Raw genomic sequence first — 53512 nt, 5'->3', positions numbered from 1 at the left:
CTCCATCCAGTTCTCTCTGTACCCCTTCCCCTCCCCCTCTCCCTCCTTCCCTCCCCCCACCCCCCATAGCCACCACACTCCTGTTCATGCCTCTTAGTCTCGCCTTTATGTCCCACCAATGTATGAATCCTGCAGTTCCTGTTTTTTTCTGATTCGCTTATTTCACCCCGCACAATGCTACCAAGACTCCACCATTCTGCTATAAGTGATCCAATGTCACCATTTCTCCTAGCTGAATAATATACCATGGTGTATATGTGCCCCATCTTCTTCATCTAGTCTTCTATTTTTTTTTACAGTGATTAAGAGCCTTTAAGCAAACTCTTGGCGAATACAGCAAGAATCCATAAATGAGTAGTGTCCTTAACATGTTCCCCAAGTCCAAGTTGACCACATCACCATGCCAAATCCCTGAAAAATGCAACCCAACCACAGTTCAGTCTGTTAGGAGCTGTCACAGGGAGCAGGAGTCCAAGAAAGTTCCCCACAGGAAAAGTCCGCATGGCACTGGAATTGTTGTCACCATTCTATACTTTGCAGCTCATGTCCAAGTCCCAATGACTGCTGCTTCTAGCTGGTAATGATTCAGGTAGACTGGAAAAAGCCATTTGCAGCATGCGTGGATATGGAGCTCCTGTTCTCCTCTGCCTGGAGAGTTGAGACCAGGTTGCTTTTCCCTGGAGCTCTGTGACTGTGGCCTGGTAAAGAGAACCTTGGGATACACTAAGCTGGGTGGCAAAGGTAAATTCATAATACAAATTGGCAAAAGGAGGAAAGAGAGCTCTAAATTAAGAGTAGGTCCCAGCCTGAAATGTGAGTGGGGCATTGAGGTAGGAGGGATAAAGAAACACTATATATTAAGCAAAGCCGCAGAAAATAGGACTATCAACACCCACAACAGAGATCTTTGAGGGAAGAATAAAAAACCTGACTATTCAGGCAAGACATAGTTAAGTGGCCCTTGTGCGAATGAGATCAGTTTACCTGCTTCTTGGAAGAAATACCCTAGGCTCGTCCACAGTGTCGTAGATGGGGTCGACGGCCCTGGGCACATTCAGCCTTCAGTGGCAAACCCCAGCTTTCTGGGCAAGGTTAGGTCATAGGTGGCTGGAGCAGGGCTGGAAGAGACTGAACCCTCCCTTAGAGGAGCGAGGGGGAAGCCCACCTTCCAGTGTCCCTGTTTCCTCACAGCAGAGGCGTGTAAGCCTGGCAGGCTTTAGCTCAATGACCTTCCTTTCCACTATTGAAGCAGGACCCAGATGGCATCCTATGAGACCCCTTTGGGGTGTTGGAGCCTTTAAGGGTGTATCCTAAAAGCTGGTAGTTCCCCCTGATCTCTATTGGGCTTTTTCTGCCTCTAGGTATCTTAAGAGCCATTCTCAGAAGATCTCGCTGAGGGGTTTGAGGATCCCCATCCACCTATATAAATCTTTTCCATATATCTGGAGCTATTTGGAAAAAAGACAGAACAGTGTTATTAGCTAGATCTAATAAAGAAGGTAGTAGTTTGCAGGCGAAAAAGATTTGGTGTCTCCTGTTCATCAGCATGTTACATTAATTTTTCAAATTACATATGGGATTCAAAAAATATCTCCCTTTCAACTGACCAATTGCCCCAAAACACATCTCCATGGGCAGAAATTAGCAGGGACTTCAAGTCAGCAGCCAAACAATAGAGAAGAGAACTTATAATATCACAAAGCTTTAAAGTTTCACCATTGAGAGAGAAAGATTGATATCTCTTTATTTATTCAAAGCAAGACATCTAAGCTGTAAAGAATGTCCATCCTTCTGGTAATGGGATGAACAGAAAACCAGTTTAGAAATATTTATAAGAAAATTTCAAAATGTATGGGGAGTAGGTTTTTGAGGGTTTTTTAGATAAAAGAGTTCATTAGTAAGAAGTTATTCATTCATTCAACAAATATTTATTGAGCCCTTCCTATGTGCGAGGTATTGTTCTATCCAATGAGGACATGGCACTAAACTCCTTGCTCTCGTGGAGTTTACATTCTAATGGAGGAGACCGACAAGAAACAAAACAAATATATAACATAATGTCAGGTATGAAAAGTGCTGTAATAAATAAAACACGGGTTTTATAGAAACTGCTAGGATACTCACTGCTAGATTAACTGGGTGGCCAAGGAAGGCCTAGCTAGGAAAGCAAAAAAGTGAAGAAAAAGTGTACCACTGAGGGAGCCTTAACGTGCAACGGGCCGGCAATGGAAGCATTTGTGGCTTGTTTAAGAAACGATGAGGTCGGCGTGGCTAGGATGGAGTGAGCAAGCAAAGAATGATGAGAGATGAACTGAAGAGGCAGCAGGAGACAGGTCAGGGGTGCCTCATAGGCCATGGTGGGTTTGGGATTTTATTTTAAGTATGGTGGGAAGCCAGTAGAAGATTTTTAGTCAGCCATTGTCAAAATCTGATTCAGAAAATTCTCAGGGACTCATAACTGAAGACTTCCTAAGTGGATATTGTGTTATCCTGGGATTTTCATGATACCGGAAGAAACTGTAGAATCTCTTTAAGACAAGACATATCAAAAGAGGAAGAAGGGGGACAGGGGCAGAAATTGGGGCAGGGGAAAGAAAATTTTCTCTGTCATAGCATAGAAATTGGCCATGGAATAGAAAAAGGCAGAGGAACTGTGCTCTAAAGTGAATTACCTTTTGGGCCCACCTCCTGTAACCCCATAGTTAAGTGCATGTAGTTAATATTAGACATTTTAAATTATATTTTCTGAATTTAATAAAAATATCTGTTCACTGCAAGGCATTTGGAAAGTAGAAAGAAGAAAATGAAACCATTTATAATCACATCACCCAGGGAAATAAAATCACCATCAAAATGCTGTGCATATCCATTCAGTCCTTTAAGACAGTGGTCCCGGCCCTGGCTGGTTGGCTCAGGGGTAGAGCGTCGGCCTGGCGTGCGGTGGACCCAGGTTCGATTCCCGGCCAGGGCACATAGGAGAAGCGCCCATTTGCTTCTCCACCCCCCGCCCTCCTTCCTCTCTGTCTCTCTCTTCCCCTCCCGCAGCCAAGGCCCCATTGGAGCAAAGATGGCCCGGGCGCTGGGGATGGCTCCTTGGCCTCTGCCCCAGGCGCTAGAGTGGCTCTGGTCACAGCAGAGCGACGCCCCGGAGGGGCAGAGCATCGCCCCCTGGTGGGCAGAGCGTAGCCCCTGGTGGGCGTGCTGGGTGGATCCCGGTGGGGCGCATGCAGGAGTCTGTCTGACTGTCTCTCCCCGTTTCCAGCTTCAAAAAAATTAAAAATTAAAAATTAAAATTAAAAAAAAAAAAAAGACAGTGGTCCCCAACCCCTGGGCCACAGACCAGTACCAGTCCATGGACCATTGGGTACTGGTCTGCAGAAAAAGAATAAGTAACTTACATTATTTCTGTTTTATTTATAGTTAACTCTGAACGATGTTTTATTTTTTTTTAAATGACCAGATTCCCTCTGTTACATCTGTCTAAGACTCACTCTTGACGCTTGTCTCGGTCACGTGACACATTTATCCGTCCCACCCTAAAGGCCTATCTGTGAAAATATTTTCTGACATTAATCTAGTCGTTGCCCAAAAAAGGTTGGGGACCACTGCTTTAAGACACATTTAAACAAAATGAGATAGGATAATATTTTTGTAAGCTGTGAGTTCTACCCCCAGCCTTTGGCATATGAGAGACTCAATGTGGTGTTCAATCCGCAAGGCTTTGTGAAAGATGAAAGCAATAGCACAATGTTTGCTTGTTATTCTAGTAATCAGACCTCAGACTGACATGCAGAGTGGACTGGGACAAAACACGTGTGCTCCCTCTTCCTGATGGTGCCGAATAATGGAGATTTCATTCCGAGGTGATGATTTCAGAATGACTGGACCCTATCCTGTCCTCCGGAGCCCCTTCCCAGTTATGAGTCACAGTCGCCTCTGTTCTCTCAGGTTGTTTAGTTTGGAATGTGAGAAAAGCAGCCTCGTCCCAAGGGAAGGTTTACAAGGAAGACCAACCTTACTCAGTCTGAGCTGGAGCTAGAGGTCAGCTTTGTTCAGTTGAGCAGAGTAAAATATCAGGCTCCTTTCAGTTCTTGATGCCTCAGTATAGTGGCCTCATCTCACCCCAAGCATTCATTTCCTTATGGACAGAACCAGAGGAAGTTAGATCATTTAATCTCAAAAGAAAAAGAGAAGTTGTTCTTCCCCATCTTCCCATTCTGAGAGTCATGATTGGGAGCTAGGGTGACGAGAGTGAGGCACTCTCACTTTGGGCACATAATTTAAGGGGATAACAAAAAAAATCCCTAATCAAGATAAATAATATTTTACATGATATATAAAAAATAAAAATTAATGTAAAACAGTCTATCATTTTTAAAATATCAAAATTTTAAATAGAGACAGGGCTATTATTACTGACTTTTCCTCTCACTTCTTGCTCTAGTAAGGCTTGGCGGGGCACTGTTACTGATCCTATCCGAACCTGCTGAACTAGAATTTCTGAGAGCAAAGCCCAGGAATCTGTATTTTATTAAGCTTCCCAGGTGATTCTTACAGGTGTTATAATTAGGTACAGGTAAGATGGTCTCAGTTAAACTTACTTTGATAATATTCCAATGATATAGTCATTCTTGACATGGGGAGATGTTTGTCTACATCAGGGGTGGTCAACCTTTTTATACCTACCGCCCACTTTTGTATCTCTGTTAGTAGTAAAATTTTCTAACCGTCCACTGGTTCCACAGTAATGGTGGTTTATAAAGTAGGGAAGTAATTTTACTTTATAAAATTTATAAAGCAGAGTTACAGCAAGTTAAAGCATATAATAATAATTACTTACCAAGTACTTTATGTCAAATTTTCACTGTTTGGCAGAATAAATCTTTATAAAACAACTTACTATAGTTAAATCTATCTTTTTATTTATATTTTGGTTGCTCCACTACCGCCCACCATGAAAGCTGGAGCACCCCCTAGTGGGCGGTAGGGACCAGGTTGACTACCACTGGTATACACATTAAACAATAGTCATTTTGTGACAAGGGCAAGTAGACGTACACACATGCACACAAAACATTAAATGGCTGGTTGAGAGGAGAAGGACCTTCGCTCTAAACCCATCTCATATTAAATTTTGCCTCAAAGCAGTTAACACTGTAACCAGGATCTGATGCAATAATTTGCCTTTATGTTAACTGTTTGTCAATCAGCATGATTGTGTGCTCAAAGTCCATATGGTACTGAAAGCCAAAGAATACAATCATGAATATGCAGCAAGGTCACAGGGTTTAAACATAGGTTCTCTACCTAGTGAACAACCAATATTCCTATTAATGGATTTCAACTCCAACCAAGTCTCTCACGATCAGAGGCACACTTATAGCCCTGGATCCACCGAAAATCATAAAATTTTTCCTTATAAAGATTTGTTCATTGTCATGATTCTGCTATACCACCCAGGTCTTCCTTCATGAGCTGAAGGATTAATTCTCCCCAGATCTTGGGAATTTATTGTTTGATATCACTCAGCTGTCAGCTCCCTTGAGAACTGGCATGGCAGAAGGGACTCACCTCATGCCGGGTCAAACTTCCTGCCAGAAGCAGCCCACATCCAATGACTGGCTAATGCAGAGACAAAAAGGCTTTGTCCCTACACCCCAATTCCTCTTCTTCTCAACCCTGGTTATTTTTCTCCCTGCAACTAATAATTCTAATAAACTGCTAATCCTAATAAATTTCCCACATACAAATCTCCACCTGGGAGTTTGCTCTCCAGTGAACACAACCTACTCCACTTATGGAACTTCCTAACACTGTACTAATTAGAAGTTGACCACTTGACATACGATGAAAGAAATATCTCAAGAAATAAAGGTGGTTCAGCTAGTAAGTTCTGCTAATCACTAACAATAAAATGATTGACAACCTTTATTGGGATGTCAATAAAGATATCTCGGCCCTGGCCGGTTGGCTCAGTGGTAGAGCGTTGGCCTGGCGTGCAGAAGTCCTGGGTTCGATTCCCGGCCAGGGCACACAGGAGAAGCGCCCATCTGCTTCTCCACCCCTCCCCCTCTCCTTCCTCTCTGTCTCTCTCTTCTCCTCCCGCAGCCGAGGCTCCATTGGAGCAAAGATGGCCCGGGCGATGGGGATGGCTCCTTGGCCTCTGCCCCAGGTGCTAGAGTGGCTCTGGTTGCAACAGAGCGATGCCCGGAGGGGCAGAGCATCGCCCCCTGATGGGCAGAGTGTCGCCCCCTGGTGGGCGTGCCGGGTAGATCCCGGTCGGGCGCATGCAGGAGTCTGTCTGACTGTCTCTCCCCGTTTCCAGCTTCAGAAAAATACCAAAAAATAAATTAAAAAATCTCAATATGTTTTCAAGTCTCACTTTCAATGCTACCATATCCATATATTTATTCAGGATGTCTCTTTAAGTCTTTAGAAAGGCCTTGTGAGTTGAAGGTTCAAGAGACCAAAGAAGATTCTACAATTAGGTTTATCTTAGTTGAGGTTCTTCAAACCCTACTTCATGGTGTTCAGATCTACATTTATGATCTTCTCCTCCCTTTATTTATTTTTTTGTTTTAGAGAAAAGAGGAGAGGGAAAGAGAGAGAGAGAAGGGGTAGAAGCAGGAAGGATCAACTCCCACATGTGCCTTGACCAGGCAAGCCCAGGGTTTCAAACCAGCAACCTGAGCGTTCCAGGTTGACACTCTTGCCACTGCGCCACCACAGGTCAGGCCCTCCCTTTAGAATTTGATGAGAAAAGTAGGAGTTTGGATGGTAACTGAGACAGAAGTATAAAACCAACTTGAATTAAATTTGAATTGAGATGTGTTTGATTCAAGCACCCTGTTTCTGGTTCTCTCCATAAGAAGCTGTTACCCAACTAAGCACAACTTGGCACAGATAGCTTACAGAACCAGAGTGATTATCAGGAAGCACTAACACTATAGTCGGAATAGTATCAGGCATTGATCTAAAGGTAAGACAAGGAAGAAGATCAGAGAACAAAGAGCTAGGCTGATCCTTGAGAAAATAGGACATTGAACAGAATCAGGTACCTGGCACAATTCAAGGCCCGTGGTTCGGAACTAAGCTTGTGAATGGTGGGCAGGTGCTGGAGTTCCCTTTCTCAGGTTGCTTGGCACACACGGCAGGCATTAGTGTGGCAACTTCATCTCTGCCCTGGGCAACCCCTTTTCCTTGCACCCATCTCCTCAAAATCTAACCCACTAAAAAATGACAATGGAGACCAGCTGGTAGAGAATATGATAACAAAGAGAGGGTCACAAGTCCCCTTAAGGGTCTTACCCTAACAACACATAATTCACACTTCACATATATTTCCTCACACAGGAGGAAGCAACAGCTCTCCCACAGGACCACTTCTAGGGCCTTCTATGACCCCATCACAACGGCACCCTCCTGGCACAGGTAAGCGCAGTGTACCAGGGAATGGGGTGTCAGGAAAACCTTGTTTTCCTGCTGAAGGGATGGAAGCATCAGGACAAGACAGCTCTGCCTGAAAATCCTGTTTTCCCCTATGGCCGGGGCTGACAGGATGAGAACAATGGAAAGCTCATTTTCATCGGTCCTGATCAGCCCCTTTGGTGGCATCCCGGGTGAGGTCATGCCTGGAGAGGCAACGGTGTGACTCACCCAGAATGTAAGGCTCATGGCCAAAGTTGGTGACAGACAATAGTCAGTTTGTTGTTGTTTTTGAACTGTGTCAGGTTTGGAAATGTACTAACTGCGATACCACAGATGAGTCCCAAATAGCTTAACATGTGACTAAGAGTTCTCAAAATAAAATTGTTCTTACTTTCCTTCAATTAAAAAAAAAAGCCCTGGCCGGTTGGCTCAGTGGTAGAGCGTCGGCCTGGCGTGCAGAAGTCCCGGGTTCGATTCCCAGCCAGGGCACATAGGAGAAGCGCCCATCTGCTTCTCCACCCCTCCCCCTCTCCTTCCTCTCTGTCTCTCTCTCCCCCTCCCGCAGCCGAGGCTCCACTGGAGCGGAGATGGCCCGGGCGCTGGGGATGGCTCCTCGGCCTCTGCCCCAGGCGCTAGAGTGGCTCTGGTCGCAACAGAGCGACGCCCCAGAGGGGCAGAGCGTCGCCCCCTGGTGGGCGTGCCAGGTGGATCCCGGTCGGGCGCATGCGGGAGTCTGTCTGACTGTTTCTCCCGGTTTCCGGCTTCAGAAAAAAAACACAGGGGAAAAAAAAATTTTTTTTTTTAAATACCTAATGGGCTCCATGAGAGTTTTAGAAAAGGGAGTCATGTTTGGCCTGGGTATTGGATCCAAAGATGCCAGTACCTGCAGTTTCTTCCATAGTTGTCTCCTTATAATTCTGGATTCCCAAAAGATTAATAATGACTGGCCTAAGTTTTCCAAAGTCGGCAGAAATCCCCTTCCCAAGTGCCAGCCACAAAGCACATGCTGCATCACACCCCATCTAAAGTAAAGATAAGGTAAACTCAAAAGGAAATGTGTCCTAACATGTTCTGCGGCCTCGCACCAAAGCTTTGCCCCCTCTGGGTCTCAGTGTTCTAACTTTCAGCGAGTAGACTGATCCCTAACACCCAGCCCTAAATCGGCTAACCACGCCAAACCCCGCCCCAAGCTACCTGGAGAGTTTATGATTTAGGCGTCTGGCTCCTCCCAGCTCCTCCTTCTCTTCTACTCCTTGACTAAAAAGAGCTTCCCCTCCGATGGCTTTTGCAGGAGAAGCAGCACCTCCTAAGTCTCGCCAGAAACAGCTCTGCCCAGCATGAGAGCTGCCCTCCTCTTGGTGGCCAAGGCGGTAAGCCTTCACCTTAGCTTCTTGCTCCTGCTTTGCTTCTGGCTGGACCGCAGTGTGGTCGCAAAGGAGCTGAAGTTTGTGACCCTGGTGAGTAGAATTTTCTTTTTGCTGCCCGGTTTCATTTTACCCTGGTGTTGTCTGAGGGACACCAAACTCAGAGAGTGAATAATCAAGTTTTGTAAGTTCCTCACAAGGAAGTTTTAACATGTCCTGCCACAAAGGTGTTTGGTTTGGTTACTCTTGCCTTTTGCCGATGTTATTTATTTATCCACCTTCTTTACAACTGCCTTGAATGCAGATTCCTTTTGACAGCCACTCAGACCAGGAGAAGAAGCCTCAGCTGGCGCTGTTTGGTTCCGGGGGCTAAACTAGCTTCATTCGGTTTAATGATTGTTTTTGCAAACCAAAAAGCAGTCATTTTCTGAATTAAGTAGCCCCTCTGTTTATGAGGAAGTTGAAAAATATATGTGTAAACAGTGTTTGAAGCATAAAAGTGAAACTAAACAAGAGTTCGAGGATGACTTCCTGATACATAGATTTGGTGGACCATTTAAATCCTATTTTGCCCCCCATACATGTGTCAAGTTATGAAAAAGGAGGGGAGAGGCTGCCTAATGCGTGATGTCAGAGGAAGAACGTACACTGTTGGCATTTTTTTTAATAGAGAGTTTGAAAAGTAAAGGGGAATGATTGCTTTACATATATGAGTCAGAATGAATCCTTTTATATCTCTTGGTTTCTGTTTGTGTATTTGATATTTTCAGTATCTCTATTACTCTTTTGTCTGTTTCACTCATTGTTTCTCTCTGCCTCTGACCCTTTTTTGTTTTTCACAGGCTCTCTCAATCTCTTTCTCTGCCTCACACTTTTTATTTGATCATGAACGTATGCTGATAAAAAAGTAGGTTTTCTTTCTGTAAGACTACTACTCAAAATTTATTTTAGTTATATTTTTATAATTTATTTAAAAAGTAAACATGAAGTTTCTATTTAATCAGCTTAGTGTAGTCAGTCAGAATTCCTTCCTTCTACAAAAACAATTTCATAACCATGTGTTTATGCAAATCATGATTCTTAGTCTAATATCGCTTTAGTAGGTCATGAGTCAACAATGAGAGAGAGAACCAGAGAAATATATGATCAGTTTATTTACAAATGATTCACCAGTTGTAAGGCTTGTTTTGAAAAAGCTGTATAATATTGTGTACCTGACATAAAGCAAAGTTAGATTTTAAGTTACATAGTGAAATGTATGTGAGTTAGACTTTTAACTCTGTTCATGGGTTCCTTGCCAAAGTGTGCATTAAGAAAGTGAGGGGAGCCAGACCAGGCGGTGGTGCAGTGGATAGAGCATCAGACTGGGATGTGGAGGACCTAGGTTCGAGACCCCAAGGTCACCAGCTTGAGTTCGGGCTCATCCGGCTTGAGCAAAAAGCTCACCAGATTGGACCCAAGGTTGCTGGCTTGAGCAAGGGGTTACTTGCTCTTTTGAAGGCCCGTGGTCAAGGCACAGATGAGAAAGCAATCAATGAACAACTAAGGTGTCGCAACAAAAAACTGATGATTGATGCTTCTCATCTCTCTCCGTTCCTGTCTGTCTATCCCTCTCTCTCTCTCTCTCTGTTCTTGTAAAAAAAAAAAAAAGTGAGGGGAGCCTGACCATGGCACAGCGAATAGATCTTCAACCTGGGATGCTGAGGATCCAGGTTAGAAACCCCGAGGTCACCGGCTTGAGAACGGGGTTGCAGGCTTGAATGTAGGATCATAGACATGACCACATGGTCACTGGCTTGAGCCCAAGGTCACTGGCTGGAGCAAGGGATCACTCACTCTGCTGTAGCCCCCCAGTCAAGACACATATGAGAAAGCAATCAATGAACAACTAAGGTGCCACAATTTTGAGTTGATGCTTCTCATCCTTCTCCCTTCCTGTCTGCCTGTCTGCCTCTCTCTCTCTTGTTAAAAAAAAAAAAGTGTGAAGACTCTGCAGAAATTATACTGCCAACACTGTAAACCTGTGACAAGCTGTTTGAGTCATAATCCTCTTTGAGATGTTACAGTGAACTCCCAGTTAACTGCATGTAGCAAGTCTCTTCTCTGTGTTTTACCAGGACCCAAGCTAACTTCCCTTGACGACCAAACTCTGTGGGTTTCCTTTCTTCTCCTCCACTCTTGCTTAACATCTGTTTAGGAAGTCCAAGTTAATTGTTCCCTAAGAAAAACCTTAAAGTTAGCTCACTGTGAGCTAAAAAAATTAATTATCACACAAGGCCAATGTTAACAATCTTTCCTACCACAGCTTCCTTCCATTAATGGTAGATGAAGGGCAATTTAATACACCTCTTCTGGCCCTTGCGAAAGAACTTCTGTCTGCCTGACCTGTGGTGGCGCAGTGGATAAAGTGTCGACCTGGAAATGCTGAGGTCGCCGTGTTCGAAACCCTGGGCTTGCCTGGTCAAGGCACATATGGGAGTTGATGCTTCCAGCTCCTCTCCCCCTTCTCTCTCTCTGTCTCTCGTCTCTCTCTCTCTCTCTCTCTCTGTCTCCCCCTCTCCTTTCTAAAATGAATAAATAAATTAATTAATTAAAAAAAAAAAGAACTTCTGTCTAAGGACTTAAGCCAGAAGATATTACTTTCTTCTTTCTGTTAATTATAGCAAATATTTGAGTATAAGTGGTTCAATAATATACTCAGGAAAATCCTTAGAAAATTATCAGGAAAACCAGAATAAAAGAAAGGTACCTCGGATTAAAGTGGTAATGTTAATGGCAATAACCAATAATTAAGTGCTTACTAGGTGCCAGGCACTGTTCTGAGAGTTCAATATGAATTATGTCACATAATCCTCCCAAAATTTCTATAAAGTAGTGTTGCCAGGAAAACATAGGATGCCCAGTTAAGTTTGAATTTCAGATAAACAGCAAATAATCTTTTAGTGTAAGTATATTCCATGCAATATTTGGGCATCCTGTATTTTTGTTTGCTAAATCTGGCAACCACTGCCTAAGGTTTTTGTATAAACCTCTTATCCCTATTTTATAGATGAAAAAATTGAGGCACAATGAGGTTAAACAACTTGTCCATGGGGTTGGTCAAATGAGTTTGTAAATATGATATATGTGTTTGCTCGCTTGTGATTTATATTGGGTGTGGGGGACAGGCTGTAGGCAGGCCGGGTCATTGTAGCCTAGGGTTTGGTTTTGAGACTGGGCTTTTCCCCACACCCTTGACTGATTGTATGATCTGGGTGGTGCACTCTCATGAGGAATCCAATTATGCCTTGGATAAGTGACTTTGTATCAGAGACTTCCTTGTTTGTATATTGGATTAAGGGATTTTGGTTTTCTACACTATAAAGTGGGACAGACCAGGAGCTGGCTCACACAGTTCCTGCTATCACAATTGCAGGGGCTTCTCTGATCCCTTGCCCTTCATGGGAAAAGCTGGTTTTCTGCTCTTCCCTTGTCTTCTTTTGTGGTTTGCCTGTCTTGGTGAGACACCAATAAATAGGATGACCCCCCATCCTCTGACTCCGCCATTTCTTTATCGTCTGCCCGAATCCAATGGGAACCTGCATGTGAATGGCCACGATGGTGGTTCCTGGCCTTACAACTGGCGTAGTTTCCGGCAGGATTCAGAGATTGGTATGGGGCCACCACCCTTGATGGGTGGGGTAGAGTACTGGTTGCTGTTCTGGCTCCCCATGGCTGTCCTTTTAGGGGCCATGGGCTACGTGTTTTTTACTCAAGAGGAAACCAGGAGTTCTGTGCGAGAAGCTGCCCGAGGTCAAAAGCTTCAGTATGAATTGCAAATAGAATGGCAGAAAAGGCTGGAATTGGAGTGAGCACTGGAGAAGGAATTACGGGTTCGAGAGTTGCAGTTTACCCTGGAAGCTGAACGTTTTCACCGGCAGTTGTTGGAGAAACAACTGCGGATTCAAGAGCTCGAGTCTCAGCTTCTGGCCAAAAGCCAGCAGCCACAGGAGCCTAAACGGTCATCAAAGGAGCAGCAGCATCCATGCCGGTGGATTGGCTTTGAGTCAGTGGGAGCAGGCGCTTGCAACTCCTCTTCTGAGGATGAGAAGGCTCAGGCTGAAGCTGCCATACGCACACTAAGAGCCTGACCAGTTGTCGCCAAGAAGGTAAAAACCCAGCAACAAAGAGTCCCTCAGGGGCAGCCACAGCCTCCTGCCCAGGTAATGGTCCGGCCCTATACCCAGGCAGAGCTGATGGAGTTGGGGGCACAATTTAGGCAGAAACCTACTGAATCCCTGGTAACCTGGTTACTACAATTATGGGATATAGGGGTGAATGGCATCATGCTCTCCGGAACAGAGATGGAGAAATTGGCCGCCATTACCACACACTCTTCCTTGAGGCAGCGTCTTCAGAACTGCCATGGCAACCCAGGAGACCATACCCTATTAGAATGGGTGATGGCTGCCATTCGTATGGTCTGGCAGAATGCTGGAGAACTGCCGGGGGCAATGAGTCCGTGGCAGTACTACAGTGAGTTAGTAAAGGTCCTTCGGGAACTAGGTATGAAGAATGCTGTTTTCAACCCTGGTTCTCGTGGGCCAGATGAGGAAGTGTTTACGGCAAAAATGAGGAATTTGTCCTTGCTAGCGCCCCATCAGCCCTTTTTGGGTCACTTGTGGCTATCTTGGGCCCCTATGTGGGGCAGCCCATCAATGCAGTTACACAGATGGTAGCAGATTTGGGAGAGCTGGAGGCTGCTCGGGATCATAAAGCAGTGAGGGCTGCTGCCTATGTTTCCCCCTCAACTAACAAGGGAAACGGGCCTGTAAAGGTTACCTGAACGCAGATGTGGGTAGACTTGATTGCGGCTGGAGCAGATAAGGGGAAATTGGATGGCCAGTCTAATAAAATTCTTTTGGAGCTTTGGCGGCAGCTTAAACCAGAACAGAAGTTCCAGCCACTGAGACGAAAGGCCCCAGCAGCTACCAATAAAATGTTTGGTGCACACACAGCTCGGTTACAAGATTATATGATAGAGACGGCCAAGGGAGAGGAGAACTCCCAAGACCCATTGTACCAGTTTGAATAGGAAAAAGGCCGAGGGACCGTCTAACGGGGATGGGCGGGGACCAGAGGCCACATGTGGAACTGGCTATCCACTGGTCCCCTTCCAATGTACAACGGGTGTTGGCCTTGGTGGATACAGGTGCAGAATGTTCCCTTCTCTATGGAAACCCAGAGCGGTTTGTTGGGACCCCAGTGGCCGTTGACGGTTATGGGGGCCAAACTGTTCAAGTGAAGCCAATAACTATTCCATTGGGGATAGGGAGACTGCTTCCTAAGCCATATAAGGTGTATGTATCTCCTATTCCTGAATATATTTTGGAGGTAGATGTCTTGCAAGGACTGTGGTTGGAAACTACAGCTGGGGAGGTCCGGCTGCGGATCAGGGTTGTGAAGGCAGTATTGCGGGGACACGCATCACATTCCCCTTTGCAATTACCCATCCCTCAGCGTGTGACTAACACCAAGCAGTACCGCCTGCCAGGTGGTTATGAAGAAGTCACAGGGACAATCCTTGAACTAGAAAAGGTGGGGATCATCCGGCCAGCACACAGTCCTTACAACTCCCCAGTATGGCCTGTGCGCAAAGCAGATGGAACCTGGAGAATGACAGTAGATTACAGGGAACTTAATAAAGTTGTCCCCCCTTTGCACGCTGCTGTTCCCTCGATAGCTAACATGATGGATCGGCTAAGCCATGAGTTGGGGACATACCACTTTGTGGCAGACTTGGCCAATGCTTTTTTCTCTATTGATATAGCCGCAGAGAGTCAAGACTAATTTGCCTTCAGTTGGGAAGGGAGACAATGGACCTTTACAGTGTTACCCCAGGGCTATTTGCATAGCCCCACCTTGTGCCATGGACTGGTGGCTGCTGACCTGGCTAAATGGAAACAGCCAGAGGTAGTCCACATGTACCATTATATTGATGATATTATGCTAACTAGTGATTCTCTTTCAGAATTGGAGCAAGCAGTCCCTACCCTGCTATCCCATTTGAAAGCATGTGGCTGGGCAGTTAACGAGAACAAATTACAAGGACCTGGGTTATCTGTTAAATTCTTGGGAGTTGTCTGGTCGGGTAAGACAAAAGTTATCCCTGATGCAGTTATAGATAAGATTCAAGCATACCCCATGACCACTACGGTAAAACAGTTACAGGAATTCTTAGGTTTGTTGGGGTATTGGCGAGCATTTATACCGCATTTGGCTCAGTTACTACACCCCTTGTACAACCTTATTTGAAAGGGGGTTCGCTGGGATTGGACTGAGCAGGCGCAAGGTTCATTTGCAGCTGCTAAGAGAGCTGTCAAGGTGGCACAGGCCTTGAATGTGTTTGATCCTGCCAGGCCCTGTGAGCTGGATGTTCATGTAACCTCAGAGGGGTTTGGATGGGGCTTGTGGCAGCGGACAGAGCACCTACGGCAACCTATTGGGTTTTGGTCCCAATTGTGGAAAGGTGTTGAAGTTCGTTACTCATTAGTAGAGAAGCAGCTGGCAGCTGTGTATGCTGCCCTCCTGGCAACTGAGAGTATTACAACCACAACACCAGTTACAGTCAAAACAACATACCCTATAGCTGGATGGGTGAGAGATTGGGCAACTAAATCACGTAGTGGTATGGCCCAAATGTCTACCCTGGCCAAGTGGGGTGCCTATCTGCAACAACGCTGTGCTCTAAGCACCAGCCTATTGAGGGCAGAGCTGCAGGAAGTCTTGGATCCAGTCACCTATGCGACCTTAGATCAGGTACAACTGGGGCTCAGGAGGCAGAACCTGAGGTCAGTCCCTACCAGGAGGGGCGGGTGCCCATCCCCGAAGATGCCTGGTATACTGATGGTTCCAGCAGGGGCCAACTTGCCAAATGGACAGCTATCACCTTCCATCCGGCCACTGAGACTATTTGGATGGACACGGGTACAGGCCAAAGCAGCCAATGGGCAGAATTAAGAGCTGTTTGGCTAGTTGCCCATAATGAGCCCTCACCTCTGGTGATCTGTACTGACAGCTGGGCTGTCTATCGTGGACTGACCCTTTGGATTGCTACTTGGCACATTAACCAGTGGATGGTAATGCACCGTCCACTATGGGGTCAGGCCATGTGGCAGGACTTATGGGAAATAGGACACCAGAAGCAGGTGACAGTATATCATGTCACAGGGCATGCCCCTCTAGCCCATCCTGGGAATGATGAGGCAGATATGTTGGCAAGGGTGCGATGGTTGGAGACTGCACCTGCAGGTGATGTGGCACAGTGGCTCCACCAGCGCCTCCCCATGCAGGACAGAAAACTATGTGGGCTACGGTTAAGGCTTGGAACTTGCCTGTGTCCTATGCAGAGGTACTTGCAGCCTGTGAGCAATGTGCAGTATGTTCCAAGGGGCACCCTCGGAGACCACTGGTGTCACCTGGACAGATCCAGAGGGGTCATGTTCCACTGACATGATGGCAGATAGACATCATTGGACCCTTACCAAAGTCAGAAGGGTATCAGTATGCAGTCACTTGTGTAGATACTGCCACCGGGCTGCTTGCTGCTTACCCCGCTCGTAACCCTGACCAGAGGGCAGTCATACAGGCTCTGGACCACCTGAGTGCTGCATACGGGCGACCGCTGGTCCTTGAAAGTGACAATGGTACCCACTTCACTGGTTCAACGGTGAGGCAATGGGCTCAAAAGCTGGGGGTGGACTGGAAGTATCATGTTCCCTACCACCCCCAGGCTGCTGGTATCATTGAGCGGTATAATGGACTCTTAAAGCAGGGACTGCGACAGGAGGGGGGCACCGGCTCTCTTACTGGATGGACACACAGCTTATGGACAGTACTTCGGATTTTGAATGAGCGACCTCAACGGGGAAGCCCAGCTCCAGTAGAGGCCCTCCTGCATCGGACAGCTGCCCCCATTCAGTTGCAGATACACACCAAGAACATTTTACTCAAGCCAGGTTTTGGACAGCAGGGCAACGTGCTCTTGCCTGCTCCAACAGCCCTTCTTAAAGGACAACGGCTTCAATGGACTTGGCCCTGGACTGTACAGGCCCCCCATCTGAGATGGTGGCCTTGTTGGCACCATGGGGAAAGGGGTTAGAGGTGGACCTCCAGTTAACTCCTTGGGCAACCAGCACCTGGCCACCTAAGGTAGAAGTGTATTATCCCTTGAGTGCTCAAGGGGACAGCATTTTGAAGGGCACCTTTGTAATTTCTTTATGGCCAATAATGAGTTCTCCTTTTTTACTACACATAGAACCAGCAGATGCTGGTGTATTGGCCAATAAGGTTTGGTATGCCCGCTCAGGGCGGCCTCTGGTGCCAGCTACGGTGCTGTCTGCAGACAAAACTCTGGCCTGTATTCTGCCAGAGGGAAAAGATTTGCCTCTCTTGGTGCCGCTGACAGCTCTCTCATTTCGTCCATAGCTTTCGATCTGTTAATCCTATTGCTGTATTTGTACTATCTCTGTTTATGCAATGTATCCCACTCCTTGCACAGTGACCATCATGGAAGATACCTGTGGTTTAGATTGTAAAGCGAGCAAAAGGGGTGGAATGTTGGTCAAATGAGTTTGTAAATATGATATATGTGTTTGCTCGCTTGTGATTTATATTGGGTGTGGGGGACAGGCTGTAGGCAGGCCGGGTCATTGTAGCCTAGGGTTTGGTTTTGAGACTGGGCTTTTCCCCACACCCTTGACTGATTGTATGATCTGGGTGGTGCACTCTCATGAGGAATTCAATTTTGCCTTGGATGAGTGGCTTTGTATCAGTGACTTCCTTGTTTGTATATTGGATTAGGGGTTTTTGGTTTTCTACACTATAAAGTAGGACAGACCAGGAGCTGGCTCACACAGTTCCTGCTATCACAATTGCAGGGGCTTCCCTGATCCCTTGCCCTTCATGGGAAAAGCTGGTTTTCTGCTTTTCCCTTGTCTTCTTTTGTGGTTTGCCTGTCTTGGTGAGACACCAATAAATAGGATGGCCCCCCATCCTCCGACTCCGCCATTTCTTTATCGTCTGCCTGAATCCAATGGGAACCTGCATGTGAATGGCCACGATGGTGGTTCCTGGCCTTACACATGGTCACACAGTTGAGCTTTGAACACAAGCTGCATGATCCCAGAGGCCAGGCCCTTACTCACTGCACATATGTTCCGATTGTGTGTGTGAGACCCAGCACATAGAGCTGAGATCTCCCCGTGGAGGTTTGGTGTACTGTCTCGACTCACAATCAGCAGGTGATTTTCTTGCTTTTTCCTCTGTGATCCAAAATAAATAAATCTCCCCCAATTCTGAGATGCTGTTCTTGGCAGAAGGAGCAGGAAACTGTCCTTGGTTCTTGTTGGTCAAATAAGTATGTAAATATGATATATAGTTTGCTCGCTTATAGTTTGCATTGTTTGTGTGGGACAGGCTGTAAGCAGGCCGGGTCATTATAGCCTAAGGCTTAGTTTTAAGACTAAGCTTTTCCCCACACCCTTGAATGATTGCATGATATGAGGTGGTGCACTCTCATGAGGAATCCCATTATGCCTCAGATAAGTGACATTGTATCAGAGACTTCCTTGTTTGTATATTGGATTAAAGGTTTAGATTTCTATACTATAAAGTGGGGCAGACTGGGAGCTTGCTCTCTCTTGGTTCCTGAGATTAGCATTAGAGGAGAGAGCAGAGAAAGGCCATGTAGAGGAGAGGAGAAGCAGCCAAGATGGCAGAGTTCTCAAGAAGAAGCCAGTTTGTGCAGAGAGAAGGAGATGGGGAACAGAGGTGAATAAGGCTGGTGAGGTAAAACCTTTGATTCTAGGAAACTTGGATAAGTCAGTGGCTTTAGGAGCCCTGAATGGAAAGGGAAGTGTTTTCCCACTGTGTGTATTTCTTGCCCACCGGGTGCAAGCTAGGATTAAAGGTAATGGCCCACCAGTTCTTGGCTCTGTTGTTTCATTACTGTCTTTCCAAATCTAAAGTGAACCTGCATGGGCCAGGCAGCTGTGATGGTGGCCATGACTATTGGCTTTACAGTTCTTATTCTGTCTCATACACAGATAAAACATATTCACTAAAGTGTTTCCAATAAAAGGCTAGTTTGACGAGTTGTTAATAGACATTGCTTGGTGTAAGGCCAGGAGCCGTCATCGTGACCATTCACATGCAGGTTCCCATTGGATTCGGGCAGACGATAAAGAAATGGTGGAGTCAGAGGATGGGGGGCCATCCTATTTATTGGTGTCTCACCAAGACAGGCAAACCACAAAAGAAGACAAGGGAAAAGCAGAAAACCAGCTCTTCCCATGAAGGGCAAGGGATCAGGGGAACCCCTGCAATTGTGATAGCAGGAACTGTGTGTCTGAGCTCCTGGTCTGTCCCACTTTATAGTGTAGAAAACCAAAATCCCTTAATCCAATATACAAACAAGGAAGTCTCTGATACAAAGTCACTTATCCAAGGCATAATTGGATTTCTCATGATAGTGCACCACCCAGATCATATAATCAGTCAAGGGTGTGGGGAAAAGCTTAGTCCCAAAACCAAACCTCAGGCTACAACAACCTGGCCTGCTTATAGCCTGTCCCCCACACCCATTATAAGTCACAAGCGAGCAATCGTATATATCATGTTTACAAACTTATTTGACCAACACTTGGTAAAATGGGTTTCAACAGTTAAATCAGCTTTGGGAATTGAATATGGTTTAAACTATGTTTTAACGTCTCTTAAAGGCAGGACTCCTTGCAGTCTGTAATATTCTAATATGTACTGCGGCTTTCAAAGAAAAGGGTCAGTAAATTGTATTCCCTAAATTTTGACTACCGAATCCATCTCATTTTTTTTCCAGAGAGTATGCCATGGAAAAATCTGAAATAATTGCTATTTTAAATTTTATATAAACAGAATAAGAATGGTGAATCACAAGGTACTGTCAAACAGCTTCACTAGTTATCATTCATGGCCAATCTTGTTTCATCCTTATGCCCACAACCTCCTACTATAGTCCCATACAACATTGTCTCATTCATAAATAGGGAGATGCCATTTGAGAGCATTCTCTCTCCCTAAGCGAAGGGGAAACCACAAGTTCAGGTGATCTCAGAGAAAAAACTCCTTCCACCCAGGTTTTACAAAGAAAGATGATGAGTCACACAGCATAAGCTCTTCTCATTCTTCAGGGATGACCTTGCAAAAGTCATACTCAAGTCATAGACTCTCCTCTGTGAAAATAGCATTGAGCACATCATCTCTACCCTGGGATGGGTAACTTCCACATTGTGGGTGGGCAAATTCAAATGATGCTAGCCATCCCACTTTTCCCAGGACAGTGGATTTTCGGGGTTCTTCCTCAGTCCTGTAAAGTAAAAAATTGGCAAGTTATTTAGGCTAGCAGCCCAGTGTAAGTCTAAATTTTCTAATGCTATATGCTAAATAAAAGTTGAAAGCTATACCAAGGAAAACATTAAACTTTCCTTAATTGAAGTTCCAGCATCACTTACTAAGGATGAGACAGACCATGACAGGTCACTTAATTCAGCTGAGTCTTGAGTTCCTCAAATGTACAGTTGGAGATGATGACCATAACTGTGCTTCCTACTTCACAGAGTTATCTTTAGTTTCAAATGACATGATATGCATATGAAAGTGTGAGCCATGATACAAATGTACGGAGCTATGAGTAGTCATCAGTCTAAAACAGAAGCTTTCCAACTTCTTGGATAAAATCTAGCTGGTCTTTAGTTATTCTTTGCTTCTTAATTGTGGTAAAAGACGCAGAACATAAAATTTTTCCACCTTGACCATTTTAAGGGCACGGGTCAGTGGCATTAGGTGTATTCACATTGTTGTGCTACCGTTAGAACCACCCAGCTCCAGAATTCTTTTCATTTTGTAAAACAAACTCCATGTCCATTAATCAGTACTTCCCCATTATCCCCTTCCCCTAGCCCCTGGCAACCACCATTCTACTTTCTATGAATTTGACTGCTCTATATACCTCATATAAATAAAATCACACAGTATCTGTCCTTTTGTGACTGACTTGTTTTACTTAGCATCATATCCTCAAGGTTCTAGATGATATTTGAGCTTATAAATTTAATAAGATACAAGGTTTTTTAGAGTTTATAAAATTAACAAACTCAGTAATTAAGCACATGTATAACTGAAAGGGAGCAAAAGAAAGAGAACTATAAGGTATTAGATAATTATTTATGCCAGAACCTTAGACTATTTCACTTGTCTGTATTCAAGTCTCCCCCATCTATTTTCTCTTAGAGGAGACACACCTGCAGTGTGGTGTGAGATGGGGAAAGCTGGAGGGGAGGGCAGAGAGAGGATACAACCACAGTTCCAGAAAAGCACACTGAAGACCTGAGTTGCATCTTAAAGTGTGGACAAGGCTCACCCGGAGTGAGGATGATGGAGACGCAGAGACCTGACTCTGGAGACCGATTCAGTGACACAGATCCACTTTATTAAGGAAGTAAGCTAGCTTATATACACAGGTTCAGCCAATAGAATGTTACAGCATGTCCTTCACAGCCAGTGGCTGAAAAGGTCAGGGAGCTGCCTGGTTGGCGCTGAGTTACTTCCTTACAGCAGGCGAGCTCCCTTCTGGGTGTGCCTAGGAGGGTTTCAGGGCTGGAGTGTTCTCACAGCATTGCATCAGCCACGGCTGCTAGGAATGAGCTCTGCACTCTACCTACATCTCCCCCTTCTCTTTTAATCAGGGCCAATTGGGCTTGATGAATGCTGTTGTTGTCTCTACAGGCAGTATAATGAGCACACATAAGCAAGAACAGAGTACCAGGGCCTGGGGGCCCATCAGGGGCCATTCTCTGGGCCTGCTCCGCTAAAGCCTTCATATCCCCCCCAGGTGATGGGGACGTTGGCTGCGAGGTCTTCTTCTGGAGACTCGCCATCTCCTGGGTTGGGGGGTTCGTCGGAGTGGTCATCTTGGGACACCAGGACTGGCCTTATGTTTCATCCTGGGATCCAAATTGGCTGAGGGCTGTTTTCTGGAAAGACACAAGCATAACCTCTCCCTTGCACTAGAAGGGGATGTGGACCCCGCCACTGTGCCGTGGCTGGGTCCTTCCAGCGTACCAATGGTAAAGGGGTTCGGTAGTGGCAACTTCTGCTTCTTCAGCTGGCGTAGCTGATGGTACAGTTAGCAATTCGGTTGGTTTTGTTTTTGCGCGCTCGGTCGTGAGTGTGTTAAACTCAGAGGCTAAGCCACTTTCCTCCTCAGTGGAGGGGGGCGCTCCTCAGGGAGAGGGGTAGCCTGTGATATTTTTGGAATGGGGGAGCGCCAGACAGGCATGCATGTATGGCTAGTAGGGCAGGAGTGAGGCCGATAGGGAAGGTTTGTCCTTCATGTACTTCGGCCAAACTTACGCGTCGGCATGTCCCTAAGCCAGGGATTGAAACCAGAGAGGATCTCCCAGTAAGTTCAAAGATCCTTTTCCTGTATGGTGGTTCCTCAAAAAACTGCAAATAGAACTACCTTATGACCCAGCAATCCCTCTACTGGGTATATACCCCAAAACCTCAGAAACATTGATACGTGAAGACACATGTAGCCCCATGTTCATTGCAGCACTGTTCACAGTGGCCAAGACATGGAAACAACCAAAAAGCCCTTCAATAGAAGACTGGATAAAGAAGATGTGGCACATATACACTATGGAATACTACTCAGCCATAAGAAATGATGACATCAGATCATTTACAGCAAAATGGTGGGATCTTGATAACATTATAAGGAGTGAAATAAGCAAATCAGAAAAAAACAAGAACTACATGATTCCATACATTGGTGGAACATAAAAATGAGACTAAGAGTCATGGACAAGAGTGTGGTGGTTACCAAGGGTGGGGGGGGAGGGAGGACATGGGAGGGAGGGAGGGAGAGAGTTAGGGGGAGGGGGAGGGGCACAGAGAACTAGATAGAGGGTGACGGAGGACAATCTGACTTTGGGCGAGGGGTTTGCAACATAATTTGATGACAAAATAACCTAGACATGTTTTCTTTGAATATATGTACCCTGATTTATTAATGTCATCCCATTACCATTAATAAAAATTTATAAAAAAAAAAAAAAAAAAAAGATCCTTTTCCTAACTTTAACTCGCCTACTCTGCAATAGGGCATGGAGGGCTCTAGCTTGTGGGGCTCGGGAGTGAGGAAGAAGGTTTCCCATTGCAGATGGGCCACTCACCTGTCCCTTGGATGCTGGTTGGGTTCCTGTTCAGGCGCCAGTTGTGGACAAGGCCCACCAGGGGTGAGGATGACCGAGATGCAGAGATCCGACTCCAGAGACCAGATTCAGTGACGCAGATCCACTTTATTAAGGAAGTAAGCTAGCTTATATACATGGGTTCAGCCAATAGAATGTTACAGCATGTCCTTCACAGACAATGGCTGAAAAGGCCAGGGAGCTGCCTGGTTGGCGCTGAGTTACTTTCCTTACAGTGGGCGAGCTCCCTCCTGGGTGTGCCTAGGAGGGTTTCAGGTGCTGGAGTGTTCTCACAGCATTACATCAGCCACGGCTGCTAGGAATGTGCTCTGTGCTCTACCTACAAGAAAATGATAGACTTGGGAAATAAAGGATGAGTTTCTTTTAAAAATTGTGAAGGCAGAATCCCTGTGGATTGAATGTGAATGTTAAGGGGAAAGAGAAACCAAGATGACCCTGAGTTTTCTCATTTTGGTTGCTGGAAAGACATTGATGCATTGAGATAGGGTACATACAAGGCATTAAACATTTGAAATTCCTCAGAAGGAATATGGGTTATAAACACCAATAAAATATAAAATATTTTGTACTGCACAATTCACTATAGCACAGTGGTTAAGTGGGAAGACCACCTGGGTTTGAATACCAGCTCAACCGTTACTAGCTGTGTGACTTTGGATGAGTAACTTAACCTACCTGTGTCTCAGTTTCATCATCAGTAAAATGGGGATAATAGTACTTCATGGAGTTGTTATGAAGCTTCATTGAGTTAATACATAGAAGCCTCTCTGGCAAATGCCCCAAACATTGTAATTATTATTAATATACATACTCTTATACAATTATCCCATGTGTGTTTCTTTAATAATGTTCACATAACCAGTTAATTAAAATGCCAGGGGTTTTTTTTTCTATTTATTCTTCATATTCTGAAAATGATGATGTATTTACAAGTCTCTTTTAAGTTTGATCAGTTTTCTTCCTGGCATCAAACCACCGGCCCAATAAAAACTAGAAAAATATATATATTTAAAATGTTACTCAAGAATTCAACCATGGTTTGACTTACTGTTTGTTTCATTGACTTAACTGGTCCTCCTCTTTATAACTTTTGAATAGAATAGACTATCGACTGCCCTTTTATTTGTCTTCATCTTCATTGTCCACCTCTGAACAATACCTTTGAACACAGGCAGGAACTTCTCAAGGCCTGTAAATATTTTTTTCCTGCTTCTCTCAAAGTAAGAATTGCAGTTACAGCTACCATACTGTGAGCATCCACAAGATGTTAGGCTCTTTACATTTGTATTTTGAATCCCCCGAAAGTCCCAGTGATATGTATAATATCCCGCTACTACATCAGAGTAATAACAAAGGTGCTGGAACTTCTCTGTGATATACTGGGTGCTAGAGACTCACGATGTTAACCGTCTGGTGACACACCTCCAGTTGTGAGTTGGCTTATAAAAGAAGTACCAGACAGGCCCTGGCCAGTGGCTCAGTGGTAGAACGTCGGCCTGGCATGCAGGAGTCCCAGGTTCAATTCCTGGCCAGGGCACACAGGAGAAGCGCCCATCTGCTTCTCTACCCCTCCCCCTCTCCTTCCTCTCTGTCTCTCTCTTCCCCTCCCACAGCCAAGGCTCCATTGGAGCAAAGTTGGCCCGGGCACTGAGGATGGCTCTGTGGCCTCTGCCTCAGGCTCTAGAATGGCTCTGGTTGCAACAGAGCAACGCCCCAGATGGGCAGAGCATCGCCCCCTGGTGGGCGTGCCGGGTGGATCCCGGTCGGCGCATGCGGGAGTCTGTCTGACTGCCTCCCCATTTCTGGCTTCGGAAAAATACAAAAAAAAAAAAAAGAATTACCAGATAGAACTCTACCAGCGAACGAAACCAGGGCTCCTGCCTCCGCTCACAAACCCTCTAGTGTCTCTCCTTTGCTCTGTGGCTCCCTAGTCACAGGCCAAGGAGTGGCAGAGCTATCTGTGAAGATCTGCATGTTCTTCAAAGGCATGTTGCTGGGCGGAGCACTGTGCGCTAGGGTTGCTGCTGAGCCAAGTAGGAGGTCCACCCAGTTTGCTTGTACCTGCTCCTCCCTGGCTTTATGCGAATGCATTTTGTAAATTTTCAGAGTGCTAAACTGATCAGGGAAATTATATTTGGCTCAAAACATTTTAGTCGGCTGGACTGTCACTATAGGCACTAGAAGCATTCAGTCTTTTTTTTTTTTTTTTTAGTGAAGCAGACTCCCACAAGCGCCCCCACCGGAATCCACCTGGCAACCCAGTCTGGGCCAGATGCTGAAGTACCAAGCTATTTTTAGCATCTGAGGCTGATGTGCTTCAATGGAGCTATCCTCGTGCCCAGGGCCACGCTGGAACCAATCCAGCCACTTGCTGCAGGAGGAGAAGGAGAAAAGGGGGAGAGGGAGGGAGAGAGAAGTAGATAGTCACTTCTCCTGTGTGCCCTGACAGGGAACTGAACCTGGGACATCCATAAGCTGGGTGATGCTCTATTCACTGAGCCACAGGCCAGGGCCTAATGTGGGGTGTCTAGTCTATTGAAACCATATAATAACTTTAATTACTCAGTTCTGGGAAAGTATTTTACTTGCACTATTTGGGGATCTAAAACTCTAAAGTGTGTTTCCATTGTGAAAAGGGAAGCACTTATTAAGGTTAGCCTTAATAATCTCTAGTCATGACCAAGTCACCCTTAGTGACTAATAATTGTAGGTGCTCATCAGAGTATGCTATGAGGACACCATTTATGATAGTAATTCCTTATCTAACTGAAATGCTTTTTTAAGATCCACTGCACCATTAGCCCTCTGTTTGTTGAAGCCTGTTCCACTAAGATTTTAGTTTAGGGCAATAATTTTTCAACCTTTTTCATTTCATGGCACACATAAACTAATTACTAAAATTCTGCAGCACACCAAAAAATATGTATTTTTGGCTGATCTGACAAAAATAAATAGGTACAATTTGATTCATTCACACTGAAAAGCTATTGTTGTATTGGCTGGTGTTATTGTTTTATTTGACAATCTAAGGGAAAAGAGATCGGTGCCCCTGACTAAATAGTCAGGTATTGCATGTTTTAAAAGCCTTGCAGCACATTGGTTGAAAATTGCTGGCTTACAGGGGCCAAAAGGTCCATTTTCTTCAGACGCCAGACACAATCCAGGTCCTACAATCCTCGCTCACTGCCCTGGAATCCCATCTCAAAGACGGCTAAAGTCGGAGGCTATTTCTTGATCAGTGTCTACTGAACTATTTTACAGAATTTCTGAAGAGCACCCTTCTGGCTTTCCTTTCACTGGAGCGTCTGTGCTGTACAGGAAGTGCGGTACAGAGTTGCAATTACGGATGGATTTTAGGGTGAAATTTATTATAATTAATAACAATTAAAAATAATTAAGTCAAAATCAAAAGGGTTTTGAACTTATGTACCCTAAAGTAGGATAAAGAAATAGAATCAGCCCTGGCTAGTTGGCTCAGTGGTAGAGCGTAGGCCTGGTGTGCGGAAGTCCCGGGTTCGATTCCCGGCCAAGGCACACAGGAGAGGCGCCCATCTGGTTCTCCACCCCTCCCCCCTTTCCTTCTTCTCTGTCTCTCTCTTCCCCTCCCGCAGCCAAGGCTCCATTGGAGCAAAGATGGCCCAGGCGCTGGGGATGGCTCCTTGGCCTCTGCCCCAGGCGCTAGAGTGGCTCTGATCTCGACAGAGCGACACCCCGATGGACAGAGCATCCCCCCTGGTGGGCGTGCCGGGTGGATCCCGGTCGGGCGCATGCGGGAGTCTGTCTGACTGCCTCCCCGTTTCCAGCTTCAGAAAAATAAAATAAAAAGAAATAGAATCAACACAACAATAAGCTACATAACATCACCAGATGAAGAAACATCAGCATGGGTTCTAGAGTAGTAGCTAGTTAAAGCAGTAGACTAAGGAAAAAGAATTATGAGTATGTACAACTCTCACCAAACCGTGGAGGAACACGTCACCAGACCAGGATTTTTTAGCCTGGACTCCAATGTCGGCCACATGCCATGCATATCAACAAGGAAGGGTTCTCTAGAACATACAGGTGGGCTGAGACCCTACCTATGTTTATAGAAAAATTTTGGCTGGAGGTTATTACATAAGGACCCTTTGTGCATAACCTCTGGCAACAAAGAAAGGTCACCACGTTCTGAAATAATGAACTAGGCCAGCAATCAATTGGTAAGACCATCCTCCCTAGTTGCCAGGGAAACTGTAGCAGGACATCTCATCCCGCCCTGAGTAAATGACTCAGTCACTCCTGCAGCCATTTTTCATGACCCTTTTTGTTCATGTTCAACTGAGTTCAAATTCATATATTTCTTCTATACTGTTACTCTGCAGCATCTTAGCCAGGTAGTATAAGTGAAAAGTGCAGGAAATCTCAGATAATGCAATTAGATATGTTTGCTGACATCAGCGTAGACTTCATTTGTATTTCTTGAGTGTTTTTCTTCTCCTATCTTTTGTTTACAAAATAGCTTTGTGATTGGCTTGGTGTACTGCTCAGAAAGCATATTATAATCAAAGAACCAAGGTTTTAAAAGTTTGGGCTACTCTCCCCAAAGAGTGAAATACACATGACATGTATGCACATCCAAAGCATGTCCTTAAAGTACTGAGAATTTGCTTTTCTCATCTCTCTTCTGCTTTTTCTTTACCCTCAACCTCCTATAAACTAACAAATCATTGGCTCAAAATGGTTGCAAATTCTATGTAGCATTTAATAGCCACTATTTTATTATATGCAAAAATTTTAACACCGTTATTACCATCACCACAATTAAAAGAGGAATACTTCTGCCCATGTGTGATCAAGGGTATGTAAAGAGCCCCTGAACTATTTGGGGGCTGCACGATTTGGGCCTGCAGATGCCCCGTGTCAGTCATATGCGGCCAGCATATTAAAATTTCCTCCTTTAATAAAACTCTTCAAAATTTAAAAAAAGAGAGAGAGAAATACTTCTCCATCAGGGTTTGTCTGCAGTGAAGTGATCCTACTAAGCTTTGTGTTCCTTCTCATCCTATTGAATGTGCCGCTCAATCTCCATGTGGGGATCGCCTGCCTCCTAATGTCTTGTCATCTTGTTATTTACATCACCTGACACAGAGGAAAGAAAAGCTTAGAGCAGTTCTTAACCTAGGATTTACCTGGAGAGGTTTTTAAAATCCTGATTCCCTGGCCATATCTCAAACTAATTAAAACCAAATCACTCAGGGTAGGTCCATCCTCAGAATTTCTTTTAACTCCCCAGGTGATTTCATGAGCAGCCAAGGTTGAGAACCAGTGGTTTAAAAAAACTTCTGTTATGATAAGCAGAGGCAAAAAACCTAAGTGAAATTTATAACATTACTGTTTTAATCTATTTTCAGGTTTTTAGGCATGGAGACCGAAGTCCCATTGAAACCTTTCCTAATGACCCCATTAAAGAATCCTCATGGCCACAAGGATATGGCCAACTCACGCAGGTTGGTTGCATTTTTAACTAAAGTTGGTGATAAATCTCAAGGGAAACTAAACATAGTGAGGTTTATAATCTATTGAAGCCATATAACTACTTTAGTTGCTCAGATCTGGGAATGTATTTTGCACAATTACCTGGGATCTAAAAAGTTCAAAATGTGTTTTGATTGTGAAATAAGAGGAACTAATGGTTGGCCTAGTTCATTTCTAATCATATCCAATTCAGCCTTAGTGACTAGTAACTTTAGGAAGAGTGTATAGCAGTGATAGTCAACCTGGTCCCTACCGCCCACTAGTGGGCGTTCCAGCTTTCATGGTGGGCGGTAACGGAGCAACCAAAGTATACATATAAATAAAATGATAGATTTAACTATAGTAAGTTGTTTTATAAAGATTTATTCTGTCAAACTTAGCAAAAATCTGACATAAAGTACTTGGTATAAATTTTATAAAGTAAAGTTACTTCCCTACTTTATAAATCACCATTACTGTGGAACCGGTAGGCAGTTAGAAAATTTTACTACTAATGGAGATACAAAAGTGGATGGTAGGTATAAAAAGGTTTGACTACCCCTGGTGTATAGCATTGCCTGTTTTGATATTTTTTTATCCTGTGAGTTTTGTTAAAGCATAAGAGGTGTGCGTGGACAAGAGAAGAATATAGAAGCTTAGCGATCCTGAAGAGAGCCAAAAAATACTTAAAAGCCAGACCCTGAGTTTCTCAGGCTCTACTTGAGAAAGTAAAAAATAATTTTGTAATCAATAAGGTGAATCAACAGGGTTGGGAAAACATGATTCCTCTGGAAGTGCTGATACAAAACTTGATTTCTTGTCAGCTGGGTATATTGGGATTGAGCCTTCCTTATAAGTGGTCACTTCCACACAGGAAGCCCTACTTCCTACAGAGCACCCAAGGAGAAGGTGAACCAGAGAACAAAGGCAAATGTAGTCCCTGCTCCAGTGCCCTACAACCTTCAGTTGTAAGAGTGAACGGCTCTTCGGTTTGACCAAAGCACTGTTTAAGTCTATTGAGATAATGTCAAAGAATACTTAGAGTTGGCCCTGGCCAGGTAGTTCAATAGAGCATTGTCCCAATACAACAAGGTTGTAGGTTAGATCCCTGGTCAAGGCACATACAAGAATCAACCAATAATTTTAAAAACCAACCAATGAATGCATAAGTAGGTAGAACCAATGTTAATCTCTCTCACTCTTTCCCCCTCTCTATAATATCGATCAATCAATCATTTTTTGTTAAAAGTTCACTTTTAGAAAACTTAGAGTTGGATATCTCCAATACTAATGGGTCTTAATCTTGACCAAACATTTGAATTATTTGAAGAGCTTTACAAAGTATTGATGTCTGCCTGGGAGACTCTTTTTTTTTTTTTTTTTTTGTATTTTTCTGAAGCTGGAAACGGGGAGAGACAGTCAGACAGACTCCCACATGCGCCCGACCAGGATCCACCCGGCATGCCCACCAGGGGGCGACGCTCTGCCCACCAGGGGGCGATGCTCTGCCCCTCCGGGGCGTCGCTCTGCCGCGACCAGAGCCACTCTAGCGCCTGGGGCAGAGGCCAAGGAGCCATCCCCAGCGCCTGGGCCATCTTTGCTCCAATGGAGCCTCGCTGTGGGAGGGGAAGAGAGAGTCAGAGAGGAAGGAGAAGGGGAGGGGTGGAGAAGCAGATGGGCGCTTCTCCTGTGTGCCCTGGCCGGGAATCGAACCTGGGATTTCTGCACGCCCAGGCCGACGCTCTACCACTGAGGCAACCGGCCAGGGCTGGGAGACTCTTATTTAATTGGTCTAGAGTATGGCTTGGATATTGGGATTTTTGAAGTTTCTTGGTTGATCAGTGGACTCTAATGTGCAGCCAAAGCTGAGAATTATTACCCTAACTCACCTACAACGTTTAATAGAGGAGGAAACTCAGAGGGGCTATTTGAGGCCAGCATCTTCTGGCTCCCACGTCAGAGTTCTTCCCATCATAGTCTACCCAGCTTGTGGCATCTTGAATAAGAGGTGTTACAACAATTCAGGGCTGCTTCTTAATAACTATGATTCTATATGGACTCTGCTCCCTTGCTGTGCTTTTCCTATAAGACCAAAAGATTTTTCTAGATGGTGGGAATTATACTGCTCACAAAAATAGGGGATATTTCAAAATGAATATGAAGCGATAAAAATATCTTTCATTTTTTGTGAGCAATGTATATCCTTCTTCTGAGAGTGTCTTGACTAACCATCAGAATCTCCGAAAACAGTGTTTCTCAAGCTTTCTAGTGCAAATGAATCATTTGGAGATCTTGTTAAATGCAGATTCTAACTCACCTGGTCTGACATGGGACCTGGAATTCTGCATTTCTAACATGCTTCCAGGTGATGCCAGTGGTATTGATACATGGACATTCTTCAGTCTAATGCTCTCCCAACTGAGCTATTTCGGCGTGATACATGGACATTCTTGAAGTAGCAAGGTTCTAGAGTTCAAATCTTGCCCTTCACCAGATACTTCCAATCTACACAATGACAAGTAATGGCTTTCTAGATCAGTGGTTCCTAAAGTGTGGTCCCTGCACCAGCAATATCACTTGATATAACTGTAAATTTTCTGGCCCCACCCATTGAACCAGAAACTCTGGGGTGGAAACCTGGGAATCTTTGTTTTAGTGAATCCTTCAGGTGATTCTGTACATGGCAAAGTTTGAAAACCACTGCTCTATAGAAAGTGGCTATTTCCTCAAAAGTCAGTTGTAAGTTTGAACAACCATTAGAACTAAAAAGTACCTGCTTATTCAGCTACCCAGGTCATCTAGGAAACTCACAAACCTCAAAACACACATGACTCCTTTTCTACCTCCTTCCCCATTCTAGAGAGGTGGTGATGATAGTGGTAGCCAGGAGTGCAGGAAATGAGCATATGGGGCCAAGCAGAAGCCACAGCGACCACATCCTCTTTGACTCTTGAAGCTTTGGGAAAGCTCTGGATTAAAGACAGATTTGAATGCAGTGTTATTCAAAGCATGGTGCTCTATAATCTGGATCCGAATCACTCAGGGCACTTGCTAAAATGCAGATTCCAGGCCTATACCCAAGATATAATGAGCAGGAATTTCTGTAGGAAATGCACTTCAACAAGCACTCCTAGATAAATTTTGCTTCTGGTGCACAGAAATGCTTGAGGATCAATGAGCTAGCTAAAGCAGTGCATCTCAATGACTGCTGGCCAGAACCTTAGTGAGCTTGTGAAAAACAGATCCCTATGCTCACCCCCAAAGTAGGTGAGGCCCAAGGGTTTGGTTTCTAACATACTCCTAAATATGCTAATACTGCTGATCCACAGACCACACTTTGAGTAACAGGCTCTAGTTTTTATATAACAGGCATAAATAAACTGTACAAATAATAAAACATTGCACGCAGAGGTTGAAAATGATCTTCAGATTAATCAAATCCAACCTCTTATCAGATGATGAATTTCTTTCATCAACCCCTCAAGTGGTCAACCAGCCCTTTGAATCATCTGCCCACAGAGATGACCGCTGATGCTCTACCACACCAGACATGAGTCATTTACATTAAATCGATCCACCACCAACTACTAACTGTGGGCGGCTCTATGTAAAGTGCTAATGAAGATAAACAGCTTTCCCTGGGAATCAGGACTGAAAATGACAGCTTTCTCTTGTTTTCATTTAAAAATATGCTGTTATTTTGGAACTATTAAAGTATACCATTGTTTACTGTTTTAGTGAGGAGAGTTAAGATGCAGAGATAAGAGTCACAGGACTTATTTTGAGTAATTTTTGCCTTTATTCTTTTCCCCTAGCGGGGCATGGAGCAGCAGTATGAACTTGGAGAGTATATAAGGAAAAGATATGAAAAACTCCTGAATGAGTCCTATAAACATCAACAGGCAAGTTGGGGAGCTAAAAATGGGAACCTTGTCTCTCTGAAAGAATTTAATTTAACATAATGCAGCATTTGTCAAAATGCTTTGCCTGTTTCTCAAGGAACTTATACAAGTCAAGTATCTTGTTTAAAAATGTACTCTTCTTTATACAAATATTTTATTCCTAAAAAGTTATGAATATGAGTAAGTTCAAGATTTAACAGACACTTATGGTAAATACTTTAGCTTGGCAAGTAGCCACCACTGACTTGGTCTTTTTTGTCAGTTCAACTATTGGCATACCAGGTTACTTTATGGCATGGCATGCTCATGCTCATAATACTGTCTCTTCCATACTAGATCCTATGATCATGATGCTATCACAACATCAGCTAGTATTTTGGCACGGGTATCCTATCCTTTCTCACATATTAGCTGCATAGGAAATACCCACAGTTCCTCTCAGTTGGATTCTGCTTTGATTTTTCCTTCTCTAGGTTTATGTTCGAAGCACAGACATTGACCGGACTTTGATGAGTGCCATGACAAACCTTGCAGCCCTGTTCCCCCCACAGGGTATCAGCATCTGGAATCCCAACCTGCCCTGGCAGCCCATTCCGGTGCACACAGTCCCTCTTTCTGAAGATCGGGTCAGTATTCTGGGGAAATGAGGAGATTCTGTTGGGCCTGGGAGAAGGAAGGCAGGTTGCTCACTACTTGTGGATTGTCCTTGGGCTGTGCAGCCTTAATTCTTTCCTAAATAAAGGTGCAAAGAACAATGTAGGATAGAAAGCCCAAGGCAAGAGAGAGTAGGAACAGAATTTCTCTTTGAATATTTATTATTCATTTTGTTTTGCCACTCTTTCAACTTTTGGCAATTTGTTCCTCTCTATCTTCACACACACACACACACACACACACACACACACGTGTGCGCGTGCGCACACGCACATCCCAGTGTTCTGCCTTTAATTCTTGCAGAAAGGACCACACAAGGTTCTTCTCCCTCTGGAATATCCTAAGATCTCTTTACCTACAAAGGATCCCTACCACCATGAAAATCCCCATTTCTAGGTAGCAAATAAAAAGAGTTGAGCATATGATTGGTACCCAATACTTTATGTGAGTCATTGTATTTACTTTTCATAACAACCCTGAATGGACAATATTATTGTTCTCCTTTGATAGCGAGGAAAATAAGTGCTTAGAGAAGTTAAACAACATGAACCCAAAGTCACACAACTGGTAAGCATCACTACGGAAACCAGGCAGTTCCAAAGCAATTTCCTTCCCTATAAAATAGTGGTCCTCAAACTCAGCTGCATATTAGAATCACCTGACAATTTTTTTTTTAAATCTTGATGCGCAGGGCACTCTTCATTACAAATCAGAATCCCTGAGGTTGGGACCTAGGCATCAGTATTTTTTAAATGGCTAAATGGCTTCAGTGGACAGCCAAGTCTGAAAACTGGTCCTGTGAAGCAAGCTACTTTGAAAGAAACTCTCAAATTTATTTACACCGAGTGGGACTGATCAAGAACTCTTCAACCTTTTAAGAGTAATAAATAAATCTGATATCCCAAGTGTAGGATTTAAGACTATATGAAGGAAATAGTTTGGGACAAGGAATCCGTCTAATTCCCCTGCAGTAACACTAAAAGTAAGACCATCTCATCTCTCTGTGCCTGCGGCTTACAGGACCACTGGACCCCGCCTGTTGCCCAGTGACCTCCGGGATAGGTTACTGCCCTCTTTGTCCTGCCAGTGCTCCTAGAAATTTGACTTAATTGCTGCATCTGGAGACTTAAGAATTTTTCCTAAATGCTTTGTAGAAACAACCCAACCTTGCCAACCTCGCTCTAGGTAAATCTGCTCCAATCAATTTTTCTGGTGTTTCCTGAAAAGATAGGAGTATTTATTTGCCTCTTTTCCATCACATGATTAGGAGTGAAGTATTATGATTATCAGCATTCTTAGGAGTTTGTAAATATATTCTTCCAAAAAGAAAAAAAATCACTTTCAACACAGACTTTTCTGCTTAAAGACAGGGCAGCAGCACCAAGTTTAGCCAGTAGACCAAGGTAGCTGTTAAGCCCTTAATCCTAAAAGATAGTAATTAAATTAAAAAGTAGGCCCTGGCTGGTTGGCTCAGTGGTAGAGCGTTGGTGCAGCGCATAGGTGTCCTGGGTTTGATTCCCAATCAGGGCACACAGGAGGAGCGACCATCTGTTTATCTACACTCCCCACCCCCTTCTCTTCCCCTCATGCAACTGTGGCTCAATTGGTTCTAGTGCATCCCCAGTTGCTGAGGGTGGTTCTATGGAGCCTCTGTCTCAGGTGCTAAAAATAGCTCAGTTGCAAGCATGGCCCCAGATGGGCAGAGCATCGGCCCCAGACAAGGATTGCTGGGTGGATCCTGGTCAGGGTGCATGCAGAAGTCTGTCTCTATCTTCCCTCCTCTCACTTGGAAAGAAGAAAAAGAATTAAATAGTAAAGAGAATACAGGTACTATTAGAAGAGGAAGGAAAAAACAGAGAGTGCAGAAGAGGAAGAGAAAAATAAGATTATTCACCTATGGCTTCCAGCTACCTCCTCACTAAAATAAAAATAGTTCTCTCTAACATCAGCCAGGAAACCTAACAAAATCAATCAGTCAATACACAGTTATTCCCAGAACTGTGCTAAGTGTTGTAGAGAAATATAATAGAAACATGAGGCCAGGTTTCTTTGTCAATTTATAATCCATTTGATGAAAAATGATTTGCATGTGTGCAATGTGTAGAATACAATACAAGATGGTGAGCAATGATTTCAAATATAAGCTGTACGTGCTGAAGGAATTCAGAGAATGAGATGTACATGAAGCTACCTAAGGGCAATCATTCAAGTCTTCATGAAGAGAGTGAGAATTTGAACCAGACCTTGGCGGAGGGGTAGGAAAGTGAAGAAGGCAGGCGGAAAGCATGGCAGTGAGTAAATACACAGAATGCTTACCCTTCTGTGTTCAGAGTTCATTCTGGGAAAGAGTGAAACTATGTTGGGTACAGGTTAGAAAATCCACATTTAATAGCCAGAAGGAATCAAGCAAGAAGGCAGTGTCCTATACAAAGAGAGCTAGATTTAAGTTGGGGAAACCTAGGTCTGAGAGCCAACTACATCAGGTACTTGACCTTGAGTAACCTTCCTGCACCTGTTTCCTTTCCTGTCAAATGGGCACAACAATACCCACCTAACTTGTTCATAGGGATTTGAGAAAACTAAGTTAAGAAATGGATGGCTTGGCCAGTGGTGCGGTGGAGAGAGCATCGTTCCCAAGCCCGGGGTCACTGGCTCAATCCTGAGGGTGCTGCTTCAAACCTGAGGTAACCAGGACTTGAGCCCAAGGGTACCGGCTCAACCCCCAAGGTCGCTGGTTTGAGCCCTGGTCAGAGCACATATAAGAAACAATCAATGGCACAACCATCAATGAGTTGATGCTTCTCTCTCTCAAAAAAAATCAATTAAAAAATACAAAAAGGTATGGAAAAGACTCTGTAAAGTGCCAAATGTTGGGCAGATATGTAGGTGTTATTCTATATATTTGCAGCCTGACTCTTTTAATATGTGGAATGAGGAAACTGAAGTCTAGGAAGATCAAATAATTCATTAAAACCTAGACCTCTAGCCTGACCTGTGGTGGCGCAGTGGATAAAGCGTCGACCTGGAAATGCTGAGGTCACCGGTTCGAAACCCTGGGCTTGCCTGGTCAAGGCACATATGGGAGTTGATGCTTCCTGCTCCTCCCCCCTTCTCTCTCTATCTCTCTCCTCTCTCTCTCCCTCTCTCTCTCCTTTCTAAAATGAATAAATAAAATTAAAAAAAAAACAAAACCTAGACCTCTAAATCATTACAACCTAGACCTTCAAATGAACAACCCTGTGCTTTTTTCCTCACAATGTCATTTCTAACTATGGAAAACTTTGAAAGCCATGCAGGAAATTTAGATGTAAAACAGTAAATATAAAAGTATACCTTTTTCAGAATGTCAAATGTAATTTAAAAATAAAATTAGCCTGACTTGTGGTGTCACAGTGGATAAAGCACTGACCTAGAATGTTAAGGTCGCCAGTTTGAAACCCTGGTTTGCCTGGTCAAGGCACATATGGGAGTTGATGATTCCTGCTCCTCCCCACTTCTCTCTCTCTCTCTCTCTCTCTCTTTCTCTCTCTCTCTCTCTCTCAAAATGAATAAATAAAATCTAAGAAAAAAAGAAGAAAGAAAATTAAATTTTAAAGAAGGTTAAAGTATACCTTCTTCAGTGCCACACACAGGATGAGTGGTGCTTTGAGACATTTGGCTGACAATGACTTGGAAGGAAAAGGTACTTGAGCCTCTGAGAATAACTGCTGAAGCAATTCAGCAATAAGGAAATGAAGGCCTGAAATTAGACAGTAAAGACATTAGGGGATGGATGAGAGGTAAGACAAGGGACGCACAAAATCAGAAATGACAGGAAGCAACTTATAAATTAAATGTTTTCTCAGTAGCTATTAATATGCCAGGCCCTGTTCCAGACCTTGGCAGCACAGCCGTGTACCAGGGTAGTCAAGATCCCGGCTGTCCTCGAGTTTATACATTATAGGAAATAGATAATAAAGAAGTCAATAAGTCAAATAATTTCAGATGGCTATGAGCTCCTTGAAGGAAATAAACAAGGCAATGTGATGGCAGCTGGGACAGGATGGTTAGAAAACCCAGGGGGGAGTTAATGGGGAATGTCTCAAGCAGGGAATAATCTTCAGAGACCTTAAACCTCTGTGTTCAAGGAACTGCAAGAAGGCCACAGAGCTGCCGGAGAGGAGTGAGTAAAGACAATAGTGGGAAAGCAAGGCAGAGCAGTCACGAGGGGCTAACTGTGGGTTTGGGTTTAATTCCCAGTACGATGGAAAGCCAATAAAGGAGCCCTGCTGGGTAGCTCAGTTGGTTAATTTCATCCTGATAAGCCAAAGTTGCGGGTTTGATCCCCAGTCAGGGCACATACAAGTGCCCTACTTGTTTATGAATAAGTAGAACAACATAAATAAGTAGAATAGTGGCCTGACCTGTGGTGGCACAGTGGATAAAGCGTCGACTTGGAAATGCTGAGGTCGCTGGTTCAAAACCCTGGGCTTGCCTGGTCAAGGCACATAGGGGAGTTGATGCTTCCAGCACCTCCCCTTCTCTCTCTCTGTCTCTCTTTCTCTTCTTTCTCCTTCTCTGTCTCTCTCTCTCTCCCTCTCTCTCTCTCTTCTCTAAAAATGAATAAATAAAATAAAATTTTATAAAAAAATAAAAATAAAAAAAATAAGTAGAATAGCAGCCCTGACCAGGTAGCTCAGTTGGTTAGAGCATCATCCCAATACACCAAGGTTGTGGGTTTGATCCCCGGTCAGGGCACATAAAGGAACAGGTGGAAGTTTCTGTGTGTGTCTCTCTCTTCCTCTCTCTCAGACTGATGTTTCTGTGTGTCTCTCTCTTCCTCTCTCTCTCAAATCAATCAATACTTTTTTTAAAAAGAAAGCTAACAAAGATTGTAAATCACAGAATGGCATGATCTGACTGATACTTTTAAAAGACTAGTGTTTACAAAAATAAAATAGAATGGATTCAAGGGGTTGCTCCTGAAGAAGGAAGTGTGAAGGTAGAAAGAGTGGACACCAACTGACCAAAATGGAAACTCTTGCCGTAAGGAGCTGCATTACTCATGCGCACCTAGAAATAAAAGGGTGCAGGAAGAAAGCAAGAAAACCGTTATTATTTCATGTGGAAACCCAGGAAGTGTGAATATTCACCAATAGCACAGTCCTATTTAGGCAAGTTCACTAAAGAAAAATAAAGGTTTTCAGTTCTGGGTGCTTATCCTACTCTGTAAGACCTGTAGACCATTTATCTCCTTTCCCTCAAGTTTAGAATTTCCATTCAGTTCAAAACACATTTGAATCCTTTATTAAGATCTCTTCGTACCTAATGTTCAAACTAAGGCTGCAGTTTCTTGAGCAAAGTTCTGACTAATAAAGGTTTTATGAATTGTCTTTCATCCTCAGTTGCTATACATGCCCTTCAGGAACTGCCCTCGTTTTCAAGAACTTCAGAGTGAGACTTTGAAATCGGAGGAATTCCAGGAGAGGCTGCGCCCTTACAAGGTCAAAACATAGTGTCACTCAGCGGTGTGCATGGGTGTGAGGGCCAAGACAAAGATGACACTGCAGCATCTTCCAAGTGGGGGTGGCTTGCACCTGCCGGCGGCTGGGTATGGCAATGGGTTAGACTGTTTAATGAAGGTCAGTCAACAGTTCCTGGTCCCCATCACTGTGCTGGGGTTAGAAGCCAGTAATGAAGCCAATTTCCTTTTTGTTTTTCTGTTGTTGTTGTTTGTAATCTTATACCCATGACCCTGAGAGGAACCAGGTGAAAGTGCCTGGCTGGCTCAGAATACAGGTAGGTCTAAATTGACCTGCTTTATTGTGAGGCTGAGGGGATGAGACTAGAGTCTTCATAAACAAAGAATAGTTTTGTTTTGTTATTTTTTAATGTTTCCACTTTGTGAAATACCCCATATTCGAGACTATACAAAAGTAAATATGATGTTTTATACTTTTGGAAATAATATTTTATATCTGTAATATGTTTACACAGTTCAAACACCACAAAATATGTATATGAGAAGTCTCAATGACCTCACAGGTAGCTGCTTTGGCAGTGTTTTCTTATGTAGTCTTGCAGTTGCTTTATTGATATGCAAATAATTATGAATACGTATATTCTGGCGGTTTCCCCTTTTATTACATAAAAGTGTTATACTATTTACACGACTGGAGACCTGGGTTGTTGTTTTTTTATTACTTAACAAAATATTTTGGAAATACTTCTATATTTGTACATAGTTTCTTCATTTTGCTTTTACTACTGTGTATTTAAATTTGTAGTCATCGTATGATTTATTTAAGCAGTCTCTATTGATGGAAATCTGGGTGATTTCCAATCTTTTACTTTAATAGTCTGCCTGAATATATTGTGCAAGTAAATAATCTCACAAGAATATCCGTGGAATAATATCCCAAAAGTAAAATTCTGGAGCAATTTAAAATATAATTAAATTACCCTCAAACAAGGTTATACCAATTTCTACCCCCTATCACCAATGCACGAGAAAGTACCTATTTCTCCACAGTCTTGCCAACTGTGTGTAGACAACTTTAGGGATATTTGCCTAATCTGTGAAAATGGTATCACTAGCAGTGTCTCCTCAAAAATCAAGAATAGGCCCTGGCCGGTTGGCTCAGCGGTAGAGCGTCGGCCTAGCGTGCGGAGGACCCGGGTTCGATTCCCGGCCAGGGCACACAGGAGAAGCGCCCATCTGCTTCTCCACCCCTCCCTCTTTCCTTCCTCTCTGTCTCTCTCTTCCCCTCCCGCAGCCAAGGCTCCATTGGAGCAAGGATGGCCCGGGCACTGGGGATGGCTCTGTGGCCTCTGCCTCAGGCGCTAGAGTGGCTCTGGTTGCAACATGGCGACGCCCAGGATAGGCAGAGCATCGCCCCCTGGTGGGCAGAGCATCGCCTCATGGTGGGCGTGCCGAGTGGATCCTGGTCGGGGGCATGTGGGAGTCTGTCTGACTGTCTCTCCCTGTTTCCAGCTTCAGAAAAATGCAAAAAAGAAAAAAAAAATAGAAAGTCAAACAGCTTTCAATTTCCAAAGCTTTTTTTTTTTATTTTGAAAAAAAAGAAAAAAAGAAAAAAAAAAGAAAAATCAAGAATAAGATAATTATTCAACATTGTGCTGTAGTACTTTTCTCTTATGAAGAGTAAACCTTAGGTATCTTCGTATAGTTAAATGCTGTTTATTTTATGGAAATATGCTTGGGTTAATTTTGGCAAACCATATTTTTCTAGAAAGTTTATCCACCAGACAAACAATATATTCCAAAATGCTTTCTAGAAATTGCTGCCCGTTTCGTCAGGCAGATAGCTGAACAATGGGTCTCATTATTATGACGATCTAAGGATAACGCAGAACCTAGAGTACTGTTTGCATCCCATCCAAGTTTCACACTTAGAGCCAGATACCAGCTCCTGCTCCTGCTGTGTTTTCCTGGGGCGGGGAGGGGCTTAGGCCTGGGACATGCTTTCCCTTGTCACTTTGCCCATCCACTTGCATGTGAGTCACACTTAACCTACTTCCAAAAAGAATGTTGAAGGCAGTACGCTTCAGTCTGATCCCAGGACAAGCCAGGAGCCGGTGTCCAGTCAACCCGCATTTGCTCTCATTTTTAATGTACTAGGAGAAATGATCAATTAGTGTTTGTAAAAGTTTTTGGATTGGCATTGTCATAGTCAATATTGCTGGCACACTTTTCTGTAAAGACTAGCAGTTCTCAGTGGGGGTAATTTGTTTCACAGGGAACATTTGACAATGTCTGGAGACATTTTGGGCTGTCACAACTGAAGGTCTGGGGATGGTGCTGGCATCTAGTGAGTAGAGAACAGGGATAGTGCTAAAGATCCTATAAGTGTAGGGAAGCACCCTCCACCAGAGAATTATCCAGCCCCAAATATTAATAATGCTGAAGTTGAGAAACCCTGGTGAGAATTTATTTTCCCTCTGTATGTGTTTCAGGATTTTATAGCAACATTGCCAAAATTTTCAGGATACCATGGCAAAGACCTTTTCGGGATTTGGAGTAGAGTCTACGACCCTTTATTTTGTGAGGTAAAAAACAAAAAAATATATATATATTTAAAATTTATGTGCAATCTGATTTTTACTCATGCCTACTTTGAAATTGGTGAATACGTTTTCTTTTGCTTTTTTGCAGATGTATTACTTATGCTTTCTTTGGCATTGCAACATAATTCAAGGCTTCGTTATATTAACTTGAACATTCTGACTGCTTGCCATTATTTATGTTTTCACCCTTTAGAAAATTGCAAACAAAATTGCTTTTCTTCTATGCTTTGTCACTTATTTTCCAGTCACTCAGGAATGCTAGGCTCCTGTCATGCATTTTAATGAAAAACACAATGTAATTTGTACAGTAAGTGAAAAAAAAATTATCCTATTTCTGGATATAGAAGCAAGCAAACTAACTTTAAGCCAGGCTGTTGAAAATGATTTATCAGGAAAGGATCTGTTCCTTGCCATATACTGCATATAAAATAACCTTTGTCGCTAGATAAATTACTGTTTTTCAAGGACACAGGGTGTTTCTCACTAACCATGCTCCACCTACTGGCCAGAAAGAGAACTTTACAATCCTGGATTCCCAACCAGTTTGCGGAATCCTGGGGCAAGATTCTGACCGCCCACATGACTCTTAGCTCCTTCTGATTTTGAGGTCATCGTGAATGTCTGGGGTCAACAATTATTTTCATAGGTCCATCTCAATAACAGATGACACGGTTTGCCTCCCTCCACATCAATGTTCCTTGACCCACTTACACACTACTTTCCCAGTATATTTACTATATCAGCATCTGTTTCAAGGAAGATGTGTTACTATGTATAAAAGACTCTCCAATGGAAACAAAAGCCTGCATTTTGGTTCCAGTCTTGATTTTTTTTTTCTTACTTCCTCACTCCCGTTGAGCTGAGCTATTCTATAATGTGATCATGGTGTGTAGTTTATTTTCACCTCTTTTTCTCTTGTTTCCTCACTTTTCTTTGGTTTCCTTTCTCATGTTCTCTTCTCTCTGTCTCTCTCATCTTTGAAATGTGAACAATCTTAATTAGCTATTCATAGCAGATAATAAATATTGGCACAAGGTCTCTGCCTGCCCTGCTGTGCAATTCAGTCAGCAATTTAACTAATATTTACCAAATGCCTACTGTGTGCAAGGTGCAGGCTTTCCTTGAGAGTCAGTGAACTAGAAGCTGGTAGGAGTAAGGCTCTGTGACTGAAGGCTCTAAAAATACATTACCTTTCCCATCCGTCCTCTTAGGCCTCTCATTCAGCTTTTAGGGAAACATCATCTAACCTTGTCAGCTTTACCTTTCCCTCGGGTTAATTAGATTTCTAAACCTTTCTTAAAAGAATAAGGTATGTCATTGCCTACTGCACCTTTGCTCTGCAAAATATGAATTATCCTATCGCCCAGAGTTAAGCCAAAAGCTATTGACTTGGTAGGAAAGGGCAATTACTTTCTGTGAATTTTTCTTCTGAAAATCAATACCACTATCACAAAGTAAAGTTTTTCTACAACAAACTGACAAGAAAGGCTGGACCCAGTGGTTTCTGTGAAAGATGATAAAAAGTCAACAAAAAGAGCAGTTAGAAGTAAAAATACCCTTTTTTTTTCTCTGCTGCAGGGTGTTCACAATTTCACCTTACCCACCTGGACCACGGAGGACACCATGACTAAATTGAGAGAAGTAGCAGAACTGTCTCTCCTGTCCCTCTATGGGGTTCACAAGCAAAAAGAGAAATCTAGACTGCAGGGGGGTAAGTACATTTAAAGAAATGAGAGGGGCATATTGGATGGGTGATTGTATGACAGAGATCTAAGTCCTGGTTCTACCACCAATCAGCTGTGTGACCTTGCAGAAATCACTTAATCACTCTTGTACCAGTTTCCATTATGCAAAATGGGGATAATAATGATATTCACTTCATAGGTCATAAGGATTGAAATGCATGAATATATTTAGAAGGCTTAGGAAAAACACTACCTAAAACATAATATGCTGGTTATTATAATTATCAGTATTGCCCACTCTGGGCCTTAGTTTTCCCATCTGGAAAATGAAAGCTTTGAACTAATGCTAAATGATACTTTTCATTCTCTTCAGATCAAAGAATCAAGGATTTTGTATCTGGGCCCCGGAAGAATCAATTATGTCTGGTAGCCTATAGGATGAAATTCTCAAGTGGGTGGTATAACAAAAGTGGCCTGTTTTTCCAAAAGCCTTGGTGGTAGCTATTGTGAAAGTTAATAAAAACACCCTGACCAGGTAGTGGTGCAATGGATACAGCGTTGGACTGGGACGCGGAAGACCCAGGTTTAAAACCCCGAGGTCGCCAGCTTGAGCACGGGCTCATCCGGCTTGAGCATGGGGTCGCTGGTTTGAGTGTGGAATCATAAACACGACCCCATGGTCACTGGCTTGAGCCCAAGATCACTGACTCAAGCAAGGGGCCACTCACTCTGCTGTAGCCCCCTCTGCCTGCCCCCCTCATCAAGGCACATAGGAGAAAGTCAATGAAAAGAACTAAGTGCTACAATGAAGAATTGATGCTTCTCATCTCTCTCCCTTCCTGTTTGTCTGTCCATATCTGTCCCTCTCTCTGTCTCTCTGTCTCTGTCACACACAAAAAAAAACATATTTTAGAGGCTAATGATGTCCTGTAGATTAATACCTATTGCTACTAACAAGCTTATGACTCATCTGTTGGTGTTGAAAAGTGTTTATTTCTCAGTGTTGTCTCCTCTTGGCTAGATATGGTCCTCCAGAGCATAAGACATCTTATCATAATGAAGGTAGAACCAGGCAAGTGGATGACAGCCATATAGTCCTGATAGGAGGGTGGAAGAAAGAAGCCAGCCCCAGGTAGGATGGGATAGACACTGAAGTCTCTGCGTAGGCAGGCCAAGACTGCAAAAGGTGTGTCAGGTTCAGGTGTTGTTAATGGAGGCATGAAAACTAAGGATGGAGAACAAAAGAAGGAAGGCCCATTGTGTGAGGTTGACATAACAATGAAGCAAGTCTTGTGACCCAGGTGTACAAAGCAGTCCCGCCCACAGGAGCTGGGTGGAGGCCCGGGCCAGCAGCCAAGGCTTGCAGACCAGGCATGCGCGTGCAGTACCACCCGCAGAAGCGAGGCGGAAGCCACAGTGACTGCAGTGGCAGGCTGGTATGGGCAGCGCCTGTGCCCTAACGTGGAAGGCGGCGCAGCAGTGGTGGGTGGGCCTGCAGACAGACCACACCTAGGGAACAGAAAGGCCACACCCATTGGACTCCTGTGGCCACACCCTTCTGAGGACTGAAAAGAAAGAAAAATATAAAATAAAATAGAAGTTTGGATAGAATGACACCTGAGGCTAAGGAGCAAGACACATTCAATACCTTACCTAACCCCTGATTTATAGTACTAAGCCCAGCAAGTAGCCACTGTAAGGACCAAGAGAAGATTAGAAAATAAGCAGGGCACTGATGGAACAGGGAACTTAAGGGTTACAGGCAGGTCCTGCTCCTGTTCTGTTAGGAATAACATGCCCAAGGTCGTTCAAGAAGCAGAGACTGATATGGCTCCTGTGAGGCTGGGAACAAAGAAGGTCAGAGACCCTTATCAGAAGTTTAGGTTTGAAATTCGCCACTAAGCTAAAACCAGCCCCTGTTGCTATGCTGGCCCCTGTTGCTATGCTGCGTGTGACCTCCCTAGCCAATAGCTAAACTGCCACATCTGCTTCTGTTCTATGCTTGCTCACTTAGGATATATAAGGGCCTGGCTGTAAGCTCCAGGTGCGGCTTCCATTTGCAGCTCCTTGTGGGCAGTGTCTCCGGACATCTCGGGAGTTCGCCCCTGCGCAGGTTAAACTGGCCAATAAAGTAACATCTTAACTCCTGAAAGTCTCCGACGTTTGTTCTTGTACCCGGTGGATGTTACAGCCACCAATAAGAGGAGGCAGAAAGTGGATCTCAGGGGAATCTGAACATTTAAATGAACATCCTCCAGGCCAAAAGAAGATAAAAGCCAGCCTAAGTTGATATTAAAAACAGCACCTGGACTCAGCAGAGGCAGCCACAGGATCTGGATCACCTGTACTCCAAAAAGATAGATAAGGGTCAGTTATAGGCAGTGGGGACTGGTCTGCACCACACTCCCGCCAGGAAGGTCCAGGGAGGGCACGTCCAGAGGCCAGAGACAGAGAGCATCAGTTCAGGACTGAACAACCCTTGTTAGAGCGACATCTTAAGGTAGAGATCCTCACACCGGACTCAGTTAAGATATAGAAAATGGAAAAGGGCTCAACTAGTTAAGGAGACCACAACTCAAAACAAGCCTGCAAACCACAAACAGAAACAAAGGGAAGACAGAGAAACGGAAGCCATATGAATAAACAAGAAAAATCTCCAGAAAAAAATCTAGATGAAATGGAAGCAATCAAATGACCAGATGCAGAGTTTAAAATAATGATTGTTAGCATGCTTAAGGATCTCAAAGCTACAACGGATGGACTTAATGAGCGCCTAAATAAAGGAACTGTAAGCATCAAAAAGGACACGGAAATCATAAAAAAGAACCAGACTGAAATGACAAACACAATATCAGAAACATTATACTGAGCGAAATAAGTAAATCAGAAAAAACTAAGAACTATATGATCCCATACATAGGTGAGACACAAAAATGAGACTCAGAGACATGGACAGGAGTGTGGGGGTTACCAGGGATGGGGTGGGGGAGGGGAGGGGCACAAAGAAAACCAGTTAAAAGGTGACGAAATGTATATTCTGCTGCTTTAGGGTGAAAGGTTCTAAAGATAGCCATTAAATCCAGTTGATCTAGTGTGTCCCTTAATTCTGCTGTCTTTTTATTAATTTTCTTGAGGATCTATCCAGGGATGTTAGTGAGGTATTGAAATCCCCTACTATTATAGTATTGCTGTTGATCTCGCCCTTTATGTCCATCAAAGTCTGCTTTATATATTTAGGAGCTCCTATATTAGGTGCATAAATTAAAATTTTTTTTAAAAAAAGGTTAATTAAAATAAAGCTGTCCCTGTAGGACAAGCTATCTTATAAAAAAACAACAAGAACAAAAAGAAAAAAAAAACAATGAAGCAAATCTAAGCTACAGGAGATGTTTCAAGCGATATACTCTACACAGTTTGGGAAAATAGTACAATTACAACAGGACTCCAGCCATGGCCAGACTCTATTCACCATGCGGTCAAGACAAGTTCCGCAGAACCCCGGGAGAATACACAGAGACAGAGCATCCTGGTGGTTGGACCAGACTGGGGGAAAATTTACTCAGGGCTGCATAGCTACAGAAGGAATTCAAATCACCAGCCAGGAGAGGAGTCAATTATAGCTACAAAAAAGAGCTAGGGAAGCCATAACCAGAACAGCCAATGAGGTACAAATTCCAGATATCAAGAGCAACTGCCTATGAGGTGTACAAATACCTTAGGACACTGGTCATTAATGATGTGATGCAGTTGCAGGCCTGCTATTACAGAAGTCTTGATTGCATGGCCCAGAGGCAGACCTGATAGAAACATGCAAGTCTTTACTCCATGTTAAGGTCATGAGCAACAAGATCCAGCCTTTTGGAAAGGAAGAACATCCAGAGATGAGTTCTTGCTGGGATCTGGTGTATTGGGGGAAATTACCAGGCAGGATCCAGACTGTGTTTAAGGACAGAGGCCAGGAAGCAGCTCAATTTTATGTACTGAACAACAAAAATATGCAGAGGGTGTAAGCTGGGCTCCACTGGCTATCTAAGCACCAGGCTTCATGGATGGACCACAGGGTGCCAGCATTATGACTCCGTGCCAAGCCCCATTAGATGGTGAAAGCAGGATGCTTGATTTATTTCCTCCAACCTAGTCCTAGTGGACTCAGGGATTTAGCCCCTTGTTAGTCAAAATGCAATCCAAGGACCAGCAACATCACCTGTCATCTGGCTAGGAACGCAAAATCTCAGGACCCACCCCAAACCAGCTGAATCAGAATCTGCATTTTAATAAAGCCTGTAGAAACCTCACCTATCCATTAAAGTTTCAGAAACACTTTTCTATATGCAAGAGATAGTGAAGAGCCTGACCAGGCGGTGGCGTAGTGGACAGAGCATCGGACTGGGATGCAGAGGACCCAGGTTCAAAACCCTGAGTTCGCCGGCTTGGGCACGGGCTCATCTGGCTTGAGCATGTGCTCACCAGCTTGAGCGCAGGGTTGCTGGCTTGAGTGTGGGATCATAGACATGACCTCATGGTCACTGGCTTATACCCAAGGCCACTGCCTTTATCAAGGGGTCACTCTCTCTGCTGTAGCCCCCTGGTCAAGGTACATATGAGAAAGCAATCAATGAACAACTAAGGTGCCACAACAAAGAGTTGATGCTTCTCATCTCTCTCCCTTCCTGTCTGTCTGTCCCTATCTGTCCCTCTCTCTGTCTCTCTCTCTCTCTCTCTTTCTCTTTGTCCCTGTCACAAAAAGGGGGGGGGGAGATGGTGAAGAAAAGAGCAGGAGAACCAGGCAGAAGTTGGCAATAGCCTTATAATAGTGGCAGAGGTCTGTATATGAACAAAGATGAGGTTTGTCCTAGTGGCTGGCTCATGTCTCTTCTTTTTTTCATTTGGCTACTAAAGATTGCATTTCACAGAAGTCACTTCCCCTCCTGGGGTCTCATTTTTCCCACCTGATGAGTGTATTAAACTAGATTCTGTCTATTAGAGTCCTTCCCTAAGGTGTTCTCTCAGTCTTGGACTGTAAAGGCTGGCACTCGTGTGAACGCACCTGTCTTTTTTTCTGGAGGAAGCCTAGTGCTACTGATAAACCAGGAAATTGTTTCCTGAGTGATGCTTGCCAAAACACAAGCTCAGTCTATTGTTCCAGTCTGGCTAGGCAAGAGGAACTTGTCAGTTACATGCTTGTCGAATGATGAAGAGGCTGGATGCATTTCTGCCAAGAAAACATGTATTGTCTAGGTAACATGGAGTCACTTGCTTTCATCAGGACTTTGACCGGTGTCTTCTGCCTTTGTCCAAACTTTTTGTTCTCTCAGTTGTTTTCAGGGGTGATACTGTTGGGTAATATACTGCCCCAAGTCCCCTACTATACACACACACACACACACACACACACACAAACAAACACACACCAAGAAAATCCTTACAGTTCATTTATATATGGCTGGTCATATTCACAATAATGGAAGCCTCTTCTTGCTCTAGACCAGGGTTTGGCAAACTATACCCTGCAGTCCAAATTCAGCCCACTGCCTATTTTTTGTAAATAAAGTATTATTGAAACTCAGCCACACTCATGTCTATGACTGCCTATGTGCTTCCACCCAAGAGTGAGCAATTGTGACAGACTGTGTGGCCCACAAAGCCTAGGACATTTACTATCTGGCCCTTTACAGAAGAAGCTTGCCAATCTGTGCTGTAGTCCAAGAGTGAGGAAAGTGACATTTATATCTTCCCATCAATAGCATTTTGTCTAGTTTGTGCAGACTTAATGATACAACAGGGAACTCAGAAGCTAGCTTGTAGTACAGCATAGTCTAATGCAGGGGTCCCCAAACTTTTTACACAGGGGGCCAGTTCACTGTCCCTCAGACCGTTGGAGGGTCAGACTATAAAAAAAAGTATGAACAAATCCCTATGCACACTGTACATATCTTATTTTAAAGTAAAAAAACAAAACGGGAACAAATACAATATTTAAAATAAAGAACAAGTAAATTTAAATCAACAAACTGACCAGTATTTCAATGGGAACTATGCTCCTCTCACTGACCACCAATGAAAGAGGTGCCCCTTCAAGAAGTGCGGTGGGGGCCAGATAAATGGCCTCAGGGGGCCGCATGCGGCCCACGGGCCGTAGTTTGGGGACCCCTGATCTAATGACTAAGCACAAGGGTTGTGAGGTAGGTCATGTGAGGTTCAGAGAAGCTCAGCCTATCTGCTCACAGTTATGTAATTCTGGACAAGTCTCTGAACCGCTTTGAGTCTGTTTCCTCTCCTATGAACCATCATTACTGGGATGCCAGAGCCTGGGGATAATTGTGATAGTTACCCCAACTTTCTCCTAAGACAAAGTGAACCATCACTCCAGACCAAGAGATAATATCATTCATTTATCAACACTGAAGGCTACTGCAAAGGCACCTGTTGATAAGGGACAAGTTGGTTGAAGATGGCTGTCATGACTCACAGAAACTTGGCCCCAGGGTTCAGCACTGATGCAGCATGAAGATCAAGCTGAGGTCCCTAACGGGTTCCCTGAAGGCAACCTTCCCGGGACAGTAAGATGTAGACATGCTGGAGATGTAGCATCCACTTCTTCGATTCTTCATCAAAGCAACCCCAGCATCTATAGAAAGCAGGTCACCTCCCTCCCTAATTATCCTTTATTGTGCTTATTGGTATACAGACCAATAAAGTCTCTTCTATTTTATGAGCTTTTGTGAGGACAGAAAAAATGCCTAATTCACCTGGGAAAGTATCTGACCCATTGCAGCTGCTCAGTATGTATCTATTGACATCAGTACTCTTCTCATAACAAAAACAAAACAAAACTGGTCATTCTCAAGACAAGAGAGCACATGCTTAATAGAGAGACCACCAAGAGAGACACAACTATCTTCACATGATGGTGGCAGAAGTCCCTGAGGCAACAGGCCCTCAAAGTAGCACCTGACACCACAAGGTGCCCCTCAGCCTTTAGTGTCTGCAAACAGGATGGGGACTGGGTTGTGCGTCTGCCTTTCACCACCACAGGAGCGATAAGTGTGAAGGGCAGAAGCTCTCATCTACGGAGACACATGCAAGCTAAAGATGCCCGATGCCCCCATTAGGCACCTAGGAGAACCTGCAGAAGTGGTCCTCAGGAAACAGTCCATGAACTGTACGGACAACTAAAGAGCTGCTTTCTCCCATGGTCTCCAACAGGTCTGACTGTCAGAGAGGAGGAGCCACAGAGGTGAGGACAGAGAAATCCATGTCATGCTGTCATTTCAGCTCTGCACTGGACAAGAGCATTGGCTAACCGCTGTCTGAACAAAAAAGCCATCTGAAATCCCTGCCAAGTTCCTCGGCCTCTTCACTTGAGCTTTAACAAAATCTGTAAGAGTAGAGTCCTGGCATGCCGGCCCCGCTCTCCTTCCCCAGTTGTGTGGGTCACCAATGTCTCTGGGCCTCAGCTTCCTCACCTAGAAATGGGTACAAGTCAGAATTCAGTAAAATAATGTATGTAAATCGCACTGCTAGCACATAGTAGATGCTCAAACAAAATCAGTTCTTCCCCTCTGTTCTTTAGTCTTGAGAATCATGGAAGAGAGAATCACTAAGTATGATTTAGCTGAAAGCTTATTGACTGAAATAGAAGCCCGTGTTTGGTCCAGATCCATGGTTGATCTCTCTTCTTTAAGGTGTCCTGGTCAGTGAAATCCTCAATCACCTGAATAGAGCAACTCAGCCATCAAACCACAGAAAACTTGTCATGTATTCTGCAGTAAGTATTTTTTGTCTCCACCCAACATCCCTTTGTTCGGGTGTGTGATCTCTTGGAGCGTGGGTCCTCATCTTCCTTTCCCTATTGCCCAGTAGAGGGCAGACATCCATTCAAAGCTTTTAAAATTAAATATATAATTCTGGCCCTTGAGGAATTTGCAATCTAATAGTCAGAAGGAGATGAGCAAACAAAAACACCATACAAGCCTAGAGCTTTGGCGCCTCAGAGAAGAAAAGTGTTCATTCCTTTTCCAAAGAAGGGCATCCACAGGAGAGAAACTATTGGAGTGAGGGTGGAGGGTGATGATGCGGAAAGTAGAGCCACAGGTAAAGGCAATGCTCCAAGCCCCAGTGACTGGAAGGAACCATTAACAGGATGGACTTGGGCCAGGTGAATGTACGGATTTGACAACTGGGTTTGAAATGCCAGGGGGCATCCAAGTAGAAAACTCCAGATGGCAAAGGGATAGGTAGAAGGGGGAAGGTTAAAGTTACACCTTGAAGTCAGAGCGGCATTTGGGTACAGAAAGAAAAAAGAGAGATCTGGAAGAAGACATCTATCTTGGAGCAGAAGAGACAGGGAAAGAGACACAGTTGGAGGCGAGTTTGCAGGGATCATGCACTGAGATGCCTGTGCGTGGAGTCTGGGATGAGCAGGGAGACCGGATACAGTGACCTGACTCGGTTTTTCACCCGGTGGCTCCATGACAGAGGATCTGCCAGAGGTGGTTTGGTAGAGAAAGCCGTGTTTTTATTCTGCACGAAGATGGAAGAGGTGATTGGAGATACAGCTCTATTTATCATTAAGGGGTTTAAATAGTATAGATTGGAGAAAGAGTTCGTGGAGTATAGTGTTGCTGGCAAGAGGAAGTCCTGAAAAATCAATTACACCAGTTTCTCTGGCTTCTAATCTGGTTTCCAGTTCTAGCTTGTGTGACCTCTAGGAAGTCATAAATCCGTAACTCATTTCTTTCTCTAGCAAACCAGTTCCAACCCCTTTTGAATATGTGTACACTGAAATACAATTTAGGGGAAAAAAGGGTATACCCATTTAGTGGGTAGAGAAGTTGAGTATTTCCTAAAATTAGATAGCTAATCAGTGACAAAACCAGTTCCCTGTGCCTTCCAGCCGCTCCGGGGTAAACATTAAACAATTATTTTTAAGCTATACATTCTACTTCTTTATATTTTATCCCCCATAAATATTAATAACCTTATATATTCCTCCACAATTTTAAAATCACAGATTTATTTAATATATATAAAAAGTCTAGCATTAGTACGTTCCAAAATATTTTTAAAATTTAACAAAATTTAAAAAGAAAAAAGATGCCACTGGGAAAAGGCATGGGAAAAAATCAGAAGACTTGATTTAAATATACTTTCTTCCATTTGGGGGGTTATATGAAATTAAAAAGTTAGTTAATTTCTCTGGGTCTGTTTCTTCATCTTTTAAGTAGAAATAATGGTATGTTTGCAAATCTCACTGCCTAGCACACAGCAGTTCTTCCCCTCTCCACTTCTTACGTTACTGGGGGTATGGGAAATTTAATTGAATCACAAACGATCATGGTCTCTACAAGTGCTTAATACATACTTATTGAATGTGAATCTGAATCAAAGGTAAAGTTGAAAAATGATTTGTTTCAAATCTCTGTAGCATGACACTACTGTGAGTGGCCTGCAGATGGCGCTAGATGTTTACAATGGAATCCTTCCTCCCTATGCTTCCTGCCACTTAATGGAATTGTACCTTGACAAAGGGTAAGTGCCTAGAGGTGCTTTTCAAAATTAATATCACTGGACCTGGAATTTTGTTATTAAAAATGTTGCTTTTTTCCACTTTCACATTTTATGAAACAATTTATCCAAACTTTTGTATGCATCTTAATTTGTATCTTCCCCACTAGCGCCAATTGTGAATCGCTCAGAACTCCTTTTTTTTTTTAGTGAGAGAGAGAAAGGGAGAGAGGGACAGACAGGAAGGGATCCCAAAACTATTCACCAGATATATTAACTAATAAGAGTAACTGGGGCAGCTGTTGAAATGAACCTCAAATTCTCAGAGGCTTGCTTAACCCAATGGAGATTTCATTCTCATTCACCTGACATCTCAGTGTAGAAGTTCCTGGCCAGTAGAGGGTGACTTACTCATAGGATGAGTCGCATGATGGTTCAAGGACCCAGAGTTCCCTCTTTTGGATCTACAGGGGTTTTTTTGGGGGGGGGGGGTTGTTTTTATTTTTGTTGGGTTTTTTTTTTTTTTTTTTTTGTATTTTTCTGAAGCTGGAAATGGGGAGAGACAGTCAGACAGACTCCCGCATGCGCCCGACCGGGATCCACCCGGCACGCCCACCAGGGCGATGCTCTGCCCACCAGGGGGCGATGCTCTTTCCCTGGGGGGGGGGGGTCGCTCTGCCGCGACCAGAGCCACTCTAGCGTCTGGGGCAGAGGCCAAGGAGCCATCCCCAGCGCCCGGGCCATCTTTGCTCCAATGGAGCCCTGGCTGTGGGAGGGGAAGAGAGAGACAGAGAGGAAGGAGGTGGGTGGGGTGGAGAGGCAAATGGGCGCCTCTCCTATGTGCCCTGGCCGGGAATCGAACCCGGGTCCCCCGCACGCCAGGCGGACGCTCTACCGCTGAGCCAACCGGCCAGGGCCAGATCTACAGTTCTTAAGAGTGCTTTGTTCATCTGCAGATGGCTGTAGAAAGGAACAAGAGGGTGGGAAAGGAACCTGCTTATGAACCACCTCAGCCCAGAAGGGACACATATTACTTCCACTTGCATTCTACTGGCTAAAATTAGTCACTTGGTCCCACCAAGGTGCATGGGGATCTGGGAAATGTACTTACTTCTCAGTCATGC

At 44.0% G+C, this 53512-nt stretch overlaps 1 protein-coding gene across 1 annotated transcript; it reads left to right on the top strand.

Annotated features, from left to right (window-relative positions):
- The first annotated feature begins 8678 nt into the window (after positions 1-8678).
- On the top strand, positions 8679-52416 carry LOC136318401 (prostatic acid phosphatase-like). Its single transcript, XM_066250723.1, has 9 exons — positions 8679-8885; positions 28474-28569; positions 32392-32478; positions 32952-33104; positions 38517-38615; positions 41086-41178; positions 42775-42907; positions 50567-50649; positions 52309-52416. Exons 1-9 carry the CDS (start codon positions 8766-8768, stop codon positions 52414-52416), a joined length of 972 nt encoding a protein of 323 aa, XP_066106820.1. The 5' UTR covers positions 8679-8765.
- Positions 52417-53512: the final 1096 nt, after the last annotated feature.

Source organism: Saccopteryx bilineata, unplaced genomic scaffold, assembly GCF_036850765.1.
Source record: "Saccopteryx bilineata isolate mSacBil1 unplaced genomic scaffold, mSacBil1_pri_phased_curated manual_scaffold_140, whole genome shotgun sequence".
Taxonomy (NCBI): Eukaryota; Metazoa; Chordata; class Mammalia; order Chiroptera; family Emballonuridae; genus Saccopteryx; species Saccopteryx bilineata.
This window is presented reverse-complemented; position numbering and strand designations above follow the sequence as displayed.

Excerpts from the sequence above, each read along its gene's own strand:
- LOC136318401 (XM_066250723.1), top strand. The coding sequence starts at position 8,766 with ATGAGAGCTGCCCTCCTCTTGGTGGCCAAGGCGGTAAGCCTTCACCTT. Across the intron at positions 33,105-38,516 it reads TCCCTCTTTCTGAAGATCGG|TTGCTATACATGCCCTTCAG; the intron begins GTCAGTATTCTG and ends TTTCATCCTCAG. Across the intron at positions 41,179-42,774 it reads ACGACCCTTTATTTTGTGAG|GGTGTTCACAATTTCACCTT; the intron begins GTAAAAAACAAA and ends TCTCTGCTGCAG.